At 32.8% G+C, this 60,948-nt stretch overlaps 5 protein-coding genes and 1 non-coding gene across 14 annotated transcripts; 4 read left to right on the top strand and 2 right to left on the bottom strand.

The window, feature by feature from the left end:
* Positions 1-589: 589 nt before the first annotated feature.
* On the bottom strand, positions 590-8,460 carry LOC117921449 (putative pentatricopeptide repeat-containing protein At5g13230, mitochondrial). Of its 9 annotated transcripts, none has more exons than XM_034839635.1 (7): positions 5,810-8,460; positions 5,077-5,278; positions 4,769-4,834; positions 1,822-1,923; positions 1,598-1,706; positions 1,113-1,461; positions 590-1,027 (listed from the first exon to the last, which is right to left on the bottom strand). In XM_034839635.1, exon 1 carries the CDS (start codon positions 8,383-8,385, stop codon positions 5,899-5,901), a length of 2,487 nt encoding a protein of 828 aa, XP_034695526.1. In that variant the 5' UTR covers positions 8,386-8,460; the 3' UTR covers positions 590-1,027; positions 1,113-1,461; positions 1,598-1,706; positions 1,822-1,923; positions 4,769-4,834; positions 5,077-5,278; positions 5,810-5,898. The 9 variants fall into 9 exon arrangements, with proteins under 9 accessions (XP_034695526.1, XP_034695383.1, XP_034695636.1 ...); XM_034839492.1 differs by lacking the exon at positions 5,077-5,278 and having other exon boundaries at positions 1,113-1,295; positions 1,385-1,461; XM_034839745.1 differs by lacking the exon at positions 5,077-5,278 and having other exon boundaries at positions 1,113-1,214; positions 1,385-1,461.
* A 3,123-nt stretch (positions 8,461-11,583) lies between these two features.
* On the top strand, positions 11,584-11,669 carry LOC117926196. Its single transcript, XR_004653077.1, has one exon. It is a non-coding gene; the product is annotated as a small nucleolar RNA SNORD36 (small nucleolar RNA).
* Positions 11,670-16,250: 4,581 nt separating this feature from the next.
* LOC117905452 (protein TIFY 9) lies at positions 16,251-19,315 on the bottom strand. The gene is made up of 6 exons (XM_034818382.1): positions 19,069-19,315; positions 18,788-18,974; positions 18,621-18,699; positions 18,417-18,534; positions 18,275-18,332; positions 16,251-16,594 (listed from the first exon to the last, which is right to left on the bottom strand). Exons 1-6 carry the CDS (start codon positions 19,172-19,174, stop codon positions 16,504-16,506), a joined length of 639 nt encoding a protein of 212 aa, XP_034674273.1. The 5' UTR covers positions 19,175-19,315; the 3' UTR covers positions 16,251-16,503.
* An 8,574-nt stretch (positions 19,316-27,889) lies between these two features.
* LOC117909073 (prothymosin alpha-like) lies at positions 27,890-33,148 on the top strand. The gene is made up of 2 exons (XM_034823006.1): positions 27,890-28,495; positions 32,733-33,148. Exon 1 carries the CDS (start codon positions 27,940-27,942, stop codon positions 28,492-28,494), a length of 555 nt encoding a protein of 184 aa, XP_034678897.1. The 5' UTR covers positions 27,890-27,939; the 3' UTR covers position 28,495; positions 32,733-33,148.
* Positions 33,149-34,571: 1,423 nt separating this feature from the next.
* On the top strand, positions 34,572-37,685 carry LOC117924085 (protein AUXIN SIGNALING F-BOX 2-like). The gene is made up of 3 exons (XM_034842642.1): positions 34,572-35,256; positions 36,039-36,570; positions 36,668-37,685. Exons 1-3 carry the CDS (start codon positions 34,790-34,792, stop codon positions 37,430-37,432), a joined length of 1,764 nt encoding a protein of 587 aa, XP_034698533.1. The 5' UTR covers positions 34,572-34,789; the 3' UTR covers positions 37,433-37,685.
* Positions 37,686-39,205: 1,520 nt separating this feature from the next.
* On the top strand, positions 39,206-41,169 carry LOC117911294. Its single transcript, XM_034825607.1, is given in 2 exon segments — positions 39,206-40,362; positions 40,365-41,169. Coding segments are annotated over 2 exon segments (1,929 nt in total). The 5' UTR covers positions 39,206-39,212; the 3' UTR covers positions 41,144-41,169.
* The last annotated feature ends 19,779 nt before the right edge of the window (positions 41,170-60,948 follow it).

Raw genomic sequence — 60,948 nt, 5'->3', positions numbered from 1 at the left:
CATCCAATTTTTAATATCTATTTTTCAAGTAAAGGAGAAGGAGAGATTGATAGAATTAATGAGATGATTGTCACGTAAATATTATATTAATGGATATTTTAATGTTTAAAAACACAAGAAGAGACAGAGGATGGACTTCTTGGGTTAAAGTTTAGTAAAAGTGTAAAACACAAAATTTCATAGAATGAGTCAAGATTAGATTTTCAAACACCTTTTTGACCCTTTTTCCATACTTTTTTTTTTTTTTTTTTCACTTTAAGGAGGGAAGAAAAAATTGTATGACATGTTAATTTGTCAATAATATTTGTCTATCTCAAGGACCCAAAAGTCCTCAAATGTCTCTGCAGCCACCCTTGTGGGTTTTTTTTTTCTGTTATGTGTATATAAATTTTTGAAAGGAAAAGTTTTGTGTTGAAACCACTGTAAATCTGACCAATGCACCTTTCTCCAGTGAGCTTGGAATTTCTTCATATCACTTTGAACCTGAATCAAATGGTCAAGCTCAGAATCATTTCCATGCTCCTTTTTTTTCCTTCTTTTTCTTTCTGGGAAAATTATTTGTGGGCTTCTTTGAAGTTTGAGCACAACCTCACCTACCAATTCACCTGTTTTTCATAGCTTTTGTTTCAATTCTTGAATGGTACACAATGTTAAAACAGTTTTGTTTCAAGTTCAAGCACAATACCCAGATTACAGAATGGTAGGACACTGCCCTTGTTTGTGCCTAAGAGATGGCATAACCAAGGATGCCACAGTTTCAGTTTTCAGCTACCAAAAGATCAAAATCATATGAGGCGGCTCACCTCCACTGCTTTTGGGAGATGTCTGCAACATGCATACTTCTGAATCCACACGTCCCATGCCCAATTCTCCTTGCCAGACTATTTACTTTAAGCTGGAAAGCGTTGAACAGCCAAATTTGACTCGAAGGAGGGCTGTCGCTGGCACTTTACTACTCTGACTGAATTATGCATTTTACCAACTCTTTGGATTCATTGCATAAATCCATTCTCACCATCAATATCACCTGCATTCAACAGATAAAGAGTTCAGATGTCATGTACTAGTAATAAATATCGGTTGATCAGATTACAGTGGTGACTTAATTCTACCTCTAGGTTTCATGCATTCACAGGATAAGAGATAATATGAATGATTTCCCATTAGATACAGGTTGAAACATCCCAGAAAGATTGTGCCATTCCACCTATCATCTTGAATGAGGCATTACAGAAAAAGAAAAAGACAATGACAGGCATCAACCCCAGTTACTGTAAGAAATTAAAATGGTGTCCCTGAATCAAAAATCCCATATCAGTGGTTGTAGTGACTCATTTTTTCTAATGTCCCCCACTCTAGATGACCAAGTTATAGTTTCACATACAATGGGATGCACAAACTAGTGTGCGACTTCAAAACCATCATCACGATCTGCTGACTACAGATGTCCAGCCAAACCACCTGCTAACTTGGTAGAGGAATCAATGCAAGCAATCTTTGAAAAATGGATGTATAAATAAAGCACTCCAATGAGTTTAGGGCAATTTTAAAAAAAAAAATCAATTTAATGAATACAAGTTTGAGAATTAGTAAGTACCTGATTGGTTTTTATCATGACTAGATATAAACCGTTTTGAGAATGTATTTCTGGCCCCAGCTTGAGCCAACCTTGCCAACTTGGTCTTCAGTTCTTATAATATATATACCTTGTCATTTAAAATAAAATGATTTAGAAAACGACTTCCATCAGTGGTAAGTACTGGAAAACTGAAACTCAAATAAAATAGAATAATTGTGCTTAAATCAGTGATTACTTCTTACTGCTTTGAGAAGGGGAAAACAAGGGAAAGAACAGCTCCAGGATGCAATTACAACCATACAAATAAATGATATGCTGTTGAGGAAACAGTTTCCCAAGAATTACTGAAATTCAAAAACACGGTATTCTTAATTAAAGTTGGGTCAGGTCAGCTTTAAACATGACAGAGATTTCTAGTTTATTAACTATTTACAAAGTGGCTAGCACAACAAGTGCAACAATTCTATGAAAAAGTTAATAGAGAATGAAGCTAAACTTGCCATCCAGCTATATGGATAAAAAAAATAAAAAAAACAATTCTTGGTCATGAATGTGAATCTTAGGAAGTTGCTTCAGTTTTTGCTCATTTTAGAAGCAAGCAGGAGCCGTTTTTCATGGAATCCTCAACAAGGATAGTTTCCTACTTCATCATTTGAAACTTTTCCAACAAAATGTCCAAAGCAACAAAAGAAATGAGTTTATCCTAGGAAAGTGGTAACTCAGAACTTTTTCTAAGCAACAGATAAAAATCCTATTCAAGTTTCTGCTCCACTTTTCTCCTTGTCTGAGGGTAGAACTCAAAAAATCAATTTCACTTGGACCATGTCAACATTATAGTCAAATGATAATTCAATATGGATTGAAATAGCTGGAACAATCTAGGTGACACTGGCAGTAATGGAGTAACAAGGGAATTTGGTAGTTGGTTAGTCAATTGTCTTTGGAACTATGACTTTACCAATGAACCAAATAATCTGATCCATAAGATGAACTGTTGCTTTCTAGAGTGCTAAAATTCTTGTAAGTTGCATGTGATTGTTGTCTATCAGACAACTAAAGATCAAATTTCTTCTGCAGCAACATGAAAGCATACTTGGTAGGTAACATCCTCTATGCAGTGACCAGTATGGTCATGTGGTTAACTTTGCATATCGACAAAGCTTAGAATAGGATTTACTCTAATAACGATGAAACCCTAGCAATTACTGTTGGCTTTTTTACATATGAAGCTAATACTGATGTGCGCGTGTTATCTAAGATATTTCTTTCAACTAAAGGCCAAAAAAACTCCTCACTCTGCCGCGAAATCATAGCAGAAATTACGGAGAAAAGAGAAGCATCCCAATTAGTCGGCAGCCGCCACCACGTGGTGAAATTAAGCGATGAGATCTACTGGACTTATTATCTTACCGACTAAGACATTTTTGGATCCACTACCACCTATAACATAATTCAGGTCTCAAAAGTCAAAAGTTTATCAATTTCAGAAATATGATTTTGAACAAGTAATTTTTTGGAAATGTTAGCCAGAGTTTTCAATGTCATCATACATTGGATACAATGAAAGGGTGATGTCTCGAATTATTTCAAGTAGACATGAGAACAGAAAGATATGCTGACTAATGGATCATAGATATTGCATAATATTGTCATATATAGCAATAATTACCCACACTCAATCTATTTTAGTAAACACGTCACCACTTCAATCAAAAGAAACTTCTCAAATCCCTCATAAATTTATCAATATTCTAATTCAACCTTCCTTCATGTCGGTATGAACTTAGCTACAAAGATGGATATTTTAACCCTAGAAAAAAGTAGAGGACTTTAGGGTACATCAGTCACCTTACCATAGGAGATTCCTGAAAGCAATGAAATCATTCTTTTTCTGGTGAAAATATTTCACTGTGCAACCTTTAATAACAGCTTGATGCCTAAGTAATAAGTCTATACATATTCAAAAGTTTTCATAGTAAAGATGCAGCTTCTAGTTCTAGATGATGCCTAAGAAGCCTAAGATCTAGTGCTAATCTCTCAACATGCACCCTGTGTGGCCATGCCATGCATTCCCACTCATCATCCTCCACATCAAGAAAAAAACCTCATGCTTAGAAGCATATCCTGCATGCTCAGCCATGAAAAATAGTCAACCATGTTATTAGTAGTCCTGGAATTGGAACTTCATAATATGCCTGTTCCTCATATTCTAGGAGTATAATTTGACCTAAAGTGCAGTTAATATGGCAGTCAACATGCACTCTAAGGAATGGCAGATAAATACAGGACACTGATTTTGTAGAGTGGCCAGTCAAGACTAATGATCTATTTGACTCAAAAGTGGATCATGCCTTTTCTACAATGTCACTGCAGGGGCCATCATTCCCATCAAGGCTGGTGATAATCATACTACAATTTTCCAGACAAAAAACTCAAACTTATTGACATAAATTGGGGAATAAAATTATAGCATTATACTACTATATTTCAATAAAGTACAAAGAATGTAACTCTACACAGGATTGGATCATTTCTCTACAAATATAACACAATACTTATAACCTTAAGCCAACCCTAATCATAGAGCTCAATCTAGAAGCTTCCAAACAAGGCACAGTATTATCAGAACCAGATCCACATCAAGGAAAATAGAAGTTAGAAGTTTTAGATGGAAGCTGATAGAGTGAAAACAGTTTGACTTTCTCTTGATAATTTTTGAAAAATTTGGTGCTACATAAGCCATGGTTTATGAGATGCAATTCATCATCAACCAGCCTAAAATATATATATATATAGTAACACTCGTGATGTTTAATTAAGCACCTTAAGACTTGGAGGTAAAAATGTAAGAGAAAATGCTTTGCAAGATGGCTCAACCAGACCTGGAGATGCTTTTGACCCACAAGTCTGTATATCATTTATGGTGAAGGATTGATGCATTGTCTTGGTTACTCAGTATACAGAGTAAAAGAGTTACTAATGATCATCAGATCATGACTACTTTCTCATGTATTGTTTGTCTGGAGACCTTGAAGGAACCTAATCATAAGCCGGTCAAACCTATGTACACCATGTAATACAAATAGTGAACCATCCTGAGAATTAACAAAGACAAGAAGAAACCACAACAAAAATAATTTTCTTAAAATCAATATTTATCTGAACAGGATGATTGTATGGAGAAAATACCACAGCGCCTTGTAAAGTTTTATCCTGTTGGGGGGGTAGACAAATTCATCATGTTGGATGCCAATCCTGCAAGTACAGTTAAAACCAATGTGATGTAAGTATTAAAATTATACAGAATTGCATTTTAATTTTCAGTAGCAGTTAGGAAAAGAACAATTTAAAATTAAACATCTAGGTCCCCAATCTAATAATGTAGAGTATATGTGAATCAGAAAAATTTATAGACAATTTATACATTGATACATGGGGAAATCTACACTTCATAAGAAGCCAGGGCCCTCAAGTTCTAAGAATATAATTTGACCTACCTTGGGGCTACCTGAGAGCCAAATGACCAATCTAAGGAACAGCAGATAAACATATAGCAATTCCATAGAAGAGCAGTGGGCAAGTATAATCATCTCTTTGACTTGAACAAAGGTAGGTGCATATCTACAAAATCTAGTTTCTTCTTCAAGTAACTTTCCTTAGAGCAATAGTTGACTTTCATACTATTCTTTGACCTATCACCTGAAACGAAGTGTCATAGTTTTAACAGGCGGAATAAATTATAGGAGTAGAAGTAATTAAACTTCATGACATCTAATTCTTTTCAGGAATAAGGCCTTTCCACAAAATTGGCAGCCTGTAGGATGCATATGCTAAAGGGGGAGAAGGGACAGAAGGGAAGCCATAATCCAGACTAGCTGATCAACCTCATCAAAAGTTACTAGCAGAAGAAATTAAGAATAATTTTTTCAAAAAAAAAGAAAGTTATACAGGAGAATAAAGTGAATGGACACTATGATCATCAATGGATAAGACGATAATGAGTTCAGAAATCTTGACATGGAAACCATGAAAAGATGACTACATGTGATTGACCTACATATGAGTATGGCATTCATCATTCGCTGATTCATTCACTCAGAATTTCTTGCAGTGTTACTAGAAAAAGTTATAAAGCAACCGCAGACTAGCAATAGTAATGTAGCACTCTTATGCTTACATTTCTTTTATAGGTGGAACTATTGTGCTAAAGTAATTGTATACTGATTTTACCTGTAAATTTCTATCCAATGCTCTCTACTGCTGTGAAATTCCTCAAAGCAAGGACACCTTACTTCTGGAACGGCAGTAGGGCATGTCAATCACCAATAATCACCACAAGAGCATAAACCTTCTTGAAAGTGATGGAATCGATTGATGTCTCTGACAACAATTTCTCGCTGCACAACCTTTGATATACACTTGATTGCAGCATGGCAATCCACACATATTCGTAGATTTTTCATTATCCTAATGGGGCTTCCAGATGGTGTCCTAATTATCCCAAAAGAAAGAGCTAATCTTTCACTGTGTACCCACAAGAGACGTTCCTTTTCTTCATCCTCCACATCAAGCAAAACAACATTATAGTTTGGAATGTAGCCTGCCTTCTTGGTTTTCATGTGCAACCACTCCAGCATCCCATTAATCACTCTCACCTCAGGGTGTGAAGTATCCCCCACAGTGAAAGAATGAACTGTGCCCTGGCTTTCAATCCAACTAAGGCCTGGTTCCTTCTTCACTCCTTTTCTTTTCATGTTTTTCCTAACAGAGGCAACATTGTCCCATCTCTTTGCAGTGGCATACATGTTAGACAGTAACACGTGGGTAGCCTCGTCTTGGGGTTCCATCTCAAGCACACGCTGAGCAGAAATTCTCCCAAGCTCAATGTCATTATGGATCACACAAGCTCCAAGTAAAGCACGCCAAACCATAACACTAGGCTGAAATGGAATTTCGTCAATCAACTTGACAGCCTTGTCAAGATGGCCTCCTCGACCTAACAGCCACACCATGCATGTATAGTGCTCTATGCATGGTTCAATACCATGGTCTTGTATCATTGAAGTAAAATAAGCTTGGCCTTGATCTAAAAGTCCTGCATTGGCGCATGCTGATAGTACACCAACAAAAGTTAACTTGTCAGGTTTGACCTCTGTTTCCTGCATCTTGTCAAAAATTCTTAGAGCCTCCCTACCCAAACCATGCATGGAGTATCCTGAGATCATAGCATTCCATGAAACTTCATCTTGTTTGTTCATCAAATCAAACACTAATCGGGCATCTTTAATGCTCCCACACTTGGCATACATATCTATCAAAGCATTAGTCACTACAATATCTTTGTCAAAAGTGGTTTTGACTGTCAAGGAATGAATCTGAAGTCCTGGCTCCAATGCTGCTAAGCTAGCACAAGCACGAAGAGCACTAGAGTATGTTACTTCAGTTGCCTGCACTTGGTATTCAAGCATATTGAGAAACAATCTTAAAGCCTTCTCCCCATCCCCTAACTGCACATGCCCAACGATCACCGTGTTCCAGGTCACATCATTCCTATGTGGTGACTCCGCAAAAAGTTCCATTGAGTTCTCCATCCTTCCACATTTTGCATAGACATCCATTAAGGCATTTGAAACAAAAACATCAGAGTGAAGGCCAATCTTGATTACATGGCAATGTATTTGATTTCCCAAATTTAAACCCTCCATAGTTGCACATGCTTGCAGCACACTCGCAAAAGTAAACTGATTAGGAAGCACTAAAGCTTGCCTCATCTGAAAAAACATTTCCACAGCCTCCTTGCTCTGGTCACTTTGAGCATAACGTGCAATCATAAAACTCCAAGGGATCACATCCTTTTTAGGAATCTCCTCAAATGCCCGCCGAGCATCATCGATGTCTCCAGACTTAGTATACAAATCAAGCAAAGCAACACCTACATATAGATCCAACTCATAGCGAGATTTTAAGGCACACCCATGCACACTCTTCCCCACATCAAATGCCTCTAAACCAAGACAAGCCTTAAACACACTAGCAAATGTAAAGTTATTTGGCTTAAACCCGACCATCCTCATTTGAGAAAAGAGCTTCAAAGCCTCTTTGAAACAATCATTCTCTGCAAAACAAGTTACCATCCCAGTCCAAGAAACCATGTCCTTGTAAAGAATCCCATCAAACACTTCTCTGGCAACATCAACACGTCCACAAACTGAATAAGCATCAATAAGTGCAGTCCCTACAAATGCATTGGACTCATGACCAAGCTTAAAAATGCAGGCATGGATGCCCCAACCTAACTCCCCACAGTCCATACTCACAAGCAACTTCAGAATTGTGGTAAAAACAAACGGATTAAGCTCATGACCCTCCCTATGCAATCTAACAAACAACTCAATCGCCTCCAAAAATCGAACAGACTCTGCATAACCTTGAATTAAAGTAACAAATGAGATTGTATTTCTTTCAGGCATTTCGTCAAACAATTTACTCGCATCACACAAAAAATCTGACTTTACGTACATATTGAGGAGAATGTTCCAAGCAAACAAGTCCAAGCAACCACCCCTTTTCAGAATCTCACAATGCAGACCCTTTCCTCTACTGGGTTCATCTTTTTGGATACAATCTTGAAGCGCATTGGCGTATGCATGTGAATTGAACTGTGAAGGGGAAACATGACCCACGAATTCTTGAGTCAGTTTTGCAGATTGGACTGAGAACCCACGTCGAGAAAATCGAATCAAAAAATTGTTTCGACAATCCATCGCATAATTTAGACGTATCCATTGTCGCAAACATATATTCATATGACCTCGACTCTCTCAAACGAAGATTCCAAGAGTGGAGTGTAGAGAGCCCATACGTATTAAGCCGGGTTTCAAAAGAAGAATAAACGGGGGTTTAGAAATTTTATTTTAATTCAATTTTTTTATTTTTCATCACATAAAAGAAAATTTTATATTTTAAACAAAAAAATTATAGCATTTATTTATTTATAAATTACATTCATTTTTATTATAATTAAAAAAAAATTAATGAACTCCAAAAAGGTCCTTCACTGCTTCACAATATATTTTCAAAGGAGTAAAAAACTCTTCAAACTCCCTAAATGAACCCTTCTTAGGACCAAACCTAGACTAGGGCCTAACCCAAGCCAACCTGAGGGCCCACCTGAGCCAGGCAAAGGTCGCCCGACCCCAGTCCAACATGAACCCAAACCAATTGGTCGCGATGGGGGGATTGGGCCATGAGGCCCTTTGTCCAAAACTCACAAACAATGGGCCGAAATTGTATATATAGGCCCAATCTTGATTAGGTTTTGGGCCAACCCTGGTTCATTCATGGGCCCAATCACTCACAATGTTAGCTGATTTTCTAAATTTTGTTAAATGTCTATTTATATTTTAAAAAGGCGTTTTTTAAGTATTAAAAAAAGTACTTCTAATCCTTCAAAAACAACCCCCTCAAAAAGCGGACTTTTGAGGAGAGTACGTGTGGACCCCGCATTTCGGCTCAATGCGTTTCCCACTCGATGGCGAACTCGATTTTTATTTGAAAATTTGATTTTATTTTATTGAAAAAAATGACTTGGAGTCGCCACTTATTTTTGTTTTATTTTTAAAGGGTAAACAAAATAAGAAAGAAAAACCCTAAGTGTGACTCCTTATTTTGGAAAAGGCGGTTTGTGAAAAACCGGATCGGGTTCGGGGATCAGGTTACTTATTGAGAAGGTACGGTAAAGACCGTAGCACCCCTCTAAGTCCCTAAAGTCGGGTCTCTACTAATAAAATGAAGCAATCATGGCAATGGACGAGTAAATCAATGAGTACCCAGAATAAATCATACACACGTGAGAATCAAAATATGCTTAGACAATTACCAGAGTGAAAGTAGGTGCGTACCTGGGCAACGATCCGCCATGCGCTATCAATAGAGGGGTTAGTGCACAATTTAGGAATAATTTCTAGCATGCATGTCAGAGAGTAGGATAAATCAATCATGTATCATAATCAAATCGATCTATTAGTCAATCAATCGATCAGTCACATATGTGGGGCCCCCACCAAAGCCCGATTTATATTGCATGAATTAATCCCATAAATTCCATTATTCGGAATTACGGAAAATTCGTTCCTGCTTATATAAAATTAAGAAAGATAGAAAATTATTTGAAAACCAAAGTGGAATTAAAACTATTCAGGAGAAAATTAGATTTTTGAAATTTAATTGAAAAATTGGAATCTCGAAGATCACTAGAAATTTGGAGTTTTAGAGTTTGTTTGGAATTTGGATTTTTAGAAATTAAATTTAAAAGAAATTGGAAATTTGAAAAATTAAACTTTAATGATTGGAATTTTTAAAGGAAATAAACAAACAAATAAATAAAATAATGATAATAATAACGAAATAATATATAAACGAGTGAACGTGAATACTGGAATTTTTGAGATTAAAAATTGGATTTGGAAGTCGGATTTTTGAAAAATTGAATTTTAATGATTGAGATTTTTAAAAGAAATAAATAAATTGATAAATTGAATAATGATAATAATAAGGAAGATAATAATAATTAAATAAATAAGTGTGAAAGATTAGAATTATGGGAATTGGGGAATAGAATTTGAAAACCGGAATTTATAATTATCGTTACTATTTCTTGCGGTAATTTAAAAAAATTATTCTTAAATTACTGTAACAGAAAAAGTTATTCCAAATGTATGGTAGTTTCTGCCAAATAGAAAAGAGGGGCATGAATAAAAAAAAAATTTAAGCAGAGATGATTTCCCTTAGAAATCCAAAAAAAATTAATATTACAAAAAATTGAAAATCCAAACTAATTTAAAAAAAAATTCAAAGGGAAATCGTCTCTTGAATAAACGATTTTCCCATTTAAAAAATATATATATATTCAAAAGGGGAAATATTCTCTTGAAGCGACGATTTCCTTTTGAATTTTTTTTTAATTTAGTTTGGATTTCCAATTTTGTGTAATATTAATTTTTTTTTATTTTGGGATTTTTTTCTTTTTTAAAAATTTATTTTTTGTAATATTAATTTTTTTTAATGGAAAATCGTTTCTTCAAGAGACGATTTCCCTTTGGGACTTTTTTTTAAATTTATTTTTTGTAATATTAATTTATTTTTATTTTTTAATTTAGTTTGGATTTCCAATTTTTTGCAATATTAATTTTTTCTTTTAATTTGGAATTTTTTTAATTTATTTTTTGTAATTTTTTTTTAATGGGAAATCAAGAGACAATTTCCCTTTTGATTTTTTTTTAAATTAGTTTGGATTTCCAATTTTTTGTAATATTAATTTTTTTTTTTAATTTGGGATTTAAAAAAAATTATTTTTTGGAATATTAATTTTTTTTTAATGGGAAATTATCTCTTCAAGAAATGCTTTCTCTTTTGATTTTTTATCCCTTTGAATTATTGTTATTATTATTATTTTTTAAATTAGTTTGAATTTCCAACTTTTTATAATATTAATTTTTTTTTTAATGAAGAGACGATTTCAAAGTCTTTTCAAGAGACGATTTTGTTTTAAAAAAAAATTTATACGTGTTCCTCTCTCCTACCTGGCAAAAACTTTCGTACATTTGGAATAACTTTTTCTATTATAATAATTTAAGAATAATTTTTTTAAATTACCGAAATAAAAGCCACCCAATTTTAAAAACGAACACCCAATTTTTTTTTCATACCGCCTTTGATCGGCTTGATCTAAGGGTGGAGACACGAGGAGATAAGTTAGTAGGGTGGAACGCAGAGCACCAGATAGAAGCTCACCGATTAGGGTTTCTGTGGTTCCCCTAGTCGCCTATATAAAGGGTGTTAAAAGCTACAAACTCCACTGCTCATAATTCTCAGATCGAAGCTCTCTCGTATTTTCTCTTCTTCTCTTTTAGCCGTTTAGTCTTTTTTTTTTTTTCTTCTTTTTGTTTTGGGGTGTTTGGTTCGTGGGTTTTTGAATTTTTGGTGTGGAGGAAGATGAGGAAAATGGGCAGATGATGAAAGATTTTAGTAATTGTTACTGATAAATCTCCATGAAGCTTCAAAAATTCGAGCTTTTTAAAACTGATGCCCATTTTCCCTTTTCTTCTGGTCTACTCTTTTTGGGTTTTTGGTTTTTGGTTTTTGGTTTTAGGTTTCAGATTTTTGAAGAGGCGCATGGATTTGTGAATTTTAAGAATAAATGGGAAGTTTGATAAAATTTATAATAATTTTTAAAATTATTTTGTTAAAAATTATCCTTCAAAAATATATTTGATTTTGAATGGGGGTAATATTCATTGAGAGCTCCATCAAGAAAGCAATATTTTTTTCTCCTATTTAAGTATTTTTATTATAAATAGTTTTATTTTCATTGAAAAAAAGGTTACAAATTTTATATTAAAGATAATTTTTTGAGATTTTATTGTACAAAATAAGTGAGCTTTTAGAATAAATTGGAGTAGTTTTGGGTTTTTTTTTCTTTTTAATATTGGAGTAGTTATTTTTTTAATATTGTTTTTAAAAGAAAAAAATTGCCAAACAGACCTTAATAACTTTTGTCTTTTTGGCAAAATAAGAAATTGTTTTTTTATTAGTTTAAATAGTTTGCATCTTATTGTCTAATTATTTGATATTATTAGATGTAAATAAATAATTTAAAATTACTATTTAAAATCAATTTAAGATCACTAAGTTGTATTTATCATATATTATTAATATTTAAAATAAGAATTGAGTTATAATTATATTTTATAAATTATAAAATATTAAAATTTGAATTTTATTTCATAGTATTTAAGCCAAATGTAAGAAAGAAATTAAGATGTTGACTTTACCAAACTTTGTATTTCATTCCAAGTTTGTATTTAAACTCTTGAAAATAAATAGGAAAATTTAGGTTGTCTTGTATGAGTGTTTAGAAGATGGCAAATTATTAAAATAAAATAAAATAATGTCTCCAAAGAATGAGAGCACATATTGGATGAGGAAAAATAATTTCAATTCTTAAATCACCGGAATAGGAAAAATAATTCCAAATCTATAATAGTTTTTATCAAGATATTTGTTTTTGTATTTATTTTCTTTATCAAGTTTAAAAGATAGTATGTTGAAAAGACGATTTTTAAAAATAATTGGAATTGGAAATCATCTATTCTCAAGAGAGGATTTCCAAAAAAAAGAAAAAAATTAAGTAAAAATCGTCTATTTTCAAAAAAAAAATTAATTGGAAATTTTTCGATACCATAGGTGGTATTTGTTTTTTTACTTAATTCTGAATAAAACCTTAATACTTAATAGTGTTAAATATTAGGTTGTTTGTTTTTATAATATTTTATTTCTATTAAGTATTAAAAAGTAAAAAAAAAAACCAATATATTATTTTTTTATTTAGAAAAAACTAAAAAATAAATAACTTAAATTCTAAAACTAAATTACTTTCGATAAAAAACAAAAAAAAACAAACACCACCTTACTCTTTACTTTAAAATCTTCTCATTGTTTATCATTATAACATCACTTTTGTTCAAAGCTAATCCACCCACACTCTAAACACCCACTGCTTTCTTCCCCATTGTCTGCACTCCATACTTCTGTACTCTATGTTCAGCTCATTTCTCCACGCCAATCTCATCTTCTCAACCTCTCTATATATTTCATTTTTTTTTTTCCACATTTCTTGATTTTCTCAGTTAAGATAGTCTCAAAAAAAAAAAAAAAATCCACCAATTTGCCTTTTTTTTTTTTTGGACGATTTCCTTTTTTTTTTTTTTTTAAATAGACGATTTCCACTTTTTTTTTTTTTTTTTTTTTTGTCTTTTTATTTTTGTTGGAAATCATATTTTCAACAAACAATTTATTCAAAATACATTTCCAACTTATAAAGAAAACAAATATCATTTCCTCTTACCTGACAAAAACTACGGTACTCCTATCAAAAATCCTATATAAAGAATGGTAACATAATCTTATTAAAGTCAATAAAAAAGCTTAAAATTTCATCAAATATTTTTCTTATTTTAAATAAATAAAATTTAAAATTAATAATAAAAAAATGTTTAATGATTCACAAATTCTCTTTACTTGTTTAAAAATTCAATTTCTTTTTTATTTTTCAGTGAAGGCCCTTTAAAATAAGAAATAAGATAAATGATGGGTAAATTACAAAAATTATCTCATTTTTCACCATGTTTCAATTTGATCCTCAATTTTTTTAGGCATATATGATCGAAATTGTTTAAGAAAAAAATGTTTAGTGGCAAAATTGTAATTTACCCATAAATATCTATTTTGGATTTTTCACCTTTACATATTCAATATATATATATTAAGTGTTGTGGAGAAAAAGCAAAGGATATGTTTTAATGGGCTTTCAATTAGAAAGATTGTTGGGCTATTTTGGGTCTGCTAATGCTTTGTGGGCTTGAAGTCTGGACAGGTCGGTGGTCATGGGCCAGGCCCATTGGTTTCATGGCTTTTGAATTTCTAAATGGCAAGAACTGACACTTTATAGGCCTGGACTCATTGCCAATCGAACCAAGTGGGGCCAATTGAGCTTCTCCCATCCCCAACCCAAATACCCAAAATGTCTCTACTACCCATTTAATTCTCATATCATTTTCAACATTGTATGCAAATAATGTCTCTTAAAACATAAATTATAGCCATTTTCTAATTTATTTTTAAATAAAAAAATAAAAAAACCAAACTTGTAAGAGATTTAGAGTGCGTTTAATAGTAATTTTAAGAAGTGTTTCTAGTATTATTAACACTTGAAAATTTTTATCTTTTATATATTAAAGATGTTAGAAACATTTTCTAAAATTACTATCAAACACACTCTAAGAATATTTTTTATAATAGTTCTAAAAAACGTTTTTAATATTTTTAATATTTAAATTTTTTTATCATTTAAATATTACAAATAATAAAAATACTTTCTAAAATCGCTCTCAAACACTCTTATAAAAGAAAAAGAAATCAATTAGGAAAATGTATTAAATCTGTGACACCGGTTAAACATCCTATAAAATAAAATTATAAATGTAAAAAAATTAAAAATAAAATAAGAAGTTGGGAGACAGCATTGATCATTGCACCCCCAATAATTCATGCAATATTATAATCAAAATTTGCATGAACTTCACATGTCCTATACCAAATGGTTCAAAAATTTTCATAACCCCATTGAAGGGAACTTTTCTTCTTGGAAAATATTATTAATTTGTGGTCCATTCAAAGGAAGCTTCCTTCTTAGAAAATATTATAAATTTGTGGTTCATTCAAAGTAAGAACATGTGCTGAGATTGGCTGGTGAAGAACATGTGCACTATCATCACATTCAAAAGAGAAAATGGAGCCATTTGGAAGCAACCTTTCATTTGAGTGTAGACAACAAAGGTAAAATGTTCAAACCCACATGGTTTAAATATGTCTTTTTGGTCTCTTTCTTTATGGGAGGACTTGTTCAAAATATTGAAACTTCAATTCACTAGGAAAATGGTTCAAAAATCTAGAATTGGGGTTTTTTGACTGACAAGATTGAAGTTGGCTTTGGTGGGTTCTCATGTGGTGGACCAAGGACTTTTCATAGCTTTCATGGAGCTTCATTGAGAGACCATTCTTCATCAAGGAAGTTACCCATCAAGCTAAGGCCCCGTTTGTTATACTACTATTCTTCCTTTCTTTTCTTTTTTTTTTTCTTTTTTTCTTTTTTAAAAATATATATTTTCCCAACTTTTTTTTTTCTTCACATTTTTCCATCATGGCCTATCAAAAGATCATTTTATGAATTCTTTTTTTTTTTTTTCTTTTTTTAATCTTCACCACATAAGATTTATTTTGGATATGGATTGATAGCAAAAAAAACTTCTCACCCAAAACAAAAATATTTGATGAGGTGTGCATTGTGAGGAGTGAAACTCCATGGCTGAGAATGCTATGCTACAACCCCACATTTATCTTTCTTGGATCAATCATAAATTCATGAGAGGATAATTATTGCAAGGACTTCTCAATTATTTCTGCTTTACAACAAATAGTAAAAAGAAAAAAAAAAGTTTATAGGGAAAAAAAAAATTCATGGTTATTTTATTATGAAAAATATAAAATAAAATTAAAATTAGTTAAAATTTTAAATCATTTTTATTATTTCATCTGAATAAAAATAAGTAAAATTAATTTTAACAAATATATAAAAAAAAATTATTAATATTAAATATTTTTTATTTTCTTTTCCTAGTACTTTTCATCAAAATTTTCAAAAACCAAACCTAAGATTCAAAACATATGAGCCCACCAAAATATTTCAAAATATGAGAAGAAACAAGCAAATAAACCCAGTAAGAGAAAAAAAAGAAATAAAATATTTTCCCCATCTAGCAGACGTTACCAAAATCTCAATGATTTTCTTAATTGGAATGTAAAACTAACAACACAAAAGATTGAACCAATAAAGGAATCTTAGCCTAAATTATTCACGTTTGGAAGAGCTCATACTCAACCTCCCTTTCCTTTTGCCCCTTTTTCAGTCAGCCTACCAAATATGAATTTGACTCAAAACCTAACACTTCTCTCCACACACTCAAAACGAGGAAGAATCATATGACTATAATAAACAAATCCCTTAAAATACAAAGGCTGAACTCTGAATAAACAATGAAAACAAACACCCAAATGAATGATAATAATAAATTTATAATGGTATGGTTAATTGATGAAGAGATCCATTTACACGTGACTATAATAATCTCATAAAATAAAGGAACAATAGCTTTGAATCCATAAGAAGACTCTAGGAAATTGCAAGAAATGGGAGATTGAGTGGTTCCAATGGTTGTTGGAGGACCCACTGCTGAAACTACTCTACAAAGTATCAGCTAGATATCAATGAAGATCAACTGGGTTATCTTCCTATAAATATATTCTTTCTAGGCCCGGAACAGCTCCTCCATGGTGGTCTTTTCCTGGTCTGAAACCGCGTATTGGATGTGAGGAGAATATGGGTACACTGAAGTCAACCTGCAACCATTAAGAGAAAAATGTCGTGTTTGTTAAATTTAGGCCAACTAATCTTTAGCTGTTTGCACATTTGTCATTGAGGGGAGGAAATATAAACAATTCTAGAAAGAGCTGGAGATTAGAGAAGGACAAGAGACAATACAACCATGCCAGAAACCAAAAAAAAACACAAATCCTTATCATCCTCCCTCTTTTTCAGCTTTGCCTCTTATCTTCACAGAGAAACAGAGACAGACAATATAATTAATTCCAACCAAGTCAACTACTGTCTTCCCTTTGTATTTAGGAAACAGGTTGAAGATTATGTAGCTTGAGGTAGAATACAAGCAGGTGGTTGAAATATTAACTTGGTTTGTTTATTAGTGTAAATGCAGAGGAACTATTGCTTGTTGAAAAGTGAAAACTTCCCAAATAATTAAACTGAAAATTATATTTTTGATAAAAGTTAGATGGGTAAGCTACTATGTTAGTCCATATTTGAAAATTAATATAGGGGAATTCTTGTTTAAATATATTTTTCATTCTTTACTCTTTTAGCAAGCAAAATATATCATATTAAATTCTTTACTCTTTTAGCAAGCAAAATATGTCATATTAAATAAACTTAAACACTAACACTGATTAATAAAACTAAATCTATCAAATTTGATTTCACTATAAAAAAAACCAAAATATAATTAAAATTGATTGATAATTTATAGGTTTTTATTCGTGTTTTCTTAAAAAGTATTTTTAAGAAAATCATTTATTAAGAGTTCGTTTGACAGTGATTTGAGGAATCGCTTCCAATATTTTTAAAGTGCATTCGATAGTAATTTTAGAAAACGTTTCTAATTTTTCTGACACTTTTAAAATCACTATCAAATGGACTCTAAGAGTGCATTTGTGAGTGATTTTAAGAAGTATTTTTAGAATTTTTAATACATGAAATTTTTTATTTTTCTAAGTATTAAAAAAAATAAAAAACAATTCCTAGAATATTTGACACTTTTTAGAATGAGTGTGATTCTAGAAAGCATTTCTAATATTTTAAATATTTGAATGATAAAAAAATTTAAATATTAAAAATATTATAAGCACTTTATAAAATTACTGTCAAACAGATTTTAAGAGTGTATTTGACAGTGATTTTAGGAAATATTTCAAACATCTTTAATACATGAAAGATAAAAAATTTCAAATGTTAGAAATACTATACACTTTTTAAAATCACTATCAAACACACTTTAAAGTGTTTTTCTAAAAAAATACGCTATAAGTGATTTTTAATAACACAAATGATTTTTTAAGATTTTAAAATATTTCCTAAAATTTATCAAACACTTATTAATGTTTTTCCAAAAACAGCTTTTAGACTAAAAACATTTCAAAGAATCTATATCAAACAGATTCTAATCTATAACATACAAAAGTGATTTGTTGTTTTAAATTTTTATCTCTTTTTTCTTCTACTTCCCCTTTATATTTTGTTTTAAGCATATTTTTCTTTAAATTTCTGGACAACCAAAGATAGGCTGGTTAATCAGCCAGATCCTGTGTGGTCCACTTCTACTACATGCGTACAAAAATGCCAAATTGCAGGAATATCATGGATAGGAACATCTGCCTAATTTCTTATCACGGATCAACGAAAAGCGATTTTGAGATTTCAGATGAAACAAATGAAAATTAGAATTGCACCTCTCTTTACGCTTCTCTAGAAACCTGTGCAATGACTTCCTCCGTGCCAGTGGCAGATCTGCACAAAACAATAATATTTCTTAGTTTTTATCATTAGAGACCAAAAAAATGGTATTGAATGCATTTAAAAACAAAATCTAACCTCCGTTGAGAGTCTCGAGAAGCTGCTGCTCCCCGTTTGGAGGAATTGCAAGTTTCGAATCAGCAGGTTCCACAGTCTTGGTGCTTCCGTCCAAAGCGAGCTTCATGATACTCTCGATCTAAACCATAGAAAAGAAAATATGATAATGTCAGTAACAATAAAAACACAGTTTGTAATAATATTTTCGAAACAAATGAAGCGAACCTGCTCTGGAGAGACATCAAAAACGGAGACGGTGCCATTGTAGAAAATGGTTATTGGAGTTGTTTCGGCACTCACAGGCCTGAAAAAATTGAAGTATTTTCATGTAAATTATTAATTCAAAATTCTTATTTTTATTTTTCTTGTTCACATGAAAACATTTCTTATACCTGAAAACAGGACTGTAAACCGGCAAAGCCGGAAGGTAATTCTGGTCGGCTTTCGGAGTGGACGGCACCGAGAACGACTTCCGGGAAGCGAACGGCGGATTATTCTTCGGGGCCTGCGATACAGAGCCGGAGGCGATCACGGTCTTGAGAAGATCCGGATTGATCTTGGAAATGGCGCTTTGCATTCCTGCGGGGAGAAAGATCAAAGCAAGTCAAGCAAAACCGGAAACGCCATAGTTTCGCGGGAACCAAACGGAGGAAGGCGAGAAAAAAGCGCGGACCTCGAAAGCTTCTCCGGCGATCCAAGAACCTCTGGAACTGAGATTTGGCGGTGGCGCCGTCCTTCTCCATTCCGAAGAAATCGAGTTCCATGGCGGCTCTCGACATTTCTGATTTTTCGTATGAAGAATGGGTGGGTTTGAAAAGTGGAGGTGGGGAAGAAGTGAGGGTTGCGTCGGTCTAAATGGAAGAAAAAAGGCGAATGGCGAGGCGGTGGTGGAATGGTTAGATATTAGAATTCAAATAATAAAATGCACGAGGAGCATGAGAATGGAAGGGAGACTAGGAGTGGAGCCTTGGGGCGCGTAGGGGAGGACTCTTAGCGCACGTCTTCCACGCGTTGGTTGGCAAAGGACTTGTAAATTACGGAAGTGCCCCGTGACTCGTGACTGCCTTGACTCATGCGGCGGTGTGTGTGAAACTGTGAATCATGTTGAAACTTGAATGCGGCAATGGTCTCCTTTGCCCCCAGTGAACATTGTTAATCCCCAAGTCTATTTAAAAAATTTTCTTGAAACATGTCTTTTTAGAATTTGTTTTAAAAATCTTTTATTTTTTAAAATAATGTTAGGGTCGTTGAGTAAAGTATTTTAAATATTTAAAAAATAAATAAATAAGAAATTTGCGTAATCATAATTTACTAATAAAAGATAATAATTAATAATTTATATTAGGTCAAGGGTATACTTAAATTAAGGATGGTTAGTTGAAACTCATGGTTTTGTTGGATTTAAAGATTTTATATACATATTTTAAAATAATCATATTTTAAAATTTTTTCTTGTGACTCAACTATTAATTTATTTATTTGGGTGGACGGAAAAATGTTTGTCGAAATAATCGTAAGGCAATTATTGGAAAGGACCACCACAAAGAAAATTATTATTTCAAATTTAATGTATCACATGGGGCTTTTTTTGGACCCTTTCAAGGAGAAAAAGAGAATAGTGAAAAGGGAAATGAAAGAAATGAAACATGATAAAGAAAAAAAAAATGATGGATTTAGATTCAATAATTTAGCTTCTTTTTTTTTTTTGTACCTTTTTATGTTTATTATGTTATTGTTTTTTTTTTTTTACTAGAATAAAAACTTTTGAGTTATACAAAGTCTTAAAAAAATTTATTATGTTGAATTTTTTATTTATCAAGGTAAATAAAAATATTAAAGTATTATTCTTAAAAATGGTTTTTTTAAGACTATAAAATTATTTTTTTTTCAAATTCGAAATCATATTTGGTAAACTAAAACCAATTTTTGGAGAATTTGACATGAAAATATGATTATTTTTTTTAAGAATAAATTTAAGTTGCTTTCAAATAATTTTTATGTTGTGTTCTGAAAAACTCGTGAAATGAATTGCAAAATTACTTTTATACTAAGTTTTTGAACAAAATTTTGTTTATAAGGATAATGGAAAACTAATTTTAAGAATGACTAAATTCTAAGAACCTTTTTGATAAATGTTTTTAAAAAATATTTTTTGAAAACTATTATTTAATGTTCTGTAAAATAAAAATTTGTTTCAAAACTTAAAATATTTTCAATTTATTTTTAATATTTTAAAATATTTTTTAAAAATATTTTATTTTTTATCATGATATATGTTTATGTAATTATTTTTTAAAACATATTTAAACAACTAAATGATATTATTTGAAAATTTATAATTTTCTAATTTTAAAAACAAAAAATAAAAACAATTTTCTAATTGTCAAATATGTTTTTCTATTTTTTTCTAAATAACAAAAAATTATTATTGAAAATAATTGCTAAACAAACCCTAAATCTTCCTCCAAAACTGATTTTTTTTTAAAAAAAATTATGATATTTTTAAGTATTCTCCAAATTTCTTATACTTCTTTAACCTTAAAAAAAAGTCAAATTAAAGTAATACCAAGTAAGTTCACTAATCTCCTTTTTTCAAAACAAATATATGATATAAATACGGATTTGACTATAGTACCAAATCAAAAATCGTAATACTAGTTTTGAGTAATCTCATGTAAACTCTAAGTATATAATTTCGAACCTAGTATTTCATTATTTTATGTTTTATATATAGTTTCATTATTTTATATTTCGATCATATTATTTTATATCGTTGCGAATTTTTATTATTTTTATCTTATTTATTTGTATTTTAATCACATTCTTGTGAAACAATCTAGATTTTATCATGAACATTCGGTCAAAAAGTTGCGACATATGCCCTTACTTTAATTAATAAAATAATAATAATGAAACGTGTTATCTATGCATAGAAAGAGAAAATTCAACGGGAAAAAAACGCATTTTTACTGTAGTCGTAATAGCAAACAAATTTATAAATATGGAATGATAAGGAGAAAAGTAAAGGTAAAGGTCCAAAACCATTAAATTAGGTTCTTACCAAGCCTTAATGGGTATCGTTTATCATTATGTGGGTTTCACGTGGTCATCTATTTTGATGCTTTGTATCGTTGCTTTTCTTTTCTTTTTCTTTTTTGAATTTTTATTATTTGGAGTTTATGGGATTATAATCACTATATATTCTTCATGTCGGAATTATCATCACGTTTTCAATATGTCGAAAGTGGGACCCACGTGGGTCCCATTAAATGTGTTTTTATTTAAACATGGAATAAATGAAGTTTACTTTGTGGAAAAAAAATGAAACAAAGAAAGTTCACTAGTGAGAAAAATTCAATGAAATTATATATATATATAAAAGTTAAATAAAATCATAAAATTGTCTGAGGATAATTAGGTTTGGGCGTGTAAGTGCGTTGAATCCAACATAAATGAGAGGAGTAATATAATAAAAAATGAAAATATTTATCACACAAGTCTCTTATAAAAACTAAAATAACACCTATTTGTAAAAGTTGAAATAATACGTTTCTACAATAAAGTTTTTGTTATTGAATTTTATCATTTTCTATTTTATTTTTTAAAGGTTTGTCACAATTTGGAACAACAAAATTTATCGATGGAACAATTAATCTAAAATTTGAGTATTTTGGTAGGTAATTCAAAACCTTATTTCTATTATAATGGTACTAAAATGAGTAGATAAGTATTCAAATGAGAAGATAAGTTGCTATAAAAAAAACTCAAAGTTTCTTTAGGAATCATTTTTTAAAACAGTTTTATGTTATTTAAAATAAAAAATATAATATTTTTAAAGAACATTTTTTAGTTGTTTGTTTATAACTGTTTTAAAAAATAATTATACAAACATATAGAATAATTAAAAATAAAATACTAGTTTTAAAAAATATTTTTAAAACATATTTAAAAATATTAAAATTAATTTAAAAATATTTTAGATTTCTAAATAAACTTTTGTTTTACAAAAATTATAGAATAATTTTTAAAAATTATTTTTTATAATTGTTTTAAAAAACATTTACCAAATAGATCCTCAATTTTGATATATAATATACATATAATTTTATGGGCTCTTCACAAAGGATGAGAGTATTATAATACAATCTTTTTATACTATAATAAAATATGAAAAAAATATTTTTTTCCTAACATTTTTTTTTTCTTACTACTTTTTAAAAACCAAATATAACTTGCCTTAATCCCATTGTTATTTTTCATTTTTCCTCTTTTAACTCATCCCATCATTATTGAGGTATAGTAGCACTTCTCTTAAACTTGACCATAGGTCAATAATGACGACACACAAAATCTTGATCATAGGTCACAAAATGTAACGACTCAAAATCCAAAGGTAATGTTGAATGTCATAAAAATTTTAATATTTTTTTTTTATTATATATTAATTAGTTTTTGAATAAAATAATCAACGTCAAATCCAATGACTAGTACTAAAGTTAAGAAACATGACTTCCAGCCACAAAAATTATAAGAGAGGGGAAGAAAAAGTTAGTTTTAAAAATAAAATAAAAATATAGACACGCACCTTCAGCCCATTTAGAGGTTATTTGGATTTTTGAGAATAGTTAGAAACATTCTTAAAGCTTGGAAGCATTTGCTTATAAAAAATTAAATATTTGATAATTTAATTTAATATGGTTCGATGAATTGTCTACGCTTACGGAAACATGAAAGAAGATTTTCACTATATGCTAAATTAGGATTAGATAAAAGGTATTTATATTATCAATTAGATAATGAAATTTCAAAAATACCCTTAGAACTGTTCAATAATAGAATTTCAAAAATATTCTCGAACTATTCAATGAAACAGAGTGAAATGACACATTTATTCATTTTTATCTGTATATGTCTTTATCTCAATATGAGCCAATATACTATAGACATTTTTTTTATATAATATAATATTAAAATATTATAAAAAAAATTTTAGTTTATATTCAAATATTATATATATATATATATATATATTACAATTTTCATAAAAATATAATAAATTAAAATTATTTAATCATAATCACTCTCAAATAGACTGCTTAATGATCCCTATAACATAAACTCATACATATAACTTAGAAAATAATAAATTAACACTATGAAAAAAGACGAAATTCAAATAACCACTTTTAATAAAATATTGATAAATATATGTGTGTAATTTAATATTTTATAATATTCAAATATGAGATGAGGATATAAAAATATTTTGATCCATAGATAAAATAACCTATCATAATTTTTTTTAAAAATAAAACTATAGAAAAGGGTATTAAAGTCAATTAAGGCTCCTCACATGCCGGCAGTAGCTGGGAAACTGGGGGTGGAGATCATTTTTTAAGTAAATCACGGCTCTGTCGTGCCAAGTGGGCAACATGCTCACATTAAACCAACACGACAAACACGTGATACAACAACACATTGTTTGTCAGGTGATAGAAATAAAAGTCGGTCAATATCCTCATTATTGTATCATATAATATATATATTCTACGGCGCAAACGGCAGAAGTCGACCACCGTCAACTGCAACGGACAAAACAGGTGTCGAACACAACACACCAACACTCAAACAACGTGGAAGCCGATGACCCCACCGACAAGTTGGTGGTCACCAACTAGTTTATTATCCTTAAATTCTTGATTTATTTTTTTTTAGTCACATTTAAATTAAAATTCGAAAAATCGTACTTGAAGTTGCCCGACTAATCGGTCAAAAGAAACACAACGGGGATTTCGCAATTTCAACGTGTTTTACTCGAGAGCGAAAAAGTCTGCAAAGCAAGTGGTGGGATTGCGATTTCTCGTCTGCCCACCAAAAGAGAAAGATAGTTGATTAAGTGTAGGAAAAAGCGACAAAACTCATTTGTGAATTGTTCTTATTAGATGGGGGTGGGTATTGTTTGGCAGCCCATGCATTTAAGAGAATTTAAAAGGTTCTTAAATAATTAATATGAATCCTTGGATTTATATTTATATAGAAAATAATAAGATATATGTCTATTAATGGTTTAACTAAAAATATGAATAAAATATTGGTTAAATAAAAATGCATATTTATGTTTTATTTTTATTTGTAATTATAAAATCATAATTTTAAATTACACTTTTACCTGAAAAAAAAAATTTACTTTACTAAAAATCCAACATGGCAAAAAGGAAAGATCTCTCTCTCTCTCTCTTTCTTAATTTTGTTACAATTTTTTTTATTTAGAATTTTATTAATATGACCATTTTTGAGAACAAACAAAAGCAAAGTGGATGACTCTTGGAATACAATTCCTTGCCTTTGCTTGTGAGAGTAAATTTACTTTAGAGTGGAAAGCGATGGGACGACCACTTTTTACATGTGGGAAGAGAAGGAAGTTCTTTGTATTTGAAAAGTATTATCCCTCGTGGTATAATTATGTTAAGCTTGGGTATTTTGGAAAAAAGGAAAAAAAGATTTTTTAAAATATTTATCAAATTAGTATTTTAATTATTTTTTATATGGCTTTTAGAACCATTTTAATGAAAATAAAATTTATTTTTTAAAAATATAAAAAATAAGTGGAGAATATCTTAAATTTTTAAATAGATTTTTATTATAAAAAAATAAAATAAAAATTTGTAAAAGGTATTTTCGGAAAACATCTAAAGGCTTGAAGGGGGAAAGAGTTTGGCTTTGAGATGCCAAGGAAAAGCACTCATATTCCTCCCTTTCGTTTTCCCCTTTTTTTTTTTCGTTTTTTTTTTTTTTTTTTTTTTGGTTTTGGTTGTTTAAACGTTTTTGTTTTTTTTTTTTTGGTCAAAAGTGAGTGTTTTGGTGCCTAACTCTGGATATCATGGCTGACTGAAAATATGGTAATCATGTACTAAGCATCTTTTATATATATATATTTGCTAATGATGATTGATTAGATGTGAATGATATGAAATTGGGAAAGTTGCGTGGGAAAGAAAACAACTTTTATAGAATTTAGGAAGCTTAGCTTCATTGTATTTTTCATATATTTTTTAATTTTTTTATTAAAAATATTTTCTAAAGGTGATAATTATAAAAGCATTCTATAATGCATGATAATTTTATTATTATTATTTTTATGTATCATAATTCGTAAAATGTTAAGTTTTTTGGTAAGACAATTTTTATTCGATAACTTTTGAAAAAAAAAAGTGTCTTTTTATATATTCATATAAAAAAAATTCAAATTTATAATACAAATTTTAAATGGTTATTTAAAAATAATTAGTATTTTATAATTTTTTTTTCACATTTGATCGGGTACCACCTTTTAATAACATACAAGTATGACATTTTACCATTTTACATATTACTTTTGACTCGTGAGTATATGACACTTGACTTATTTTTAGAGAGTTCATATTTTGTGAATGTATGGTTCAAAATTTTGAATGAAAATATGTTGGGAATGGTAGAATTAAAAAAAATGTATAAATTAATATATTATTTTTATATGTTTTTTTACAAATTTATTTTTGTTTATTTGTCATAATCTATATGGAGGTTAAATAATTTGAAATTATATGAATTTTTTTTTTACTAATTTTAAATATATTTAATTTTCTTTTTATAATAAATATAATAAAATAATTTCTTTTTAGTTTTTCATTTGTACTTACATATTGAAAAATATAACCTAATTTGTTTAGATTAGTTTTTTATAATGAAAATATAAAAAAAAAAAATCGTTGTTATTGAAAGTAAATTTCAATATTCCATTCTTATTAAAATTTTAATTCCTCTGTCTTGGTCAAGTGTTCTGGATTGGGCTAGATGACACTTGGACCGTCACCATCATTTCACTAATGGGCCCAGCCCAGATAAAATAGGCTTTGTTGAGCCAGGCTTAGTTCATCGGCCCAACTTCAAGATGAGTAGAGGAACTGGGGAAAAGTTTATTGTGTGCCATCAATGAAATGTTTGATTTTCTTATGAAATGTGAAATAAAATAAAAAAAGTTTTAGGGTTAGTTAGATTACGATTTCACAGAAATAAAAGAGTTTCTTTCAATAGTTCTTAACAACCGTTCTATTTTATAATGATTTTAGGAAACATTTTTAGTTTTTTTAATACTTGAAATATACAAATTTTTTAATATATATATAAAAAACTAAAAATAGTTTCTCAAATTACTAGAAAATATAATTTTAATTGATTTTATGACAAAAATTCTTCTTGAGAAAGTAAACTCACTCTGTGTTAAAAAAGATGAAAAAAAAAAATTGTTTTTAGTTAAAAAAAAATTGGTAAAACATGTTTTTCAAATTAGAAAATTACTTTCAAAAACAAATTTCAAATGTACCCAACAATGTCTTAGGAAATAATTCTTAAAAATACTTTTAAAAATATTTTATTTATTTATTTTATGATTAAAATTTTATCTGATGAATCAAATATGAAAAATAGTCGCCTTATTGTATTCTCCATGAAGATTTTGTATAAAGTTTTTAAAATATTTTTTATATATTTATTTATTGTTCAAAATAATCCAAGAAAAAATTGAAAACACCTCAATTATATTCTTTAAAAATATATATTTTTTTGGAACAAATTATCAAATATATATATATATATATATATATATATATATATATATATATATATATATATATATATATATATATATATATATATTTATATTTTTTTTTATTGTAAGTTTGTCCAACATATTTTCTAATTTCCAAACTTTCCCTTAATTTCCATTTTTCAAAAGTATTGTGAAAGATCCAAGTAATTCTTCTATTATTCCTCCATTTCCTTGAATGGATCATGGCCTTTTATTTATTGTTCTTATATTCTATTTTTATTTGTGATACAAATTTGAAATAGTGACTATAGATCCATTAAATCAATAAAACTATTTCCACTCTATTATGGGCTTTTACCCAGCCGTGAATTGGCTGGTCCTGGTCCGGAATTGGGCTCAGATAAGAGTTGGACTAAGGCCCAATTCTTACAAATAACGACATAGGCTTATGTTTGGTTCATAAAAAAAAAAAAATTAAAAAAATGATTTTTTCATATTTGATTTTACTATTGTTATGTTTGGTTCCGTAAAATTTGAGGGAAAATGTAAAGAAAAGAAAATAGCGAAGAGAAGTAAAAGGAAAAAAAAGTAAAAAAAAATAAAAAATAGATGATTTTAACCTTATATTATTATCATTCAATTTTATCCTTGTATTAATCATAGATAAATAAAATTAATAGAGTTATTTTCCTTTTTTTTATGGGTAAAATTGGAAAATTAATTTTAAAGGTATGCACGATACGGTCCCTTCTACAAAGTTTGACTTTTAACATTGTTTACGGTTGTTTAGTTTTTTTTTTTTTTGGGTCGGACCAAGCCCAGTCCATATTGAGGGAGCCCAATTTTCACGTAGCGCGAAAGAAAATAAAACAGTTGTTTCGTACTGGCCACATAACCACGAATTTTCATTCACTCTCTCCCGGGAAGAAGAAGAAGAAGAAGAAGAAGAAGAAATCAATGGGAGAAGTGAACAAGGAAACCCTAGGCGAAGCTACATTGTCGGAGAAGCGAAAGTCCGATCTCGAATCAGAAGCACACGACGACGGCGGCAGCCGAAAGAAGCACAAGAGTGAGACCGGAACCGAAACTCCCGATACCGTTCTCGAAGCAGAGGGCGAAGCGGACAGAAACGAAGAGGAAGAGGAGAAAGAAGAAGAAGATAGCGAAGAGGAGGACGAAGGGTACGAAGAAGAAGAAGAAGGAGAGAGTGGGAGTTCGGAGGGGGAGGAGGAGGAGGCTGTGGATGATGATCGCAAAGGGAAGGGGATTATGAAGGAAGACAAAGGAAAGGAGAAATTGAAGGTCGAGGAAGAGAGCGACAGTGACGATAGTGATGATGATGGTGGTGATTCGAGCGATGGAGATAGCGATTTGTCGGATGATCCGCTTTTGGAGGTTGATCTCAATAACATTCTGCCTTCGAAGACTAGAAGGCACGTTACGCCTCATCCTGGATCGTTTCTGGTGACTGATTTCGATGAAGATAGCGACTCTGATGATAGAGACGCTTAAGGTAAAGAATTCCAACTCAAAATGCTCTTGAATTTTGGGGTTTATGCAAGAAATTTTGGTAAGATTCTGCTGTTTCCTAGTTTATCACTCAATCTATTTGATAATTTGCTGTTTTTTGTTTTTTGTTTTTAATTTTTTTATATGTATATTTTTTCCATGTGATTTGTGCTAGTTTCTCTCTCTCTCTCTGTTTTTTTTTTTTGGATAGGTAGTTTCTCTCTTTTTCTTGCTGTTAGGGTTAGTTTAGAAAGTTGCTTTCATGTTGCAATGTTGTTTTTCTGGTTCCTCAGTTTTGCCTGAGAAAGTTATCCGAGTGAGAGTCCTATGGAGTAATGTGGTTTTTGAAAGCTAGAACATGAGATCATACATTGACAGTTGAAATGAGGTTGTTGGCTTTTGAAAGAGCTATATGGAGTTCTGCATTCTTTAGCTGGTAATTTGTCATGATTTTATGTAACTGTGATTCTGTATTGGATATGAGTTTATTAGCTTGTGCTCTTGTGGCCTAATTTGCGATATGGAGTTTTTAATAGGCATGCACCATCAATTTTTGTTAGTTATGGCTTTGGCCTCTATTTGTGAGTTTATCAACTAGTGCTCTTGAAATAAAGTAGTTTCTGTTCGATTATGCTTTGTTTGTAATGACTTCGGTCAAAAGCATTGAGAAATTACAATTCTTGATGAAATATTGGCAATGATTTGCACTTGTTTGGATATAAAGACCATCTGGCATTTCTTCTCGTCAGTTAATGGTTGAAATTTCATGATATCTGGACGATATTTTCGGCTGGCCAAAATATCATGATATCTCCCATGAAAAACCATTTTTCAAGAGATATTATGCACTGGCGATAAATTGCTGATTTATCAGGAGTCATATTAAGTAATGAAGATAGAGAGTGGAGAGAGGTCACAGCAATGATTCCATGTGAGAGAGATCTCAGGTGAGGGAGCTTTGAAGTTTATATGCACAATGTTCCATTCCCAACTTAGTGGGATTGCAGCCAGGTGCAGAGCTTTGGAGTTTGCAACCATGACTGTCCAGCAAGAGGGGAAAACTTCCAAGTGAGGGAATCTGGTGGATAGAAATGGAGAGAGTTTTCTACAAGTAATGGGAGAGGTCTGGGTTTTGGGGGGAGAGAGGTGGAAATCTAATGGGTGCAGAAACCTGGGGTAGAGATTCATGAGAAAAAAAAATCTGATGATGGGGGTGAAGGAGAGAGAGATGACCATGTAATATATGCTGCTTATTAATTAAAACATGTGGTTAATTGTTGCACCCAATAACTCAAATATTATGGATTTAGGCTTTGTTAATTGTTATATAATACTAAAGTTACATATGTTTAGATTTTGGAAAATCGGGGATTCATGATATTATAATACTTTAATTAGCTTCAATTACTTATAGAGTGTTATCAATGTTGACAGCTTTCATCCTAATCTTCACATGCTTATTGTGTCTACATTGATAATGTTTGACTTGGATAATTCCATTATTGTTTGTATTAACCTAAAAGTTCCCCTTCGAATTTCCATATTTTTATTTTTGCTATTCTTACTGCAATATCTATATTTTGTTGGCATCACCTTTAATATTTCTATGTTTTCAGAGGGTTTATATTCTGTGCTTAATTTTCAATTCTTGGTGGGATTTTATATAATATTTGCTCCTATTTGCTACACAAAATGGCCTTTTCTTTAGACGTGTTTTTGGCTAGGACTGGGGAAACATGTAAGATTTTTCATCTAAGTAGTAGCACTTCTATTTCTGGTTTGCAGAGCCCTGAAGAATCATCTTGATTACTTTTTGAAGACAAAAAAAAAGAAGTTCACTTTTGTAAGCCTAGTTAGAATTTGGAACTAAAAATCATAGTTAAAAATGAAAGAAGTTTACTTTTGTGAATTATGTGATGAATCTGTATATTAAAGTCATATTTTCTTAATTTGTACTTATCAAAACTTCAACATTCAATGTTTTCATATGATATGATATAATTTAACTCTTTAGATCCTACTATCTCCAATAAAATTGATTATATATTACTCTGTACTTCATACTTTCAATAGATATAAACACATATACATATTTTTTCTATTTATTTTTCACTATATAAAAAAACTTATGATACATGATACAAAAAATAGAATAACGATACACAATACGTTTTACGAGTTAACAATTATGCTAACCACAATGTCTATGCTACTCGATGCGCTCCATGGCCCACATTCATTCATTCATTTGGTTGTCCTTCAACCATGAGTGGGATGAAAATTCTGATGATTTATTGAAATATAGTTTGCTGCCTCAATCCCTCATCAGCACCTGCAAAAATGGTTACCAGATGGTTCCAGGTGTTTTTTATGCCCTATGGGAGTTGAACCTAGGATGTCCAAGTTTATGGTTTGCCCAAGCTTTCCATTTACCAATGGGTCACCCTTGCAGGCTACCTTTCAAATAGATGGACAACTGTGATGAACTAACTAGCTTCTTCATGTTTAGCAAGCTACCTCTTTTCTTACAGTCTCATAACAACTCGCATGGAAAAACTAAGGGCATGTTGCCAAATAGTTGTTGTATATGATCGGGACCTGAACAGTGATCCTACTCTGACATTCAGAATTTGATGATTGATTAAATTGAAATTCAAAAATTTGATAAGCCATAATCTGGGTGTTTTTGATACCTTATGGGAATTGAACCTTGGATGTCTGCCTGAAGCTTTCTCTAACCATTGGGCTGCCCATGTGGGTTTAGAAACAAGTTATGTTTTCAAAAGATGGATGACTGATGAACTAGCTTCTTCGTAAGCTGGCTCCATTCTCTTGATTTCACAATAACTCACATGAAAAAACAGAGGGCATGGTGCCAAATACTTGTTATATCATGGAGGATTGGAACCTAAAACATTGATCCTACTGTGACATTCAGCATTCGATAATTGATTATATTGACATCATATTTGGTGAGCCATTTTTGTCACCTATATTACAATAGCAATCTACTTCTGTGCATAGAATATCCATGATCAGTTTAAGATCATTATTCCTGTTCCTATATAGAAACTCAAGCCTATTGGTGGTCGAAGTTTAGTTCTTTTGCATTTCCCTTCCAGTTTATTTTTATTTTGCAAAGTTGATTAAAAGAAAAAGAAACGCTTGGATTGACTTTCCACCTTTGGGATGCTTACTTTTGACAGGAAAATCTTCAATTTTAGGCTTCCTTTCTGGTCATTCTAGATACAATTTTAAAATATCCATTTTTGTCCGTCATTTTAGGCTTCCTTGTGTTGTAACAGAAACCATTTTAGGCTTGCTATTTGCAACTGTTGTTTATCTTTCTCAATATCTGTAACTATTCGCTTTGCCTTGATCCATTCATCAATAACAGAAACCATTTTAGGCTTGCTATTTGCAACTATTGTTTATCTTTCTCAATATCTGTAACTATTCGCTTTGCCTTGATCCATTCATCAGTAACAGAAACCATTTTAGGCTTGCTATTTGCAACTATTGTTTATCTTTCTCAATATCTGTAACTATTCGCTTTGCCTTGATCCATTCATCAAGAAAGGTATCTGGTCATATTTTTTCTGTTTCTATTTCTCACAGTTTTAATGTTGCTAAGAATCTATAGGACCATATTAACCATTAAGCCCATCTTCTTAGACCTTTTACATCTAATTACTAGTTTCTTCTTTATGATAGCTGGTCAAACCCGATTATTGTTATGTTATTGAGTTCCATATACAATCATTCATTTACATGTTGGGTCTGCCCTATTTGTTTATCCATTTAATCATTCTGTTTCTATGTGTATGGTTATATAGCTTCACCCTCATTTTATTCTCATGCATAAAGATGATATTGATAGTCTGACCTTGTAATCTACACAATTATGGAATAGCAACAGACTGTCTATGGATGTTGGGTTTTATAATTTATAGCAAATGGCTATTGATTGGTTACTTTGTGAGAGCTTGAAAAAAAGCAACTGGGTTCAGTCAGTGGGTGATGTGTTGGTTTAATCCAACCGGGGATTGATTATTTTAGATCTCTTTCTAGGTCATCATGCAATAACTAGATTGATTTTTATTTAAAGATTCAAGTTGGCCTCTCTGATTTTTAGACAAATAAAATACCACATTTGCCTTCTATTTCTCTGCTAGTTTGTTCTGTTTTTAGTTCTGTTTACGCCTTCCATTAATTTATTCACTGGTTTTAACTGCAGAGAGCGAGCGGATAGAGCCGAGGAAGAGAGGTCATGGGACCAGTTTTGATTAGTACTATTTCTCAAAGCGTGTCTATAATTTCATCACAAGCTGCCTCCTTCTTGTGTTCTCAGGTGAATGAGGCATCTTCAGAGACCATTTTTAATACATAGAGCAGTGTAACCCTAGTTAATTACCACTTATGCTTTTAGGCTCTTTATAATCCCAGGGTCGAACTCTTGAATTGGGTCAGAAGCTTTACTAGGCTTGATGAAGACTCAAGTTATATTTGATTCCTGAATTGGGATCTAAAGCCATGGGAAAACTAGTCAAAATCACATTGATAATCTTTTTTCTATTGTGCCATTTAAAAAAGGCACATTTTACACAGATTGTAGTAGCAAAGTGCTCTATGGTTGAGGAATTTTCTTGCTGCCCAATCTTGTTAGATTAGCTTTGAGTTCGTTGATTGTTAATATGTTATCAGGTGGTTAATTCCCCAATTTAATTATAGGGTAGATTCAGTGGCATGAGATGTAAAACTAGTTTGAGCTTGCCATATTTGTTTGTGAAAATCATTGTATCTGTTCTGTAAATTGGACCAAGTTCCATTCTCATATCTGTGAATAGGAGCAATTATCAAAATTCTTTTTATTTTTAGGATATTTTTGGTTCCTGGAAAGTGCCAACGAAAAGAAAAGAAAAGAAAGGCTAAAGAAAATGATTTTATGGTAGAGTTGATAAATGCAAAAAAAAAAAAAAAAAAAACAACTGGGAGAAAAATACTAAAATATTTTCCCTTTTTTCTGCTTGAAAAAAGGTGGAGAATGTTTAGAGTTCAATTAATTTAATTTTCTTTCACTTTGATTTAATTCTATAGTTTCATTTTCTTTCCTTTCCTTTTTTTTTTTTTCAACTCAATTTTTTTGGAATCAGACAGCCTTATATATGACTGAGCGTGCAATTGGCAAGCAGCGCTTATAAACTCAGTAACTCGGGAACGTTTGACAGTTTGGTAAATCATTTTTATGATTTGAACTCGGGAACTCGGCCAAGGATTGAGGTAATACTAATATATATATATATATATATATATATATATATATATATATATATATACATACATTAATTTAATATAAAAAATTATTATATATGAGATTAAGTTATAAAAAATTGAAAATAATGTCAAAAAAATAATAATGATACTAGTAAAATATATAAAACTAGGCATTCCATGTAAAATAATAAAAAATAATTAAATAAATAAAATAAATTTAAGGTAATCCATAAAAAATAATTTAAAACAATATTTTATTCTTTTCATCTTTTGCTTTTTCATTTTCTTTTCCTCCCGTTTTCGTTGGAGTCAAACATGTAAGGAAGCAATATTCCCCTGGAAATGGTCACATATATATTTTTTTTTGGGATGACTATTCTTTGAATCATGGAAGGTCATGCCATTTTCCTTTTTTATCTAAAAATTTATCACACTTCTTTCATATCTTCATCAATTTGGTCTACAGATATTCTGCTTTTTTCTGGTAAATATTTTTTGTGTGGAATCTGGGATATCGATTTTGACATCTCTTCATTTTCATACCATATATTGAGTCTTTTAAAGCTCAATTTTTTATTTTTTTTCCAACTTACCAAAATTTCAGAACTTTTTTTTCCTATTAAAAACACTTTCCCAACAAGAAATATAATAAATAATAATTTTGACGAAAAAAAAGGCTTTTTGTAAGAATCGCCGTTTTCAAAATAACTGACGAAATAATCGTAATCCTCAACCAACGACCAGATTATTTTCTGGCCCTCCGCAGACTTAAACACTAGCCATTGGATGGAGTCAAACCAGGCAATCCATTGGCCCGTTACTCTCCGCATGTCACGGTCGGTTACATCTCTCACCATCAGCTTACTATACACACTGTATACCCGTTCTCCTTCCTCCACTTTCTCAATTCAGTTCTCGGTCTCGTTTCCCAACGCCATGACCCAAAAATGATTTTATTTTGACGTGAGAAAAAAATGAAGAAGTTCGTTCCCCATTCGCAACTGAAAATAGAACCATTCGATTGATGTCGAAAAGACTAAAAACCATGACGTATTTTCCAGCGGAGGTTTTAGAGCGGATATTCGCACTGCTCACGTCCCAGAGAGACCGGAACAGCGTGTGTCTGGTCTGTAAGTACTGGTGGAAGGTGGAGGCTGGATGCAGATTGAGGGTTTCTGTGAAGAATTGTTATGCTTTGGGGCCTAATAGGGTTTTGGCGAGGTTTCCAAGGATGAGGGCTTTGAGCCTGAAGGGAAAGCCCCATTTTGCTGGTTTGAACATGGTGAATTGGGGTGGTTTTGCTTTGCCTTGGATTGAGTTCTTCGCCAAGAATTGTCCATGGCTACAAGAGCTTCGATTGAAGAGGATGGTTGTTTCCGATCAGAGTCTTCAAATAATTTCTCTTTCCTTTTCGGAGTTTGAGTCTCTGTCTTTGATCCGCTGTGGAGGGTTCAGCCCTGTTGGGCTTGCAGCCATTGCTTCCAATTGCAGGTACAGATAGAATTGTGCTGGGGTTATAGAGTTTTTCATAATCTTAGAATTCATTTCTTGTTAATTTTCGTAATGGGTTTGCTTTGTTTGATAACATTGTTTTAGAATTGTGCTCTGTTTGTGGATTGATTTCTTCTGTTACATATATGTGCTTAATTTTCAATTTCTTTGTTTATAATGGAGGTTGTGAATGGCAGGTAGAAGACGAATTCATCTGGGTTTCTTTTGTTTGATATCATTTGTTTTAGAATTGTGCTCTTTTTTTCTTAATTCATTTTTCCAATTATATGTTGTTAATTTTTTGACTTTTCAGTTCACTCGAAATGGTATTGTTTTCAATTAAGCTGAAAATTTTCCTTGCTTACTTGATATGCTTCACTAAGAACTGTAAGCTAAAATTCATCATCTAAAGTGGGACTATGGAATGAGAACTGATACAAAATTGATTGTATGGTATTGCCTGAAATGATGCTGTTTTAGTTTTCAACCATGTTTGTGAGCTAATTGTCCCATTGAATCAGTGCCATTCTCTCCTTTCTGTCATGTGGAATATGGATACTATAGGCAGATTTTAGCTACTAAATGGATTATGATCAACTGTGGATATGCTGGCCAAAGAAAAATTACCAAAATGCCTGTCTGATGGGCAGGTTATATGAAAGGATTCTGCAACTAACCAAAAGGTGGTCACGTAGTAGAACTAGCTTCTTGTTTTCTTAGATGAGGTGTATTAACTAAGGGTGAAGTCCTTGGGCAACATTAACGTGCCTTTTAACTTGTAGGTTTCTTAAAGAGCTGGTATTGCTGGAAAATGAAGTTGAAGAGGACATAGGCCATATACTTGGTGTTGGGGTTGGAGATGGCATAGGCCAGTGGCTTAGTTGCTTTCCTGAAAGCTGCTCGTCTCTTGTCTCCCTGAATTTTGCATGTACTAAAGGAGTAGTGAATTTGGAAGCTCTTGAGAAACTGGTTGCTAGATGTCCAAACCTCAGGAGCCTGCGGTTAAACCGCCGAGTGCCACCTAATGTGCTCCAGAGACTCCTGCAGCAGGCACCTCAACTGGAGGACTTGGGGATAGGGTCTTTTTCCAACTACACAGACCGGAGAACTTACTTGAGACTGCAGAATGCTGTGTCGAAATGTCGATCAATCCGGAGCCTATCTGGTTTTTCATCGTTTATCCCTCTGTATCAGGCTGCTATTTACCCTATGTGCTCAAACCTGATTTCCTTGAACCTGAGCAAAGCAGTAGAGCTTCCAGCTCACAGTCTCATGGAGATAATTTCCCGCTGCAAAAAACTTCAAAATCTTTGGGTTCAGTCTCTTGAAATTCTCTCTTCCCTGTTCTCTCTCTGCATTTTATCATCTTTATTTCATTGCAAATTATTTAATGCTCCCATAATCACTGCAGGTCTTGGATAATATTGGCGACAAGGGGCTAGGATTAGTGGCTGATACTTGTAAAAACCTTCAAGAGTTGAGGGTATTTCGACTTGGTCCCCATAATGAAGGGAATCCAGCTCTAACTGAAGAAGGTCTAATTGCTATATCCATGGGTTGCCCTCAACTTCATTCTTTGGTATATTGCTGTGATCGGATGACAAATGCTTCCCTAATAACCGTTGCCAGAAACTGTCCTAATTTCACCAACTTCAAATTATGCATCAATGACCCAAAGACGCCTGATCATACAACTTCACAACCTTTTGATGAAGGCTTTGGGGCAATCGTTCAGTCATGCAAGGGGCTCAGACGGCTGTCACTGTCTGGCCTTCTAAGCGACCAAGTTTTCCTCTACATTGGAATGTATGCAGAGCAGTTAGAAATGCTTTCAATTGGATCTTCTGGGGGAGGTGATAAAGAATTATCCTATGTCTTAAATGGTTGTAGGAACCTCAAGAAATTGGAGATCAAGGGCAGTCCCTTTGTTGATGCTGGACTCCTGGAAGAGATAGTGAAGCATGAAAAAATACGATGCCTCTGGATTTCATCCTCCAAAGTTACTCTTGGAGGATGCAGGGCACTCTCAATGCAGGTGCCCATGATGAACATAGAGATCATAGGGGAAAACAACAAGATGAAGAAGGATGATGATCATAAGGTCGGGAAAATGTACCTCTACCGAACCCTCAATGGACCCAGAAAAGACGCACCAGCTTCTGTTTGGACTCTTTAATGGCCTCCTGCATTCTCTTGAAGAAGTTGGGAGTTCTTTTGCTCTGAAGGTAGTTGCCGAGTTCCTTATCAGACTACTATTTACCCCTTTTTTTTCTCCAATTTTCTGAATTATATGGTAGTGAATCAGAACCATAATCATCTGGGCATATTGTTCCTGAAACTCTTGTTAATATCATTTCTGTGATTCTTGTTCCTGAACTCTTGGCTCCTTCCATGTTGAAACCATAAGTAAAAATAATGTGTTTTCTCTTGTTGGTCTGTTGCAAGCAGCTTCACAGGCTTGATACTCGGGCATTCCTGGCCACCCATTAATATAAAATGTCTTATTTTTGCTTTTAAATTTCTGGTTCGATGTCGTGGTTAAAGCCTTGTTTGGAATATTCTGTTTCTTGGCTTTAACTAGAATATAAAATTAAGGTTAAAGTCATAAATTTTAAAGGATAATATTAGTATTGTAAAAATTTTACTAAAAAAGTGCTCCTACTAGAAGCAATGTTTTCTCGGATTCTATGCTATGCCTTCTTTTGTGTCATAACCTCTTTGAATAGATTAGCCTAATGAGAATGGAAGCTCTTATTGAGCATAGAAAGAAAATTTTAGCTTTTCAAAAATTTATCTAAATAAAATCTTTATTTAAAGTTAAGATTTAATGAATGTTCCCAATTTTCTTATTCTGGATTGGTCCAATTAACTAATAAGTCAAATAGTCCAATGAGAAAAAATTATTTAATTTGAACTTTAATACTATGTTTGGTTCTAAAAAAATAATAAGAAAAATGATTTTTTCATATTTAGTTATCTTGTAAAAAATACTAAAAAAAATCAAATATAATTAAAATAAAATAAGTTTGAAGTAACAAATGAAAGTAATTTATTGAGTTTTAATTTATTTTTTATTTCTTTTACTTTTTTTATTTTATATTTTCTTTCTTTTAAATTTTATTGAACCAAACATAAACTAAATCTATTTAAGGTACTAAATAGTTCCCTTTCGGTTTTTGCATTTTGGTCATTGAAAATATACACTAAAATCTAAGCCATGAATGATTCTACAAACAATGGAGCCAACATACAAAAAAATAAAATAAAAAAAATGAGACTTTGTTATGATATCATATTTGGTACAAAATAATGAGATACGAACATATATTTAGTGTTATATAATTAATATTATTTTTGAATTATTTTTATATTTTTTTAATAAAAAATTTATTATATTGAATTCAAGTTCAATTTTTACTTAATATAAAAAATTTAGATATCCCTAATAAATATTATTTATTGGACTTTGAAATTTTCCGGTTGATGTTGAATCCCTCCATTGAGAATTCTACTACCCAAGAATTTCTTGAGACCATTGGATGTGCAAGATGACATCTTGACCATCCATTTTATTTGTTTTTTATTTAATTTTTTAATATATTCTTTCATATGTCGATATCTTATTTAATTCGCTACGATAATTTGACCCTTTGTTATATACTTTTCACATGGATGAGAGTCAACCGAATCACTTTCCGGTCCACATCAAATTAATAGGACTTTCTAATCGGTTACATAGAGTAAAATAAAATTATTACTAATAAAAAAAATTAATTTGATTTTATTCTATTTTAAAACAAAATAAAAATAAAAACTAAATAAAAACAGTCATAAAACTCCCACATTTGTTGACGGTTCCTTGAATCCCAAGGTTTTTTTTTCTAAATATATTTTAATAAAAAGAAAACGATTTAAAGGGTTCAAAGAGCATTGGAGCATCACAAATGCAGTTGAAGATGGCGACTCTCTCCAACCTCCTTGGCCCTCCGGAGCTACGCCGCGGAGCCAGTATTCACCAACCACAAGATCCTCCCGCCGCCACCGGCGACGCCTTCATGGACTTGATGGTGGCGAACTTCAACTCAGCGAGGGTACTGCCAAAACCTCCGATGGGTTACACTGAGAACGCGTCCGCAACATTTCTCTCCTCCGGAAACCCCTGCCTTGACTTCTTCTTCCACGTCGTCCCCGACACTCCGCCGGAGGTTCTGAAGCAGCGGCTGGAGCTGGCCTGGAGCCACAACCCCCTCACCACCCTGAAACTTATCTGTAATCTAAGAGGTGTTCGCGGCACCGGCAAGTCCGATAAGGAGGGCTACTATACGGCGGGGCTTTGGCTCCACGGCCTCCATCCGAAAACGTTCGCGTGTAATGTAGAGTCGTTTGCCAATTTTGGCTACTATAAGGACCTGCTGGAGATTCTTTTCAGGCTGCTGGAAGGGCCCGACGTCCGGCGAATTGCGAAGAGTCAGCGGAGGATGAAGAACAAGAAGAGGGGCAACTGTTTTGTACGAAAATTCAGATTCGGACATGGCAAGTTGGGGAAGAATAAGAAGACGAAGAAAGGGAAACAGGTTTTGCCGAGGGAGGTGAGAGTTAAGGCGGAGATGGAGAGAGCTAAGGCGGAGAAGGAGACGGCGAGGGTTTGCAGGAAGGAGAGGAGGTTGGCGATGGCGAAGAAGGCGGTGGAAAGGTATGGACGTGATCCTGATTACAGATTCCTCCACGATCGGATCTCTGATCTCTTCGCCGAACATCTCAAGTCCGATCTCCAGCTGCTGAACTCCGGCAATGTCAACAAGATCAGCCTCGCCGCCAAGTGGTGCCCCTCCATTGACTCTTCGTTTGATCGGTCGACTCTTCTCTGTGAGAGCATCGCTCGGAAAATTTTCCCAAAATCTGATCCTGAATACGAAGGAGTTGAAGATGCTCATTACGCCTACAGAGTCCGGGACCGCCTGAGAAAGCAAGTGCTGGTCCCTCTCCGTCGAGCCCTGGAGCTGCCGGAGGTATACATGGGCGCGAACCGCTGGAGCGAGCTCCCCTACAACAGGGTCGCTTCCGTAGCCATGAAAACCTATAAAGAACGTTTCATTAAGCACGACGGGCCCGTTTCTTTGAGTACCTTAGCAGTGTCAGGGCCGGAAAAGCCAAGATCGCCGCGGGCGCCCTGCTCCCACACGAGATAATCTCGTCATTGGAAGACGAAGATGGTGGGCAAGTTGCAGAGCTTCAATGGCAGAGAATGGTCGAGGACGTCTCCAAGAAGGGCAAACTGAAAAACTGCATCGCCGTCTGCGACGTCTCCTGCAGCATGTTCGGGATCCCAATGGAGGTCTCCGTCGCTCTCGGCATACTCGTCTCCGAACTGAGCGAAGATCCATGGAAAGGCAAGGTCATCACCTTCAGCAAGACCCCAGAGCTCCACATGATCACCGGCGAAGACCTCCGCTCCAAGGCGAATTTCGTGAGAGAACTGAACTGGGGAATGAACACAGACTTCCAGAAAGTGTTTGATCTGATCCTGCAAGTGGCGGTGAACGGGAAGCTGAGCCAAGACGCCATGATCAAGAGAATCATCGTATTCAGCGACATGGAGTTCGATCAAGCTTCTGCAAACAGTTGGGAGACCGACTATGAAGCCATAAAGAGGAAGTTCAGGGAGAGTGGGTATGAGGCGGCCGTGCCGGAGATAGTGTTCTGGAATCTCCGGGACTCTCGGGCAACGCCGGTGCCGGGAACAGAGAAAGGGGTGGTGCTGGTGAGTGGGTTTTCAAAGAATCTTCTGACGTTGTTCTTGGAGAATGGTGGGGTTATGAATCCGGAGGCCGTCATGGAAGCCGCCATCTCCGGCGAAGAATACGATAAACTGATTGTAATGGACTGATATGGCCTCTGATTCTGATAAATGAAAAGTACATATTTTATTCAATTCGTGGATTTCGATATTGATTTTCTTCATTTCCGACAGGGTTAGAATTTTATCAAATTATTATTTTCATTTTTTTTTCTTTCAATTTAAAATAAATTTTTAAAGAAAAACTCTATGAATTTTCAAAGCAATAAAAATTATATTTAATTAAAACTTTAGAAAAAATAAATGAAATTAACCTTTTTATCATAAAAAAATTAACCCTTTTTCATAAATATGAGAAATCCGTCGTAAATACATTGTGATATGAACTTTTCTTTCATGATTTTGGGATATTAAAAAATGAAAATACAAATTCTTTATATGTTATTAATTTTTCTGAAAAAACATTGAGTTATTAATTTGTTACATGGCGAATTTAAGAAGGTATGTGTGGACCCCGGATTTCGGCTCATGCGTTTCCGGTAAGTGTGAATTAATAATAATAATAATAATAATAAGATTTGGAGAGTTTGAAATTAATAATAATAATAATAATAATAATAAGATTTTGAGAGTTTGAATTAATAATAGTAATAATAATAGGATTTTGCAAGTTTGAATTAATAATAATAATAATGATTTTGAAAGTTTGAATTAATAATAATAATAATAGGATTTTGAAATTTTGAATTAATAATAATAATAATAATAATAATAATAATAAGATTTTGAAAGTTTGAATTAATAATAGTAATAATAATAATAATAATAACAATAATAATAAGATTTCGAAATTTTGAATTAATAATAGTAATGACAATGATAATAATAATAATAATAGTAATAATAATAATAATTAATAATAATAATAGCAATAATAATAATTAATAATGATGATATCCGTTAATAATAATAGTAATAATAATAATATCCACTAATAATAATAATAATAATAATAATAATAATAATAATAATAATATCCGTTAATAATAATAATAATAATAATAAGATTTTGAAATAATAATAATATTTTAAAAGTTGAATTAATTAATAATAATAACAATATTTTGAAAGTTGAATTAATAATAATAATAATAACAATATTTAAAAGTTGAAATAACAAAGATAATAATAATAAGATTTTGAAATAATAATAATATTTTAAAAGTTGAATTAATTAATAATAATAACAATATTTTAAAAGTTGAATTAATAAATAATAATAACAATATTTTGAAAGTTGAAATAACAAAAGATAATAATAATAAGATTTTGAAATAATAATAAGATTTTGAAATAATAATAATAATAATAATAATAAGGTTTTGAGGGCTTGAATTATGGGCTTGTGATAATAATAATATGGATTTCAAAAATGGGCCTGGAAGTGATACCCATGCAATAATAATAGGGACTTAGAAAATGGGCTTGGAAAAGAACAAACAAAAGAAACCAATGGGCTTTGAAAATGGGTTAAAAGGGGTTTAGGATCTGGGCCTTTAGGGATGGACCTTGGGCTTTGAAAAGGAGTTAAGGGTTGGAAATGGGCCTTGGGCTTCATCTTCAGCATAGGCTTGGGCCTGGGCTCCAAATTCAAAACCCAAGCCCAAAGCCATCATGGGCTAAACCAAGCCCGTCACCAAACAATAGCTTCTTCACAGCCCAACAACATCCTCTCCATCTGGGCAACTCCTTCAGGATATCTCCACCAGCAACGACGTAGAAGAGGGGCAGGGATGGCGGCGCCGGGATGGTGGAGATGCGTGGCTTTTGAAGCCACGGCACCAGCCGGTGGACGTCTCCGCTTATGGCGCCGTCGACCACACCGCGGGAGTAGTCGAAGAAGACGGCGAGTAGGCCGCCGTCGACAGCCTAGAGAGAGGCGTCCCGAACCGAAGCAGCAGCGCTGAACTCCAAAGGCGGCTCCGGCGAGGTCTGTGGGGAATGGAAGGCTTGCCTAGCTGCTGCCCGCTCCCAGCCACTAACAAGGACTTACGCGCATGGAGGTGTGAGTGATGGTGATTATACGGGCATGGAGAAAGAAAAGGTGGCGAGAGATGGGATTGGCGTGGAGCTGGGTATAGAAAGCTGGGTGAGTGGAATCAAACGGGTATTAAATCAAGATATGGTTACATGAATCTCATGAGGAATCTGAAACAATACTAAATTAATCTTCAATAAGAACCAAATAAATAATGAACCTGAACATGCTATAACCCCACCAAACCATTCTAAAGCTCAGCTGAGATACACATATGGCATTGGACTTCTATTCCCATTCAACAAATAGCACCCAATAGTCAACAAAGAAAGAGAAAAAAAGCCAATGTTTTCAGAACCGGACCGGTGATCGAACCGGAAAAGTTACCGGTTCACGGTTCACTGGTCGGACCGGCGGTCGAACCGCTATCGAACCGGTGACGTCATAAATATATAATTTATATATTATTAAAATTAAAAATAATTATAAAAATTTTAAAATATATATGAATAAATTAAACATCAATAATATTATTTTATATCTTTGATATTATCAAATTAAATCATATTAATATTTTAAATTTTATTAAATGAAATATGTATAATATTTAAATGTGAATATATAAAAAAAATGAAAATTTAAACTAATTTCATAATTTTTAAAAATATTATATTATTTTTATTTAATATTATAAAAAAATTTAAAATCTAATATATCTTGTTTTGTTTGGCATGGTAGACAATGAAATACATGCAGCCGAGTGGTGTTCTAGGTGGACTAGTACAGGGGTGGTCCAAGGTTCAAACCTTCTTGGAGTTTTGTTATGTTTTTTTTGCTTTGATATTTAGCAATCCCACATCGGAAAGTGAGAGGAACAAGGAGTCAAACAACTCCTATAAAAGCCATCCTCAGCAAGTCCTTAAGATGGGATTGTGGGCTTAAAACTCAGCCCACATAAAGTGGAATGGGTATGTGGGCTGTGTCAAAAGACGGCCCAACATTTCCTTTAGTAAAATCCATTTGAAGTTCTAAGGAAAGCTTGGTAAAATTTTCATTTTGTAATTTTTTTTAAAGAAAAATTAAAATCATTTGAGTTGGCCGGTTTCCTTGGAACCGGCCGGTTCGCCCGGTTCACCGGTTCGTCCGGTTCAACCCCGGTTCGATCTCAATCCGGTCCAAATGACCGGATCGGACCGGAATGGTGACCGGCCGACGGTTGGACCGGTCCGACCGGCCGGTCCGGTCCGACCGGCCGGTCCGGTCCGGTTTTTAAAACATTGAGAAAAACAGATAAGTTGAAACGAAGTGGAAAAATCGATAATATTCATACTTGAGGACGTTCTTCTTTAGCAAGATGGGTTGGCCTCCCAACTGCTCTCCTCTTCCAAAAGTCTCCCAACAACCCTTCTTCTTTCAGCCGTTGCCTACCCTCATCCTTCCTTGGCAAGCCCAACCTCTTTCTTTCGGTCAAAAACCCCTCCCGCAAGTCATGGACCTGCTTCCCTGTTCATCTCTCAGCAGGTATGGGCTCTTCAAACTCCAGCATGGCCTCTGCCATGCCCATGCTGCCAGTCTTTTCGGGAGAAGAGGGCCCCCACTGTTGCCCGGTATACCAACCTCAAAGGGGGTCTACAGTATGGTACGATTAAGTCTGAACACACTTAACCACTTAACCATCTCATTTAATAGTTTTGAGTGTGTTCATACTTAACCATCTTATTATTTAAAGTCCACGTGCAAAATTTGTCGGTCAGATCATACGTGGGAATGAAGGATGGAAATGCCTATGTCATTTCTTTTTTTATTTTTTATTTATTTATTTATTTATTTATTTCATGTTTAGATAACTTTAAGTGATGAAAAAAATAAAATAAAAAATAATTTCAAATGAAATGAAATAAAATTAAATCTTTATAGATAAAATATCAATTCATCTTTATAAGGAGATATTTTGATTCCCTAATACACGTTTTTTTTTTAAAATATAAAATATAAAATTTTTTTTAGGTAAGTTGTTTTAAAAATAATATTTTATTTTGATTAAAAAAAATCAAATTATAAATTCAATTTATATAATATAAAGTAAATTTAATTCAAATCTTATTAAAAATAAAAATAATTTTAAAATTATAAATAAATTAAAAGCTAATAGTTTTTAATAAAATATGAATAATATTATAATAAAATCATAAATTATATTTTTATAAATATTATAGAAATATGTAGGTTAACTTCTTATAAAAGTCGTAATTAATTTATTTTATTAAAAATAAATAATAATAATTGAAAATTGAAAATCACTAATACTATTTACTAATTTTAAAAATTAGTAAATTCTTAAAATTGCTTCTCTAGAATAACAATAAAAAAATGGTATTAATTTTTAAAAACAATTTTACTTTTAAGTCACAAGCCCTAATAGTTTTTTATTATTAAAAAAAAACTCTTAAAGATGTTCGTTTTTTAAATGAAAATAAAAAAGTTATTTAAAACTATGTATAATGTTAGCGTTTTTTTAAAGTGAAAATAAAATATTATTTTAAAAAACATGTATAGATATTATTAGCAAATTTTCATTACTTAACATTGAAATGGAAATGAATAATCATTTCAATCTTACATTCATATATGCATCCAAATATAAGAATTGAAATCATCAAATCCATTCTCATTGAAGGATGAATAAAAAAGGAAGGAAAATTTTCATCCTCATTTTTCATTCCATATACTAAACATGAATTTCAATCCAATACCATTTAACAAGATACCAAAAGGCTTATTTTTGTTCAATCAAAATACTCTTCTAAATTAATGAGATTTTTTAAGGAAGATGATGTTTTAAAAGAAAAAAAAATATGAAAAATAAATGGAGTAAAATATAAAAGAAGCTATATTTTTTTGTTTGACCCGATCAATTGATATTCCATGAAAGATTTTGTTAACCCAAGGATTCTCCTAATCAGGTTTTGATGATAACAAACCATGGTTAAGTGACTAATTGGTTTGAATGGTAAAGAATTTCAGGTATAAATTTGGAAATTCATCAAATGACTAAATGAATACAAGATTGAGACTTTTAGAAGACTTTTAATCATAGGAAACAAATGTAAGATGAATGCATGAGTGCACTTAGGTTTTTCATATCTTTTCATGCATCTTTGAAAACTCGGTTTATTATTTAAAATTACGGTTTCATTAAAACCCGAGTTTTATTAAATGTACCTTAGGCAAAATGTTTCAAAATTGGCATATTAATTTACCTAAAGACCTTGCCTAAGTGTTAGAAAGGAAAAGAATTGAAAAAGATAGGTTTTCGGGGCAAAAAAGTTGAACCGGTCAAGGCATAGGCCAACCGGCTCAACCAACCAGGAAATCAATCGACCGATTGCCTTTGTCCGGTCAAGGACTGGTCGAGGAGTGTCAAAAACACTCTTTCTTTTCCAGTAGCCTTCCCTTCCTAGTTGAGGTTCCCTCCTTCCCAGTTGAGGCAACGATAACCTGCCAAAGCATTAAATGCTCCAATGACTAGTGAACCAGTCGACCCCCAGCTCGACTGGTTGAGGTTGTTTTTTGTTGTTCTTGGCTCTTGAGCTTAGAAACCTATAAATTGAGAGCTCCACTTCATTATGACATAGATAACACTTGCAATCAATTGTCTACCCACTTGTTCTTGCCTTAAAAGCTCTTATTTCTTTCTTAGTGCATTAAATCCTCACTTGCATATCTTTTAGTGCACCTTTGTGAGTCATCCTAGCTTTGTTTTGTATTTGAGCTATCATTAGGCTAGATTGAGGGATTTATTTTTGTAAAAACTGAGTGTTAAAGCCTTCAAGAAGTTTGAATCTTGAAGAGATTGTGTAAGAGCCCATTGGAGCCGGAATCCAAGTGTAAGAAGATTGGAAACTTAGTTGAAGCTTCAAGTTAGTAGAACCCTCACTCGGTTAAGAGGTTGAGGAGAGTGGACATAGGCAAGGAAGTGCCGAGCCACTATAAAATCCGAGTTTGAATTCTCTAACAATGTCTCTTTATTTTTTATTATATTGTGCTTGAATTTGTTGTGTTGAAAAAGTTTTTGAAAAACCCAATTTACCTCTTTCTTGGGTGTTTTTCTCATTTAAGCATAATCTTTATTTTCTCAATTGGTATCATAGTTAGACCTCTTGTTTAAGACCTAATAGTTTAAGAGGAAATGGATATTTCATGAAGCTCATCTCATAATGAAATTTTTTCAAAACATAGAGCTCAATTTTTTACGGGAATCGACTATCCTTATTGGAAAACTAAAATGACTTGATATTTACAATCAATCGATTTAGACGTATGAGATGTCGTTGAAGATGACTCAACTTTTCCTACAAAACTAGTTGATGGAGTCATGGTTCCAAACCCGAGCAAGAATGGAATGAGCTTGATAGAAAAAATTTTCAATTAAATGCTAATGTCGTTTTTACTTTGCAATGTGCTATGAATATAAATGAATATAATAGAATATGTCAATGTAAATCGGTTAAAGAAATTTGGAGATTGCTTGAAATAACTCAAGAATGAACAAATCAAGTGAAAGAGTAAAAAATAAATATACTTGTTCATAGCTATGAATTGTTTTTTATGAAAGAAAATGAGACTATTGTTGAGATGATCACTAGGTTCACCGACATTGTAAATGGTCTTGAAGTATTGGGAAAAACCTATAAGAAATCTGAAAAGGTGATGAAGATATTGAGGCCACTCCCATCAAAGTGACATACAAAGGTCATCGCAATTCAAGAAGCAAAAGACTTGACGAAGTTACCTATGGAGGAGCTCATAGGGTCATTAATGACATATGAGATCAATTTGGCAAAGAAGTTACAAGAGGGTAAAAACAAAAAGAAGAAGAGCATAGCTCTCAAAGCTACAACTAAGGAAGAAGAAGATATTGAATAAGAAAAACCAAGTGAAGAAGATGATGATTTAACCCTTATCACAAGAAATCTCAACAAATACATGAGGGGTGAAAGGTTTAGAGGAAGAAAGTTCACCTCTAGAAGATACCTTTCTAAAAAGGAATCTTCATTTCAAGGTGATAAGGAGAAATGGGAAGAGAAAAGGGATTTGGTGTGTTTCAAATGCCAAAAATCAGGACACATTAAATATGATTGTTCTATTTACAAAAGTAAAACTAAGAGAAGAATGAAGAAGACAATGATAGCCATTTGGAGTGAAAGTGAAGAATCCTTCGAAGAAGAAAAGGAAAAAGAAGTGGCAAACATGTGCTTCATGGCAATAGATGAACTTGATGACATAAAATCTAACTTTAGTGATGAAGATATGCATGATGTTTTTGAAGAATTATGTGAGGATTTTGAAAAACTTAGTTTGAAAAATAATTCTCTTAAAAAAAAATTCAAGAACTTGAAAAAGAACTTGAAGAAGTGAATTTTTTTTTTTTTCTTGTGGACAAAAATCTTTTGAAATGAATTTAGCTAGCAAAAAATGTGTCTTTGACAAACAAGGGTTATGATTCAAATCTTCAAAAAATCAAAAGTATTTTAAAAACTACTTTGTAAAAGAATCCTCAAGTGCAAGTCCTTCTACTACTTGCAATTTTTGTGGAAGAGGAGGGCACATTAGTAGTACATGTCCCTTAAGAAATGGTTCTCAAAAGAATTCAAATGCAAAAGCTAAAAAGGTTTGGATTGAAAAATCCAAGGTCACTAACCCTCAAGGACCCAAAAAAATATGGGTCCCTAAATCAACTTGAATTTTATTTTGTAGGGTTCAAATAATGATAAGTGGTTCTTGGATAGTGGATGCTCAAGATACATGACCGGGGATGAATCCAAGTTTGCTTTCCTTACAAAGAGAAATTGAGGATATGTTACCTTTGGAGACAATGCAAAAAGAAGAATCATTGGTTAAGGCAACATTGGTAATGACACATCCTCTCTTATTGAAAGTGTTTTATTAGTGGATGGTTTAAAATATAACCTTTTAAGCATTAGTCAACTTTACGACATGTTTTAAAGTGATTTTTGAAGCATCTCATTGCATCATCAAGGATATTCAAAATTATAAAACTATCTTCATGGGTCATAGATGTGATAATGTTTACGCTATAAATATTTCAAAATATGATGGTCATGATAGATGTTTTTCAAGCATGCATGATCAAAGTTGGTTGTGGTATAGGAGGTTGGGACATGCTAACATGAACCTAATTTTTCAACTGAACAAAGATGAACTTGTTAGAGGCCTTCCCAAAATAAATTTTCAAAAAGACAAAGTTTATGAAGCTTGTCAAATGGGAGAACAAATCAAAAACTCTTTCAAAAACAAAAATTTCATTTCAACCTCTAGGCTTCTTGAGTTGTTGCATATGGATTTATTCGGTCTCTCTAGGACACCAAGTCTTGAAGGAAAATCTTATGCATATGTTATTGTGGATGACTTCTCTAGATACACATGAGTCTTGTTTTTAAGTCAAAAGAATGAAGCCTTTTATGAGTTTTTAAAGTTTTGCAATAAGGTTCAAAATGAAAAAGGTTTTACAATTATTTGTATAAGAAGTGATCATGGGAGAGAATTTGAAAATATTGATTTTGAAGAATATTGCAATGAGCATGGTATTAACCACATTTTTTCGGTTCCTAGAACTCCTTAATAAAATGGGGTAATTGAAAGGAAAAAAGGACTCTTCAAGATATGGCTAGAACCATGTTAAATGAAAACAATTTACCAAATTATTTTTAGGCTGAAGCGGTTAACACTTCGTGTTATGTTTTAAATAGAATATTATTGAGGTCCATTCTTAAGAAAACTCCCTACGAGCTTTGGAAAAATAAGAAACCCAACATTAGCTATTTCAAAGTCTTTGGGTGCAAATGTTTTTTATTAAACACAAAAGACAATCTTGGAAAATTTGATGCAAAATTGGATGTTGGAATTTTCCTTGGTTACTCAACTTCAAGTAAAGCCTTTAGAGTTTTCAATAAAAGAACCATGGTTGTAGAGGAGTCCATCCATATTATTTTTTTATGAATCTGACAATTCTCTCCAAGAAAAAGAGAGTTTTGATAATGATTTAGGCTTGGAGACCTCTATGGGAAAATTGCAAATTGAAAATAGAAGGCAACAAGAAGAAATTGGAGAGGATCCCAAGAAAGAAGAATCACCATTGACACTACCCCCTCTTCAACAAGTGCAAGGTGAATCAAGCCAAGACCTTTCTAAAGATTAGAAGTTTGTCATCAACCACCCACAAGATCAAATTATAGGTAATTCATCTAATGGGGTAAGAACTAGATCATCTCTTAGAAATATATGCAATAATCTTGCTTTTATATCTCAAATTGAACCTAAAAATATAAATGACGCTCTAGTTGATGAAAATTGGATGATTGCTAGTGCCAAGACCTTCAAATCAAAGTGTTATTGGAACTAGATGGGTCTTCAGAAATAAAATGGATGAAAAGGGCATAATTGTTAAGCAAGATTGGTAGCCTAAGGTTTTAATCAAGAAGAAGGTATAGATTATGAAGAAACCTTTGCCCACGTAGCTAGATTGGAAGCTATTAGGATGCTGTTTGCCTGTGCATGTTTTAAAGACTTTATTTTATATCAAATGGATGTGAAAAGTGATTTCTTAAATGACTTTATAAATGAAGAAGTATATGTTGAACAACCACCCGGTTTTCAAAGTTTTAACTTTCCTAACCATGTTTTTAAACTTAAAAAGACACTTTATGGTTTGAAACAAACACCTAGAGCATGGTATGAAAGATTGAGTAAATTTATTTTGAAAAGGGGTTTTAAAATGGGAAAAATTGACACAACTCTTTTCATAAAGACCAAAGAAAAGGAAACGCTCTTAGTTCAAATATATGTTGATGATATTATTTTTGGAGCTACTAATGTCTCTCTTTGTGAAGAATTTTCTAAGTGCATGCATAGTGAGTTTGAAATGAGCATGATGGGAGAACTCAACTTCTTCCTTGGACTTCAAATCAAACAACTAAAGGAAGGAACTTTCATCAATCAAGCAAAATATATAAGAGATCTTCTCAAAAGGTTCAACATGGAAGAAGCCAAAACAATGAAGACTTTAATGAGCTCATCCATCAAGCTTGATAAGGATGAGAAAGGTAAATCCATTGACTCAACTATGTATAGAGGCATGATAGGTTCTTTGCTATATTTGACTGCTAATAGACCCGACATCATGTATAGTGTATGCTTGTGTGTTAGATTTTAATATTTGACCGAAATTCTCTTTTGTACAAAAATACTTAGTCTTTTTACGTAGTAACTCTGGTAAAGAAAAACTAGAGAAAGAGTCATTACGACTTTTGTAGTATTCTGGGTATCGTCCTCAAGGACTGGCTTATGAAAATTGTCAATACTAGAATAAATGAATTGTTATTGTTTAAATCCTAAAGTGAAAAACAATATGTGAATAATGCGAAATTAAGTAAAAGAAATTAAATTAATAAAAAAAATGAATATTGATTTTAAATTCAACTTATTCAAGTTTGGGGTTTTCCAAAATCCAACCTAGGGTATAGAAATTAGAGAAAACAAGAGTCTTTTAAGTAATATGATCTTAAGGTTTTGGGACCCTTGGTTGCTCACGATCAAGTTGAGTTCTATAACTCAAAATTGCATCCGAAACCTAATTTTTTCTTTTTAAAACAGATTCCTAAAACCATCAAATGAATGAGAATGATTACCAATTTAAGATTTGACTTTTTAACTATTCCTACTCCTTATAGCCTTGTTTAGGGGCAAATAACGGTAGACAAGACGATGATAACTAATGATCAAGAATTATCAAGAATCACTAGTATCAGGTAATAACCTACCGTATCATTCCTTAAACAAACTCACAAGGATAGGATAAAAAAAAGATAAATTGTCACCCAACCAATAATTAATCTCATTGTTATATAATTTACCCATTGTTCCTATAGGTTTCCTAGCCCTTAGGTTTTCATGCTTCAAGCCCCAAGTTGGCTCTTAGCCTCTCATGGGGGTGATGTCACATTCACAATCCATAATAGGGTAAAAGTCCATAGTTTGAATCAAAAGAAACTAAAAACAATATATTTAATAAAGAAGAAAAAGAAAACAAACCAAAGTTCTCGTTTTTTTCCACCTTCAATGTCAAAAACTCCGGAAAAAAATCCAAGATCCCTAAAACCGAGAAGTGAGAGAGTTTATATAATATCATCAATTACCTAACATGCGGCACACTCTCATTGGCCACTTATTATAAAATAATTTCCTAAAAATGATTAAAAAAAATAATAAAATGGTGATTTCTATTCATGTGGGGTCCACTTAGGGCGGATGGAGTGCTCTAGATGCAATTCCCGAGGTAGAGGAGGTGGAACATCAAAGTGGCAGTGGGTGAATTCGAAATTGGTGTCATTTCGAAGTGGATTTCGAATTCATAAGTTGAATTTCAAAATCATAAGTTGAATTTCAAAATCATTTCGAAATGACCCTCCAACTTGGTGCAGTTGTCTTCAAATGGCCATAACTTCTTCATTTCAACTTCGATTTGCACACCGTTTGAAGCTTTGGACTCTTGACTTCACGATATTCAAAATGATATATAGTATGTATATAATGGACTCAAAAAAGTGCTCTAAATTTATCCTCAAAGTCAGAGTATATAATACCATCAGATTTTTGAGTTCTAAATTTCCATGTAACTGAATCTTGCTTCATGCTTCATTTCCCATGCTTTCTTGCCTTCTTTCTTACTCCATAATGGTCATTTATCATCTTCCAAACTCATGATATCCTCGTCTTGCCTTTTCTTATGTTCCATGAGTCTTGACTCACTTATTTCCTCATTTAGCCATTTCTTGATCTTTCAAAATCTAAAGTCATTCAATTTGCACCATTTTCTTCCCTTGAACTTGAGATAAGTCTCCAAAGTACAAATTAAACTCATGGCTAGGGCCTTAGCATTGATTTAGGTCAAGTTGGGTGATTTGAATATCCTTTGGTGCACAAATGATATTGAATATGTGCCATTAGAGCACATATTTTGGCTCCAATCAATCTTGTCCTAAAGAATCTCACTTAAGTGCTGTAAAACGAATTCTTAGATATTTGAAAAGGACAATGGACATAGGCTTATGGTATCCTAAGAGTGATAACTTTGGATTAATTGGATTCTAGGATGCCGATTTTGCCGGTTGTAGGGTTGAAAGAAAAAACACTAGTGACACTTGTCATTTCCTAGGACACTCACTTGTTTCATGGCATAGTAAGAAGCAAAGTTCGGTAACTTTGTCAATGACGGAAGCCGAATACATAGCAGTCGGTTTATGTTGTGCACAAATTCTTTGGATGAAACAAACACTTAGTGATTTTAATTTGTCTTTTGAGCATGTTCCTATTAAATGTGATAACACTAGTACCATAAATATTTCAAAAAATCCCGTGCAACACTCTAGGACTAAACATATAGAGATTAGACATCATTTTCCTAGAGACCATGCACAAAAGGGTAACATTACACTTGAATTTGTAAGCACAAAAGATCAACTTGCCGATATATTTACAAAACTTCTAAGTGAAGAACAATTTGTTGATATTAGAAGACAACTAGGGGTGATTTCTTTATGATCTAATGATTGCTTAATGAATTCTTGATGAATATACCTTCTGATTGCATGAATTTCATGTCATATGCATCATATAGACACATACTTAGATAAATGTCAAATTTTGACCAAAAATCAAAATTCCCTTAGCATTGGACATAAAAAATTGGGGATTTCAACCGAAAAGGGTAGGGGAAGGATAAAAAGATGAGAAAATGCACAAAATGAGAAAATTCAAATTGCGTTGATCGTTGACCAGGTGGTCGACCGGATCAAGACCGGTCGATTGGTTTGTCGGGGTTGGGAATTTAAAGAGCCTCCTGCGCTTCGTTTTCTCCACCGTTCTCCTCTATTTCTTCAGGGTTCTTCACATTTCTGCTTCCAGAGACCAGTTTAGGCAAGATATTGGACAATTGCAGGTCTTGGAGTGGATTTTGGGATGATCAAAGGCTAAGGCTTTGGATTTGGGATGACTTCTCCTTCTTCAGAGTGTGTCACAATTGATTACAACTCTTTTCCCACGCACCTAGGGTTTAGGGTGTGTGCTTCTCTCTCTACCAGTCTTGTCCCCTTCATCTTTGACATTCTGATAGCTCTTAGGAGAGATACGACTGCCTCTAAGGCACAGGGCAAGCACCCTGCTGAGTTGTCTCAGCTTGCTCAGAAGGAGGCTGATCGCTCGGATTTTTGTCGTTTATTGGATCAAAACAAAATTTATAACCTAATTCACTATTCTATAGCAATTTGTACCCGATCAAAAAGTGGTTTTAGTACAAACTACCGTAGTATAGTGGTATTTAGGTATCGTCCACAAGGATGGATTATTCTCGGTAATTAAGGCTTGAACGAGATGATAAGAAATGATGGTGATCAAGTGAAATTTACTTGAAATTGCATGATAAATTCTCAAGATAGCAATGTAATTCAAATTGAATTGAAAATGAAGTGTAAAAGAGAAGAAAATTTATAAGATGTGAGATTCTCGGAGTTAGGATTTTCTAGAGAGCAATTTCCATGGTGAATAGGTGTTGAGATCTAATTTTCATCAAGTTAGATTGAAAACCTAAATTTTCATCTAAACCGATTTTTGATTTAGCTTTAGATCTAGATCTAATTTCTCTTAAAATTAGGTAATCTAATCCAAGAGATCAATTTGAATCATAAATTCAATTCATCTTAAACTATCTTCCAATGATTCACACAATGCAACTATTCAATTTCATCAAATCTAGCATTAAGAATTTGATGAATCTACCTAGCTTGCATTGTAGTAATCATTCAAGACAATTTGAAGAGAAAAATCCCCAAATTTCAATTAATCAATCAATTGGATCTAATTACCTTTACAATTCGGGCTCAATTCTCTAATTCACCATAGATCTCGCCTTTAGATCCTCCTTCCTCCGAGAAAAACGTGATTTAGCCACTCATGCTTGGAGATTTGATCTCACAAGACATGTTTGGCTACCGAGAAAATAAGAGAAACTGAAGGAAAATGGAGAATTATATAGAGAGAAGAAGTATGAAAAGTTATACAATTAGAAAATGTATCAAAAGTTCTTAAATGAGTTAATCCCGTTTCTATTTATAGGCCAAGGTAAAAATGACACTTGGCAACATTCTAGAGGTCTTCCGGATGCTTCTTCATCAAGGAAGCTGGAGAAAATGAATTTTCGCACGAGCCCTAGCAATCTCGCATGATGGTGCGAAGTGGAGAATGCAACAGCTTCCTTTTCGTTCTTCTGGAGCGTTTCGCATGACTGTGCGAAAATTTCGCATGGTCATGCGAAATTACTTCCTCAAAATTTCCTCTTATGCTGCAGCCACCTCCCTTCTGTCTCATTTCGCATGACTGTGCGAAAATTTCGCATGGTCATGCGAAACCGACAATTATGCTATTCCGGCTCCTCTTTACAACTTCTCTCATTTCTTCATGTTTAATCCATCTCCACCACCTTCAATTAAGCTTCAAAGCTTGGTTCAAGTGCATTTCCTCTTCCTCATGACCACATTATGTACCCTCCTCCATTCATTTTCCATTTGTCACTCCATGCTTCAAAAATCACCTTAAAATATCTCCAAAACTCAACAAAAACCATTAGTATCACTTGTAGGGGTAGTAATGTATTACTTGGGCAAATTAGGCATAATTACTACTCAAAAAGGTGTAAAACACATGAAAGTTAGTATCGAAAATATGTGGTTTTTGAGTAGTAATCATTCCCCCCAACCAACACATTGCTAGTCCCTTAGCAATGGTATAACAAAAGAGAAGAAAAACGATACCAAACAAAAGAAATCATAAGTCACATAAGCAAATCATTTGAAAAAATATATTTGAAATTTCCATAGCATAAATGGTTGATAAACAAGCACACCATACTATCCATAGGTATCAACAAAATCCCAACTTATTTACTATCTCTAATAGAAAGAATATCATGTAAGTCAAGGCATCAAAAACATATCCATCTTCATTTCCCAAACAATTTTTCCAAACAAGTCTTGAGTGTAATTAAGCTATCCCCCAAATATAGTACTCAAAACTAATCCTCCCCCCAACCTAGCTCAAATTATCTCAAACAACAAAAATCACTCTCTCATAGGTCAAGAACGCACCTATCTTTATTTTATTATTATTTTTTTTCAAAGGACTTATTGTAGGAGTGCAATGCTAAAGGTATCTCCAAGTATATGGTCCATGTAGCGGGGATTCATCGATGACTCCCAACCATAAGGCATAGGGCACCAAGTTTATAGGACTATTTAACTAGCCACTAACTCCTCGGACTTCACCCCGGACTCCTCAAATCAGGATCCAATACCTTAGCACCTACAATTGAGTTCATACCCCGCCTATCCACCCATGTAACAAGCATTGAGGTCGGTGGCTCCCAACCAAAATGGCTTAGGGCACCAGGCTTTAAAGACCTTTGGGCCATATACCCCTCGGACCTTGCTCAGGTTTCAAGGCAAGCATAACTCAACCTTTTTATTCATCAAATCATCAACTTTTTTTTTTTTTTCAATTGGGCACATTGGCCTCTTTTTAAGGTGTCTCAACTCAATTCAAGAGTAATCAATGTTACAAGACAATTAAGTCCAAGTCTTAAGGTCAGACTAGTTTTTCATCTTATATCCGGGGTCTAAAGTGCACAGTATGTGTTAAGACTCAAATAGAAATGACCCTTTGGAAAATGAAGATTTCAAAGTCAAATCAACTTTAATTCACATAACAAATCTTCTAAGATCAAGCAAATAAGCTAGTACTCTAAATCAACTTTTTTCAAGTTAGGTTTGCTCATTCATCAATCACAAATGCTATAGTCATCTCAAAAAAATCTCACCAAATAAGTCACAAATGTGATTTATGAAAAAAAAAATTATAGAAAAACTAATAAAACTAATAACATATTTCCTTCTCTTCCTTTTTAACCCTCCCCCCAACCTAACTTGTACATTGTCCTCAATGTGTAATGAAAATATACAAAGAAAGGAAGGGAAGATACCTCAATCTCTCATGAATTTCAGCTTCAATAGCTAAAACAAAAATAAAACCACACATGAGAATTGTTGGATATGAATGACATAAGAGAAGAAAATATGAAAACAAATCTATTAAAAAAAAAAAAACTATGTTAGAGACACAATGTATGGAGTAAAATCAAGGTATAGATGATGACAATGTCCAAAGAAAACATGATTTCAATGATAAGTCAATGATTCTCATGGAGTTTTTGAAAATTTCACACAAATGTGCAAACTAGACAAGAAGGTGAAGTGTGTTGCAACCACTTTCTTCTTTTGAAATAATTTGGCACAATCATGCGGAAATTTGCATGTACATGCGAATTGGTCAAGAGAGTTTTATCTTATTATAGCCTTCAGCATAATTTTCACATAGTCATGCGAAAATTTGCATGCTGATGCGAAATGGTCCAGATGCATGAAATTTCTACGGTCATCCACATTAGTTTCGCACAGTCATGCAAAAATTTCGCATGAGTGTGCGAAGTGGTCCAGATGGCTCATTTTACTGCAGTCTTTAAGATGGATTTCGCATAGTCATGCGAAATGTTCGCATGGTCATGCGAAATGGTCCAGATGGTTAAAATTTTTTGCACTACCCTTATCAGTTTCGCACAATCATGCGAGAATTTCGCATGATCATGCCAACTGGGACAGAGACTCGTTTTGCACATTTCCAAAGGTATGAAAACTCCCCTGTTTTGGCATGACTCCCCTGTTTTGGCATGATTGTGCTATTTTGGCATGACCTCCCTATTTTGGCATGACTGTGCAAAATGGTGATGGGTCATTAAAACTCCTTTTTCCTTTGCTTCATGCATTCCATCCATCCGGAAAGTCCTCCAAAACACAAATCAAAGAATTGAGATGGATTTATTTAATGGAAACTAAAAGAAAAAAAAATCAAAATTCAAAGGAAAGTAGAGAAATGAGAAACCATTGGGCTAGCTAGCCATTGACATGACTAAGCCCATTAACCTTTACATCAATACTCAATTTGGATATGGCTTGCAAACAATGAATGGACCAACTCCTTGGTACTTAAGCTTTCCCGGAAAAATATGTGGCCTGAAATAGCCTTCTTTGAACTTGTTCTTTTGAATAAGTTGGTCATGCCATTCCTTGAGCTTCTTTTTCATGGTCTTTGGATATTTTTCACACCATGCTTCATTGTTTTCACTTTCTTGAAGCTGAAAGACCATTTCATTAACTTCAAAGGTTGAATTTCTTCATTGATCCTCCAAACTTCAATCCGTTCATTAGAAATTGCTTCACCAAGTTTTGAAAAATTATCTTCAACCTTTTCTTTTACTAGCTCTTCCATAGGCAATTCAATCAAATAAACCTTCTTAAGTTCCTCCTTCTCTTTGGTACCATGCTTCTTACATGAATGAAAAATATTCAGCTCAATTGTCATGTTACCAAAGGTAAGTTGCATCACCCCACTTCGACAATTAATCAATGCATTTGCTGTGGCGAGGAAAGGTCGGCCAAGTATAATAGGAACATGGTTGAGTCCACTAGTTCCTTGTTCCGTATCAAGCACCACAAAATCAACCGGATAATAGAAGTTATCGATTTGGATCAACACATCTTCAATAATTCCTCTTGGAAACTTAACCGATCTATCCGCCAATGAAAGTGTGATGGAAGTAGACTTTAGTTCTCCAAGCCCCAATTGCTTATATACCGAGTAGGGAAGAAGATTTACACTTGCCCCCAAATCTAAAAGTGCTCTTTTCACAAAAGTGTTGCAAATATTCACCGAGATAGTTGGACATCCCGGATCCTTATACTTGATTGGAGTCTTGCATTGGATGATTGCACTAACTTGTTCAGTCAAGAAAGCTTTCTTTTTCAAATGCATCCCTCTCTTTATGGTACACAAATCCTTAAGAAACTTGGCATAGGTTGGAACTTGTCTAATCATGTCAAGGAGTGGTATATTGACTTTGACTTGCTTGAGAATTTCAAAAATTTCTGGAGCATTATTTACCACTTTCTTGGATTGAAGAGCCATGGGAAAAGGTGGAGCTAAGAGCATATCTTTCTTATTAACCTTTTCTTTAACAATCTCATCTTCCTTTGATCTATCATCCTCATTCACCTCTTTCCCTTTTTCTTGTTCTTTCACATTTTCCTTTTGTTCCCCTCTTTTATTCTCTTTTGGTTTTGGCATAGGTTGATCAACTTGCTTACCACCTCTTAAGGTAATGACTGCTTTGACTTCATCCTTCTCAATAGAACTTTCACTTGTCTCTCCAATTTCATGGACTCCACTTGGATTTTGTTGGGGTTGTGAAGAGAATTTTCCTTTTTCTTGCACCGTATGCATGCTTGTGAGTTTAGAAATAACAAGCTGCATATTATCAATCTTTTGTGTGAGATTGGTTTGCAAGCTATCAAATTTCTGATTGAAAGATGTCTCCACATGATCTATCCTTTGGTTTACTTGAGTATTGATATTCTTTTGATCACCAATAAAATCTCCCAAAATTTTACTCAAGTTTACAATAGCTTGCTCAACCAAAGAAACTTGTTGTGGAGAGTCTTCCATGAATTGTTGGCTTTGTGAGTATTGCCTTGAAGAAAATTGATCTTGTCCACAATTCCATGACATGTTCGGATGATTCTCAACAAGTCTTTCCCCCATGGCTGGTATTGTAGAACAACCACTCACTTCATGTTCTATAGATTGACAATTAGAACATTGCTCCATGTAAATTGGATTATCATATATTGCATTCACCTCATGAAATCCCTTAGCTTCAAGTTCCTCTAGCCTTTTTGTCAAAGCTACCATTTTAGCTTGTAGATCAACATCTTCATTCAACATATACATTCCTCCTTTTGAATTGCTTTGAGACTTGGACTTGTGTAAATCCCTTTCATGTGGCTCATCCCATGACCTTGATATTTCAACCACATAATTCAAAAATTCAAAAGCTTCATCGGGACTTTTGCTCATAAAGTCACCTCCACACATGGTTTCTAGCAATTGCTTCATAGTTGGCGACATGCCATCATAGAAGTAACTCACCAACATCCATGTGTCAAAACCATGATGAGGACAAGCATTGACTACTTCCATATATCTTTCCCAACAAGCATAAAATTTTTCATTGTCCAATGCCACAAAGTTGGTAATTTGCCTCTTCAAGCCACTTGTGCGATGTATGGGGAAAAATTTCTTCAAGAAGGTTGTTTGTAGTTCCAACCATGACCTTATGCTTTGGGGCCTCAATGAGTTTAACCACAACTTAGCCTTATCCTTCAATGTGAATGGAAAAAGCTTCAATCTCATAAGCTCTATGGATGCAGTCCCTTCTTGAAAGGTATGACAAACTTCTTCAAAATCCTTGATGTGAGTATAAGGATTCTCATTCTCCATTCCATGAAATTGAGGTAGAAGGGGTACCAAGTGAGTTTTTATCACAATAGGCTCATTAGGAAGAACTATACATGATCCCATGCCTATCCTTTGAGGATGCATATATTCTCTCATTGATCTAGACATGTGAGAATTGCCATTGTTTGGTCCTTGTTGAGTTTGTTGATTTTCCCCTTGATTTTCCATTTCCTCAACAATTGGATCACAAACCAAAGATGATTAGCAATGTAAGTTCTTTTCAATCTCTCCCTTGAATTTTATTCTCAATGTAGCATGCAATGGAGAGCCTACAAAACAAGCTAAGAAAAACCAAAACAAAACAAAAAGAACAAAAGAGAAA

Source organism: Vitis riparia, chromosome 1 (genome assembly GCF_004353265.1).
Source record: "Vitis riparia cultivar Riparia Gloire de Montpellier isolate 1030 chromosome 1, EGFV_Vit.rip_1.0, whole genome shotgun sequence".
In the NCBI taxonomy this organism is placed as follows: Eukaryota; Viridiplantae; Streptophyta; class Magnoliopsida; order Vitales; family Vitaceae; genus Vitis; species Vitis riparia.
This window is presented reverse-complemented; position numbering and strand designations above follow the sequence as displayed.

Bases quoted from the DNA above. Each gene is read 5' to 3' on its own strand.
- LOC117905452 (XM_034818382.1), bottom strand. From the start codon at position 19,174: ATGTCGAGAGCCGCCATGGAACTCGATTTCTTCGGAATGGAGAAGGAC. The intron at 18,333-18,416 runs GTTAGATTTTGT...TGTTTTGTGCAG, and splicing joins TCTCGAGACTCTCAACGGAG to ATCTGCCACTGGCACGGAGG. The intron at 16,595-18,274 runs GTGCAATTCTAA...TAATGGTTGCAG, and splicing joins CTAGAGAAGCGTAAAGAGAG to GTTGACTTCAGTGTACCCAT.
- LOC117921449 (XM_034839635.1), bottom strand. From the start codon at position 8,385: ATGAATATATGTTTGCGACAATGGATACGTCTAAATTATGCGATGGAT.
- LOC117924085 (XM_034842642.1), top strand. From the start codon at position 34,790: ATGTCGAAAAGACTAAAAACCATGACGTATTTTCCAGCGGAGGTTTTA. The intron at 35,257-36,038 runs GTACAGATAGAA...TTTAACTTGTAG, and splicing joins GCCATTGCTTCCAATTGCAG to GTTTCTTAAAGAGCTGGTAT. The intron at 36,571-36,667 runs GTTCAGTCTCTT...TAATCACTGCAG, and splicing joins AAAAACTTCAAAATCTTTGG to GTCTTGGATAATATTGGCGA.
- LOC117909073 (XM_034823006.1), top strand. From the start codon at position 27,940: ATGGGAGAAGTGAACAAGGAAACCCTAGGCGAAGCTACATTGTCGGAG.